General features: G+C 36.3%; 3 protein-coding genes across 13 annotated transcripts; 1 reads left to right on the forward strand and 2 right to left on the reverse strand.

Annotated features, from left to right (window-relative positions):
- Positions 1-11,633: 11,633 nt before the first annotated feature.
- On the forward strand, positions 11,634-13,968 carry LOC107856229 (jasmonate-induced oxygenase 4-like). The gene is made up of 4 exons (XM_047393919.1): positions 11,634-11,874; positions 12,772-12,964; positions 13,120-13,447; positions 13,675-13,968. Exons 1-4 carry the CDS (start codon positions 11,634-11,636, stop codon positions 13,966-13,968), a joined length of 1,056 nt encoding a protein of 351 aa, XP_047249875.1.
- A 3,084-nt stretch (positions 13,969-17,052) lies between these two features.
- On the reverse strand, positions 17,053-17,789 carry LOC124885677. Its single transcript, XM_047393920.1, has 3 exons — positions 17,692-17,789; positions 17,448-17,639; positions 17,053-17,251 (listed from the first exon to the last, which is right to left on the reverse strand). Exons 1-3 carry the CDS (start codon positions 17,787-17,789, stop codon positions 17,053-17,055), a joined length of 489 nt encoding a protein of 162 aa, XP_047249876.1.
- Positions 17,790-23,072: 5,283 nt separating this feature from the next.
- LOC107856230 (arogenate dehydrogenase 2, chloroplastic) lies at positions 23,073-51,984 on the reverse strand. Of its 11 annotated transcripts, none has more exons than XR_007057610.1 (5): positions 50,513-51,908; positions 49,257-49,374; positions 42,573-42,650; positions 35,395-42,028; positions 34,687-35,312 (listed from the first exon to the last, which is right to left on the reverse strand). XR_007057610.1 is itself a non-coding variant. In XM_047415199.1 (2 exons), the coding sequence occupies exon 1, from the start codon at positions 51,653-51,655 to the stop codon at positions 50,531-50,533; it is 1,125 nt and encodes a 374-aa protein (XP_047271155.1). In that variant the 5' UTR covers positions 51,656-51,908; the 3' UTR covers positions 34,687-35,312; positions 50,513-50,530. The 11 variants fall into 11 exon arrangements, 3 of the variants coding, with proteins under 3 accessions (XP_047271155.1, XP_047271154.1, XP_016556701.2); XR_007057615.1 differs by having other exon boundaries at positions 35,395-35,635; positions 41,872-42,650; XR_007057612.1 differs by having other exon boundaries at positions 35,395-36,490; positions 41,872-42,650.
- Between the last annotated feature and the right edge of the window lie 13,181 nt (positions 51,985-65,165).

Below are 65,165 nucleotides of genomic sequence, written 5' to 3' on the forward strand. Positions count from 1 at the left end.
TATATCACATAAAAAGTAGACAGACATCGTCACATAACAAATATTCAATGAATAACAATACAATAACAACAGGTCAAACGGTGCTCACAAATAAGACACATAACCATCAAGAGTATAAACCATACTGTAAACATCCACCAAATCAACACAAATACGTACACACATGCTATGAGACTTATTTTTGCCCAAATAGTCATGACCTGCAGGAAATAATCTATGTTCATGTGCCGTACCAACATAGTACCTGATCCAACATATACATATCCGTACCGGCGTGGTACCAGATCCAACATATACATATTCATACCGGCGTGGTACCTGATCAAACATATACATATTCGTATCGGCATGGTACTCGATCCAACATATACATATCTGTACCGGCATGGTACCCGATCCAGTATATACATATCTGTACCGATATGGTACCCGATTCAATATATACATATCCATACCGGCGTGGTATCCGATCCAACGTAGATATATCCGTACTGGCGTGGTACCCGATCCAACATAAACAAGTAATATCAATATCAAATTTACACTATCTCACAGCATACAACACAATGGGCCAAGTTTACAAGTACACTTAAAGTCATAAGACAATTTCATCAAGTAGATTTTCAATAATCATTTACACACGCATCAACAGTCCAAACATCACCAATTTCAAGCACATCCGAATACCAATAAACAAGTATCTAATTTAGGAGCATACACCCAATTAATTAAATTCTAAACTCCAATAAAACCGTTACCTACCTCAATCGAAGAATCCAAATGCAAATTAATTTGCAAGGGCCTTGCCCTTTTGTAAAGCTTCCGAATGGTCAAAATCTGTTCAAATATATAATCTACATAAGTGCACGAAATCATTTATAATTTCTTACTATAACAAAGTGTATATAAAATCTAGTGAATATGAAAGTCCTAATAACTCACGAGTCATGAATGTGACAGATGAATACAAAGGCCAAGAACTGATATTGCTAAGGCAGTAAAGAGAAGTCCTGTAAGCAGAACAATGAGTAATATCATCACCCACACTGGCCAAGGTTCTTCCCTTCCACTTTTAAGAATTTCTTGGTCCTAAAAATTTCTTTTTACAAGGTAAAAATAAACACAAATACAAAACAAGAATGTTACTGACATGACAGCCCTTAGATGTAGTAAGCTTATTGGAGTAGTTATGACCATTCAGCATCATATCTCCCTTTGAGTTTTGGAACTATTCTGCGATAACAATGGAGAAACTGCAAGGTTCGTGCCTCCCTTCTCCTGACTTTATGATTTTTTTTGCCACGGATATTGTAAACCCTGTCCATTTTAAATCATTCTTATAATTGCCATATAAGTATATAAATTGTGATTTTGACCCATTAACTATTTAAAAATTAATCATCTAATATACTAGAAACTTCACATAGATCCTCGAAATTTATTTAGAATCTCATAAAATAAATTAAATATGTAATTTAACTACAAAGTATGTTCCGATTCTATTGAAATCACCAAAACACTAATTCGGGGTCATCTTGATCGAACTTAAATATAATCAAGTTTAAATTTATTAAAACTCAATAATTCAACTAATGACTCAAATATTTTACTTTTGAAACCCTCAAGAATTAGTACCACTCATCCCGTGACTCATTGTTCACGTACACCAACTATAGGGAGAGCTAAAATAGAAAAGATGAAATTTTTTTTTGCAAACGAATGGGAGGGCTGTTACAGGAAAAAATGTTACGAAGTGGAAATGACACGTGTAATTAACAGCAATACACATTTGCCGTACTATTAATGTTATTTATGGAACTAGCCTTGATAGTACAACCAAAGCCTTCACGTATATATAAGTATCAAGAATTTTACTACAATTATATAGTCAGGACCTTTAGTAAAGCTTTTTGAAGATTAATTGATCACGAGATATTTTTTTGCACGAAGTTTTTTGTGTTTCGCTAGTTGCTAGTTGTGTTGTGAAGAAAGGGGAAGAAATGAATGAGAAAAATAAGAAGAAAAGTGGAAAATTATTGTGACGTGGAGAAGACATATGTATTTAATATCAATACACATTTGTCATTACTATTAATGTTATTTACGAAACTATCCTTGGTAGTACAACAAAACCTTCACTTATATATAAGTGTCACAAACTTTACTACAATTATATATACAAGAATTTTAGTAGAACTTTTTGAAGATTAATTGGTGAAGAAATTTTTTTGCAAGATATTTTTTGTGTTTTGCTAGTTGCTAGTTATGCTGTGAAGAAAGGGGAAGAAATGAACTGGGAAAGTAAAAGTAAAGAGAAAAAATGTTGTGAAGTAGAAAAGACACAGGTATTTAACACAAATACATATTTGCAGTTACTATTAATGTTATTTATGAAATTACCCTTGGTAGTACAACCAAATCTTCACTTATACATAAGTGTCACGAACTTTACGTCAAATATATATACAAAAATTTTAGTAGAGCTTTTTGAACCTTAATTGGTGGAGGTTTTTTTTTTGCAGAAAATATTTTGTGTTTTGTTAGTTGCTAGCTATGCTGTGAAGAAATGAATGGGGAAAGAAAAAAGAAAAAGGAAAGCATGTTGTGAAGTGGAGAAGACACGTGTATATAATATCAATACACATTTGTCATTACTGTGAATAAAGCATCTAGTACCTCCTTGAACTATGATCAAATTTTCTATGACACACTCTAATTTTACAGGGGTCCTATTATCCCTCCAAACTAAATTTTAGCGTATTTTTTTCATCCTTTTTAGCTGATGTGTCACCTTTTGTCATCTTTTAGCTGACATGATACCTTTAACATGGACCTTGTTTTATGTAATAAAGGTGCTACATCTGCACAAAAGGATGACAAAATCATGCTAAAAGTAAGTCTTGCGGTTAACAGGACCTGTGAAGCTAGAGTATGTTGTAGCAACTTTGGCCATAGTTCGAGGGGGTATTGAAGGATTATCTCCTTCACTATTAATCTTATTTATGGAACTTCTATTGATATTACAACCAAAAATTAACTTATATATAAGTGTCACAAACTTTACTACAATTATATATACAGGAATTTTAATAGAGCATTTTGAAGATTAATTGGTGAAGAGATTCTTTTTGCGGGCAATTTTTTGTGTTTTGATAGTTGCTACTTACGCTATGAAGAAAGGGGAAGAAATGAATGGGGAAATTAAAAATGAAAAGGAAAAAAATGTTATGAAGTGGAGAAGACACGTGTATTTAACACCAATACACATTTTCAATTACTATTAATGTTATTTACAGGACTATCCTTTATAGTACAAACAAACTTTTACTTACATATAAGTATCATGAACTTTACTATAATTATATATACAGAAATTTTAGCAGTGCTTTTTGAAGATTAATTGGTGAAGAGATTTTCTAAAACACCTAGTCTAGGGTCCATAAGAAGAACAACTTTTCATTTGAGGTCAATAAGGTGGGTACGACTAGGGGCCTTAGTTGTACCCCTTGGATACGGATCGTACCCTCCTTCCCCTCCCCTCTCATATTCTAGGCAGCGTGATGAGGGTCACTCACTGTCCTAGGTACGAGTGAACCCTCCCCAATCATAACCAATATATACGAGTCATACCTAAGTGAGTCATATGGAGTGAGGTTTTAGCTTGAGGGGATTGTTTTGTATACGATTGGTGTATATGAGTTAGGGGTGAGTGTATCCTTTGGATACAACACAAGAGTGCATGGTTGTACCCTTAACAGTATGTGTAACCTAGGGGGAGCCAAGGGAACGGGCCAGGGTACCACTTGTATGCTAGGATACGAGTCCCTTAAGTAAGTCGTATGGTGAGTCGTGTCCCTGGAAACGTGCAATTTTCAACTTCTAACAAAGGGACTTATGGTCATTTCCCATGCCTAAAACCTAAGTCGTCTCACTATATAAGTGTGTGTAGCCTTCTAAACATCTATTTTTGATGGACCAAACACCCTAAATACTCTCTTAAACTCATCTTGAAGAATTGAAAGCTAGGGTTTCAAGAGAGCTAATCTAGTGGCAAGAAGGAGTCAAAATTCTTGGTAAATCAAGTTGTTTAAGGAATGTATCTCTTCCCCTTCTAAATAACTGTAAACCCATGTATTTCACACTTAGATTAGTAAGTGTACATGGTGGTTTTGAAATCAAATGAAAAGGCTCTTGTTGCCTAATGATGAGTAATGATGATTCTAGCTTAGACTTATGTTTATACATGTTATTGATGGTAGTTTTCACATGAGAATGCTTGTTGTATGCGTTATAACATGTGGGTCTTAAGTAATCCTAGTCTTGATAATTTCTACAATGAAATTGGCCTTGGTAAAGGTATGTACACAAGGTGTTTGTGAAAATGTTAAAGTGAGATGTCTAGTTACATGATGAAGCTTTGAAATCGAGAAATGGCCCAATAAGTATGAATGCTAGATAAATGGTATTATGAAGGTAATTTGAGCCATGTATTTTATAATTGATGACCCTGATGGTTTGATAAATAAGAAGAGGTTAAATCCTTAAACATCAAAATAAACTTGAAGTGTAGAACTAAATTATAGTATAGAATTGTTAACAAAGTGTGAATGGCTTGTAAGGGTCTTAAGGACCATAGTTTTAATTGTATGATGAGTTGAATTAAGGCATTATCCTATTGAAATGGTTGAGCAATGAAGGCTCCCAAGAGGACCATGTGGTCATGTGTGGTGTTGAATGGAGTAAATAGGTTAAAGTCCTTATGTGTGGAGTTGAATGTAGGTGGATGCATGGACAAAGGGTTAGAGTCCCAATGTCAGCTAATCATAGTCACGATGGCTTGAGATTAAAATCCCTTGCCTAATGAAATTGCTTGAGGTTAAAGTCCCTTACTTGAAGAGATCTCTTAAGGTAAAAGTATCTCGCCGAATGAAATGGCTTATGGTTAGAGTCCAAGTGGGGTATGAGGTTAGAGTCCCTTCGCTAGTAGCTGGGTATGATGTTGAAGTCCCTTTCCCATAAGAATGCATGTGTGGCTAAAGTCCCGTGATAAATGAATGTGTATGTGGTTAAATTCTTTGATAAATGAATGTATGTGCATGGTGAAAGCCCTTTGTCTATCGGTATGTGAATGTGGTTTAAGTCCTATGCCTAGTGAGAAATGCTTGAACCTATAAGTGTGGAAGGTTAGAGTCCTCCATAGCATGTATGATGAATGAGTGCTTCCAAAGTGTTGATAATACTTGTTCCCTTGATTAGCATGTGATATGTCTATATGAATGGATAAAGTTATGAATGGATATAGTTATGAATGTGACTGAATGTGAAATAGGGAGTTGTGGTTAAATGAAAATGTTATCTAATCCTTATCCTTGAGTTATATACTAGCGCTCCAACCGCTAACTGTCTCCGAACGCTATGTCTTCATGCGCTATAGGGGCCAAAGCATCATCCTCCTTTCCTACGCAGTGATTAGGTAATCTAAGCGGCTCGTGCATTGGCTTTAGAGTGGTGAGCTTTCTTATTTCAGAAGGCATTCATTCTTGGTCTCCTATCTTTAGAATTAGTCTTATTTTGACTTGATTTGGCTATTATCGGCGGCTTATCCCGACACATACTTTTTTAAACATCGATTTGTATAGAGGTATTGTGGATGGCTATTGACTTGGATGTATTGGTTGGTTGATGAATCTAATGAAGTTTTTAGATATATTTAAGTTATTATATGTTTCCGCTATTCTATTATATGGTCAGAATTCATCCGACCCTTATGATGCATATGATGATGAATGGATTGGGTTATTGGGGTGACCTCCGGTAAATGTGTGCTTGAAGTGCCCATACGACATGGCCCGGTTTCGGGGTGTGTCATTTTCTTTGCAGGAAATTTTTTGTGTTTTGCTAGTTGCTAGTTATGCTGTGAAGAAAGGGGAAGAAATAAATGGAGAAAGTAAAAAGAGAAAGGGAAAAATATTGTGAAGTGGAGAAGACAAGTGTATTTAACACCAATACACATTTGCCATTACTATTAATGTTAATTACGAAACTACCTTTGGTAATACAACCAAACCTTCAATTATATATAAGTGTCACGAACTTTACTACGATTATATATACAGGAGTTTTAGTAGAGCTTTTTGAAGATTAATTGGTGAAGAGAATTTTTATTTTTTGCTGAAAATGTTTTGTGTTTTCCAAGTTGCTAGTTATGCAGTGAAAAAAGGATAAGAAATGAATGGGGAAAATAAAAAGGAAAGGAAAAAAAATATTATGAAATGGAAAAGACACGTGTATTTAACACCAATACACATTTGCCATACTATTAATGTTATTTACGGAACTATCCTTGGTAGTACTATCAAACCTTTACTCTTATATAAGTGTCACGGACTTTACTACAATTATATCTACAAATATTTTAGTAGAGCTTTTTGAAGATTAATTGGTGAAGAGATTTTTTTTACAGGAAATTTCTTGTGTTTTGCTAGTTGCTAGTTATGCTGTGAAGAAAGGTGAAGAAATGAATGAAAAAAGTAAAAAGGAAAGGGAAAAAATGCTGTGAAGTGGAGAAGATACGTGTATTTAACACCAATACACATTTGCCATTACTATTAATGTTATTTACGAAACTACCTTTGATAATACAACCAAACTTTCACTTATATATAAGTGCAATTAGTAGAAAATATCATAGTTTATATATTCTAATATTTTATGCAGAGAAATGTTGCTAGATATCTATTGGCTCCTTTTCATCAAATTAATGGAAAGATTTATGTTTCCTTTTTTTTTTTGGTTACATAATACAAGGATTTATGTGGAGTTCTTTTGTTTGTGGATAATTTTATGAAATCTTGCAGGAAAAAAAATTGTTTATGTTTTCATTTCCAAAGTTTTTAGTTTTTTTCTTTTTAAGAAAATTTGCTTCTTTATCTATTTGATGATTACTAAGTTGGCTATTTGCATATAAGGAGTAATGTTTACAAGAGTCTGGTAGACCAGAGTAGGGGTCATGTGCCTCCGATGACCTCGAAAAAAATATATGTATATATATAGTCAATGTGATGTATGTATATTGATTGGCACCCTTATTCACAAAGGTCGAGTAGCTGCACCGATTGATATATAGTGCACAAACAACCCTTTAGTATGCAGACCTGGATTTGATTCCCACTCTAGCATCCGTGCAAAGAAAGTTCCCTGACATTATTGCTAGGACCGAAATAATCAGGTGTCATGCGGAAGCTAGCAAAGCAACCCTCGAAAGACCACGAATAAGAATATATGCGAGAAATAAATCAAAAGAGACACAATAATTTAGCGCGGTTCGGTCAATTGATCTACCTTCACAAAAGGAGATGAGCAATCTACTATATAAAAGAGTGTACAAATTGTCAAGAGAGACAACCTCACACAATTCACTCAGAATAAAAGAGGTTCACACAAGTGATAGTGCAACACTCGTGTCTAAAAAGTCTCCCCCAAACGAAACTCTCAAACCCCTAGGACTACATTGTGGATGCTACAAAACTAGGAGTCTCTATTTATAGAGTCTATAACACTTTACTATAAGAATAAGGATTAGCTTTATCTGAAGAATATGTTTTCCTTTTCCTAAAAGTTAACCCAATTATGGTACCTAAAGAAAAACTCAGTTATGATAAAAAAAAGTCAGAACAAACACCAACAATAGTAGCCACGGATCAATAGTGCCCCATTACACTCAAATTCTAAGTTGTGCATAGGACCCTTTAACCCAAAGATGAATAGATGACCATGATAATTATACCTGTTGAGTAAAGATAAAAGATAACATAGATAGGATTCCACCATCCTGATAAGACCAAAGGTCTCAAATTCTGAATACCAATACCAAATAGTTAAACGAAACAACAAAATATGGAATCTTTGAAGAGTAGAATGTATGCAAATGTTATCTTTACCTCATAGGTAGAGTAGAACGATTTTTTCCAATAGACCCTCAGGGATGGCTCAATAACATTTGTGGCCTAGAGCTAAACTTCATAAGGGGCCTAAGACTGTTTTACAAAAAAATAAAAAAAAAGTCCCTCATCTCTGTTGTTATGTTAAGTTTTTCTAGTCTTTTAAGCTAAAAGTTGTTAATAACCCTTTTTAATTATATCTTTAATACTAATTTTACTATTAACAATATATAGTCAATTAATTGAATTTTTCTTGAAACATTATCTGACGATGTTCATACTGTAATTCAAATTCAATTCATTTTTTTATATATATTTTAATCTTGTGTAACAATATCCAAATGTCATTCAACTTCTAATATATGATTAAAATATAATATATACTTATATGTACATACAAAAATTAACAAATTTTAAATTAAAAAAATATAATTATAAGTTAAAAGAATAAACATGATCCTATAAGTTAATAATTTTATTTCAGAACAAATTTTACGGCTTGAATTTACTTACTTCAATGCTTGGAAAATTTTAAAAAAGGACTGACTGTGATATTTATGCCCCCGTTTTTTTAGAAAATAGATAGCTTGTTAGGGAAAAATAGAATACAACAACAACAAAAAACCCAGTATATTCTCACATAGTGGTGTCTGGGAAGGGTAGAGTGTACGCATTCATACCACTACCTCTAAAGAGGTAGAGAGGCTGTTTCCGATAGACCCCCGGCTCAAGATAAAAGGCAACATACAAAAGCATCAAAAGCATAGAACATGATAAGATAACACATCCACAAAAAAATTTACATTGCCAAATAAAGGACTTCAAAGTCCACCTAATTACAGACTACGACTCATCCACACCCTTAGCCCTCTATCCTAATGTTTTTCCTCCATATCTTCTTATCCAGAGTCATGTCCTCAGTCAGTTGTAACTGTTCCATGTCACGTTTAATCACTTCTCTCCAATTTTTCTTCGGTCTACCCCTACCCCGCTTGAAACCTTCTAAGGTCAACCTCTCACACCTATGAAATGGGGCATCCGTGCCCCTCCTCATCACATGACCAAACCATCTTAACCTCACTTCCCGCATTTTATCCTCCACTAACACCACTCCCACCAAAGCGAATAAAAACGTGATCTCTGGTGCAACCCTGTCAAGATCGAGAAATGCTCAGAATCTCCTCCCACTGTCCTTACCCGATTGTTCGCCCCCTCATATATGTCCTTAATCGCTCTAATGTACGCCACTAGGACCCCCCTCGCCTCCAAGCATCTCTAAAGAACCTCTCTGGGGACCTTGTCATAAGCCTTTTCCAAGTCAATAAACACCATGTGAAGATCCTTCTTCCTCTCTCTATACTGCTCTACCAATCTCCGCACAAGGTGAATTGCCTCAGTCGTGGAGCGACTAGGCATAAAACCAAATTGATTCTCCGAAATAGACACAAACTTCCTCAACCTCTGCTCCACCACCCTCTCCTAAATCTTCATTATGTGACTCAAAAACTTAATACCCCGGTAGTTGTTGCAACTCTGAATGTCACCCTTGTTCTTATATAAAGGAATCATCGTGCTCTATATCCACACCTTAGGCATCTTTGCTGACTTAAAAATATTGTTAAACAAGTTGGTTAGCCACCTCAACCCTGACCCGCCAGAGAACTTCCAAAAATCCACCGAAATCTCGTTGGGCCCCGTCGCTTTGCCCCTCCACATCTTGCGAATAGCCTCACTGGTCTCCTCTACCTTAAAACGCCGACAAAAGCCAAAGTCGCGACACTCCCCAGAATGCTCCAACTTCCTTAACACAACATTTTTGTCCACATCATCACTCAAGAACCTATGGAAATACAACTGCCATCTTTTCTTAATGAGGGCATCTTCCACCAAAACTCTGTCATCCTCTCCCTTAATGCACTTCACCTAGTCCAGATCACGACCCTTTCGCTCCCTAACCTTAGCAAGCCTAAACAACCTCTTCTCCCCATCTTTCTCTCTAACACCTTATACAAACTCTCAAAAGCTGCTATCTTAGCAGCCCCAACTACTAACTTAGCCTCCTTTTTAGCTAACTTGTACTCTTCCCTGCACACCCGCTTCTCTTCTTCATCCTTACTCTCACCAAATTTAGCGTAAGCCATCTTCTTTGTCTTCACCTTCTTCTTAACATCTTCATTCCACCATCAATCCCCCCGATACCGGCTAGACCAGCCCCTCGAAATGCCCAACACCTCTCTAGCCGACTCCTTGATGCAACCAACAGCCCTATCCTACATACTATCCACGTCCCCTCTGTACTCTTACACCCCCATCCCCTCTAAGTTCGCCCCTATTTCTAAAGCACTAACCAGAGTCAGATTGCCCCACCTAACCCTAGGTCGACCCTTCCCACCCAGTCTCATCTTGCCCTTCTTGATAATCAAGCCCATCACTAGGAGTCTATGCTGAGTCGCAAGATTCTTACTTGGAATTACCTTACAATCCTTACACAATGGTTTATCCCCCTTCCTAAGCAGGAAAAAGTCAATCTGAGTCTTGGCTAACCTACTTCGAAAAGTAACCAAGTGCTCTTCCTTCTTTGAAAAGCTGGAATTCACTACCACCAACCCAAAGGCCCTCGCAAAATCCAAAAGAGCAGCTCCCTCATCATTCCTAACCGCGAACCCAAAGCCCTCATATACAATATCGTACCCCAACGGCAAAGACTCGATGTGCCCGTTGAAATCCCCACCTATGAAAATCTTCTCCCAACTAGGCACGCCTCTAACCACCTCGTCCAAAACCTCGCAAAATCTCTTCTTCTCTTCCTCATCCAGGCCTACCTGTGGCGCATACGCACTACAGATGTTCAAAGTAAACCCTTGCAAGACCAACTTAATAGTCATAACCCTATCACTAACCCTTTTAACCTCCACAACCTTCCTCCTAAGCTCCTCGTCCACTAAGATACCTACGTCATTCCTACGCCTTTCACTACCTGAATACGACAACTTGTATCCATTAACATCCCTAGCCTTGGAACCTACCCACTTGGTCTCCTAGACACACGCAATATTAATCTTTCTCTTCCTAAGAATCTTAACCAGTTCTATCGACTTACCCTGCAGGGTCCCAATGTTCCACGACCCTACCCTCAAACTATCAACTCTCTTATCCCCTCCTTTAATACCTCGCACTCTGCTTCTCGAATCTAACCCAACACTAGCCCCCGATCCCACCCCCAAGACCCCTAGGACATGACCCTATTCCACCATGTGCCACCGAAGCCACTACTCAAAACAAAGTACAGCTAAGGCTAAAAACAGCAATAAGCCAATAACAATAAAAGGCACACGCAAAGCACAAAATGCAACCAAAATTCAAGAACAACAGATGCTAGCAAAATAAAGAAATAAAGAAATAGAGTTCAAGGTTAGAATTCACCGGGATATATAGAGGTGTGTCGCCGGAATCCCACAGCCACCACTCAATAAACCAAACAACACCCCAAACCACCACACACAAACAAACAAAGGAACCATAGGAGAAAATAGTAGGACAGATAGTAGGTACGCACAAAATACCCAACAATATCTACCAATACGCAAATCAGGCACAATTAAAATCACAAGAAACCGAAATTAAAATTTTCAAGGAACTACACTGTGAAGAGCAACTAAATAGTAAAGTTCAGATGTCATCAGGGTTCTGCGTATGCTGGTCACGGCAATTTTTATGTCGAAATTGGTTGTCGGAAATACAGTCACCGGAGAGAGGCCAAGTGTCCGTCGTTTTCTTGATGTTTCCAGAATCTGTTCGCAGGCTGACGTCTTACCAACTGTTTTAACAGTTTTGAACCAGTTTTGGCAGGTGCTTCACTCTTCCACCGTCGTCGGAGCCGAGCCGGCGGAAGCCCTAAATCCGCCGGCGATAACAGCTAGCAAACCAAACTGGGGCGAGAAAAGGGCTTGGGAGAAGAGAAGGGCTTAGGGAGAGAGAGAGGTCGAGGGAGAGATAGTGACCTTACCTATTTCCAGTGCTACTACGCCATCGCCGGCATCGGCCGGTCAGTCGAGACCGTTTAAAAATGTACGTTAAAAGTAAAAGTAAAAGAGAGAAAGGAGCGTGTTTAAGGAGTAGAACATTAACAGCAACTTAATACAATATTCACACTTAAGACAATGCATCTAGTGCTCCGTTTCAAAAGAATAACCTACTTTGACTTGACACAAAGTTTAAGAAAATAAAGAAGACTTTTGAATCTTGTGGCCTTAAATTAAAGTTGTGTCAAACGTACCAAAATGTCATTTAATCTTGTGGTCCTAAACATGCCATGCGAAAAATTGAAATTAAAGTACTGCCAAAAAAGGAAAAAGGTCATTCTTTTTCAAATGGACTACAAAGAAAAGGTCATTCTTTTTTAAACGGAGGACTAAAATGCATCTTTAGGATGTGTGTGGTAGAAAGGAAAATGTTTCTTGAAAAATAAGTCGGTTCTTACTGGAAGTGTTCGGTAAGTCAGCAAAAAGATATTATCTCAAGAGCACTTACATATAATATATCAACTCCAATGGGGTACAATGTGGTGGGAAGTGTGAGTTCAGGGGTGGGGTTGGGGCGTTGGGTGGGTGAGGAGGAGACAACGAACATGGAATCTCGGTTAAGAGACTTTTTTCCCTACTTCCATTAGGGAAGCCATTTTCCTCAGTTTTAAGAAACTAATTTTCCTAGAGAAAATGTTTTCCTGAACATTTTGACTAATCAAACGTGAGAAAATTGGAAAACAGTTCCTTCATACCAAAGATACCCTTACTCAGAACGCTTTTGAGTACTTTTGGCATTCTAAGATAAGGTATAAAGCTACAGGCAATCAGCAGTGGAATTGAAGAACCTCTCATAGATGAAGTGCGCAAAGTTTCAAGACAATTGTTTGACCTTTCAATGGAAGAGAAGCAAAACTATGGCAGAGCACCAGATGATACTGAAGGACATGGAAATGACATGGTTCTTTCTGAAAATCAGACTCTCGATTGGACTGACAGACTGTATCTCCTGGTTCATCCAGAAGACGAGCGAAAGCTTAAGATTTAGCCTGAAAATCCAAAGTCATTTAGGTATTGTGAGTATTACTGTCTTTACCTTTCGGGAATAACAGCAACTTATTACAACGCTGAGCAACTTGTCTCTTTTCCTTTCAAAGGGTAAATTTAGAAGAATACAGCAGCAGATTAAAACTGATAGCAGAAGAACTCCTCAGGTCTATAGCAAGGTCTATGAACTTACCGGATGATAGGTTTCTGAGACAGTATGGAGACAGGCCAGTAATGTATGCAAGATTTAGCTTTTATTCTCCGTGTCCGAGGCCTAAACTTGTGCATGGCATCAAACCCCATGCGGATGGATCAGCCATTACCATTCTCTTACAAGATAAAGAAGTTGGTGGTCTTCAAATACTGAAAGACGACAAATGGTACCGAGTTCCCATCATGCCTTATGCTCTTCTCCTCAACATCGGAGATCAAGTAGAGGTACTAAGATGATCTTCATTTTTTAAGTATATACTTCAAATTCAATTTCTATTCTCTAGTACAAGAACAAAGACAATAAATTTACCAGTATGCAGATCTTACCAATACCTTTATGGGCTAGAGAGGTGGTTTCTGATAGACCCTCGGCTCATGAAAATTGTTCCTCAGAACAAGTTTTAAAGAGCTTCTGTTCTCTAGTCTTGATCACGATGTCTACTATTTTGCAGATAATGAGTAATGGACTTCTTAAGAGCCCAGTGCACAGAGCTGTGAAAAACTCGGAGAAGGAAAGTATCATTGTGGCTATGTTCTGTAGCCCAGAATCCGGGAGCGAGATCAAGCCTGTTGAGAAGCTAACTGATGATAAAAGACCAAAATTATACAAAACAGTTTTTGGATTATACTGCAACTTACTTCCAATACTTCCAGCAAGGAAAAAGACCAATCGATGCAGTGAAAATCTGAAGTACATAGTGTCTTACTCTCATCTTTTCGCACTTTGCACAGCGCTATTTGTATGATGTAACTCATCAATCCTAGGCAATAACAAGAACAATATACTTTCATATGAGAATAACCTGACTAGCCCAAATTTCCTTCTTGCAATCAGTTTCATACCCGCATTGCCACGTCCTTTCTTTTCCCAAGAACGTTGTTCAAGTTTTCAGGATTCTTCATTTATCCCACATTTATTACCTAAATTAATACTCATGGATGATTTCCCTTGACTAAGCATTACACTTAATGGTAACAATAACAACAACAACATATCCAGTGTAATCCCACAAGTGGGTCTGGGGAGCGTAGGATGTACGCAATTTTTTTATTCTTTCTTTTCTATAACTCAATTTTTTATTTCGATTTGGAGAGAAAATTTTTGTCATGATCCATGAACTAATGGACTCTCTAATTTTTATATATTTGTGTACTGATAAGACCGTTTACTATTTCTTGAAGCTCTAGAAGGGTTTGGGGTTGCTCAAATTTTACAACAGATGCTTACTTATAAACCGAAACTTACCTCTACCTTGTGGGGTAGAGAGGTTGTTTCTGAAAAGCTTTTGAAGTAGGGTTGTTGGAAAAAAAAATTTCAGCACATAGGTAGTTGCACTAAATGCCAGGAAAACAAAAACCCACAGAAATAAAGTTTATCATCTATCAAACCCTCCAAAAACTGAACAAATCTTCAACTATGTATAAATTTATATCATCCAATACTGAACGTTTCTTGTTAAAGATGCACCGTTATTACCAACTTGTCAATGTTTGACCAAAAAGTATAAGAGTAATAAGATTTGACTATGATAGCTAATGGCCTGCCAATATCCAGCTGCTAAAAAGATCAACCATTGACAAAAAAATTTAAATCAGGCAACTTCTATTCGTTCCTATGGTCTTTTAATGGAAAATACACAAAGCTAAAACGAGAAACAACTAGATCAGCAGCTAGAGCTGCTTCAGCCATAGCAATGGCTGAAAACTTTGTTGCTCGGACTCATCAAACATGTAGCCCCACCGGTATCGGATCCTCCAAAAATGCACTACACCACCCGTCGACATTTTTAAAGATTCCGAGCAAAATAGGCTGAAACAATCCAGCCTGCTAGGATAAGAACGTATTTGAGCCAATTCAAGAACTTGTAGACAGTAATCAGGTGTCAGAAAGGTATATTCCGTACAAGTTAGATTTCTCATAAACTTCCTTGTTATGTATGGTGTTGAAACTTGAAACCCTCTGCCTCACACTCAACACACACCCCTTAGAAAAAAATCTTTGTCCTGTTTTCTGAATATTGAAATTGGACTTCTTCTAGAAAGTTCTCCAAGAAGTAAGTGAATGAGAACATTGACGAAATGCAATATCTGCAAACTAGGATTTTATTTTATTTTTTTGGGTAAGGAACACGAGGAAAAAAGTTGTACCTACCAAGGCCTAACGTTATACTTGGGTCAAAACCACAAGTTGATAGATGTTCATTCACCTCGTGTTGCCATACAAAGAAGCTGAAGGACCTCAAATTCTCAAAGTGATAAATAGTTTGGAGTGGCTCATCATTATTTGAAATAAGTTGTGGTATATTAACCTTTCAACCAAAATGGCCTTCAATGCAGCCTAAATTTGTTTTTTTATGTCGTCTTTGTAGCCTGCAAATCATGAATAATGCGATCTTCAAGAGCTCAGTGCACAGGTGGCTAAGTTACTTGGACCCTTCACTTTCAGTGCCGCACTTATGTCGACCCGACATGGGTGTGAGTGTGGGATTTGTATCCGATCTGGTCAACCGATTATGGGTACTTTGACCAAAAATTGACATGGGAAGTCCAGACAGATTTAATGATTTCTGTAATCAAAACAAAAGCTAAGGTGAAATTGACGAAAACAAATACCTTGTATATAGAAATTTCTATGTTATTGCCTTTTCTTTTATCTCCTTTCGGGATTTTCCTCTTGATCAATATTTTCTCCTCAAGTTTTCTACATAATATCTCATCGTTTAGGTTTTTTATCAATCTTTTTTTAGATATTTGAATTATCTTTAGCTGAATTCCTGCATCCCCGTATCCACGCCTGGATCCATATCTTCGAATCTTACAATTGAGATCAGGAAGGATCCTGCCTCTAGATACGCATCCACATCGGACACCCGCACCCTAGTCTGAGAAACTTAGCAGAGGGGTTACCTATGTTGCTTGAACTCTTCAAACTTACCGCCAGTGCGTGTCGGATCCTCCAAAAGTAATGCATTTTTGGAGGATCTGACACTGGCGTAGCAACATCTTTTAGAAGTCCGGAAGCAATACAGGTGATGACAAACTAGCAAAGGAAAGAAACACTTTGTCTCTATCCTTTTGCTGAAAGTAGACAAGGAGAGTGGAACATAGAAGTATTGGGTTCGAAATCGGTAGGCGTCATGTAAAAGCTTATAGTTACAAATCATAGCAACAATAAATCAGATGAAACAAAAACTCTACTACAAACCTTATTATTGAATATTGTTCGGTCAAACGACCTACATATTAAAAACTAATATTGGAAAAAGATTAGAGCATCTTGTACCCCTGAACTATGACCAAATTTGCTATGACACACTCCAACTTCATGGGGGCCATTACCCCCCCAAACTAAATTTTAATGTATTTTTGTATCCTTTTTAGCTGATGTGACACCTTTTGTTAGCCTTTATAGCTGAAGTGACACCTTTGATGTGGATCCCATTTTATGTAATAAAGGTGCCACATCAGCACAAAAGGGTGACAAAAATACGCTAAAATTGAGTTTGGGGGAGGTAATAGGACCCCTGTGAAGTTGGAGTGTGTCGTAGCAACTTTGACAATAGTTCGAGGGTTATTGGTAGAGAGGAAGCGAGGAACTAGTAGCAGATAAACGATTGATTTTATCGATTCTCTATATTGGCTTTTATAGCTTGTGGATTACATACAAATCTGAGTAAATTTAGGTAACAAAGTGACCTACTAAAATACAATCCTAAACATACCAAAGCTGATAAGTACAAAAATAAAATAAGAGTCCAAAACAAAACAAGAGTCTTAAAGATAAATCAGCTAGCCGTTATTACGCCCCCGCAAGTTGGCGTCGAGGTCTACTACGCCAACTTGGAAAAATATTTATTGAAAAGTGTATGGGGAAGAGGCTTTGTTAGAAGATCAACAACTTGATCAAAAGCATGTAAATGTGCACCATCAATCTGTTTTCTCTCAACCTGCTCACGGACAAAGTGGAAGTCGATGGCCATATGCTTCATGCGGCTATGGAAGACAGGATTGGCACAAATATAAGTGGTGCTAATATTATCACACAGAACTGTTGGAATAGCAGTCAGAGGGAACTAAAGCTCCTCAAGAAGATAGGAGAGCCAGTTAGTTTCAGAAACAGTAGCAGTAACTGCCCGATATTCTGCCTCCGTTGTAGAATGAGAAACCAAACGTTGCTTCTTCGAAGACCATGAAATAGGAAAACGGTTAACATAGATAACATAACCTGTGGTGGAGGTACGATCTTGAACGTCTCCTGCCCATGTCTGAATCAGAGTACGCAAACATTCGACGATCACTCTCCTTAGCAATGGGTACACCAAATAAAATAGTTGAACGAAGATATCGGAGAAGTCGTTTAAGAGCAACCCAATGAGACATAAGCGGTTGAGGCTGACGCATAGCCTGTGACAACTTGCTGACAGCAAAAACAATGTTTGGACGAGTGAAACAAAGGTAATGAATCTTACCAACGATATAAGGAACCATCAACTAAATTATCATCAGGTGAGGGATCAAAAACAACATTAGATGTCTTAGGCATGGAAACACCTATGCAGTTATCCATAGATACTTTATGTGGGAGATCTATAGTGTATTTCTCTTGAGAAAGCAGGAGAGTACGAATCACCTTAACACCGAGAAAGTAATGAAAAGGCCCCAAGTCCTTCAGTGAAAATCTTGATAGTCAATTCTTCATTGGATACGGGGGATCCAACAGTGGCAAGTTCATAACAAAGAGACCAAACTTGATGGAGATAGTCTGCAATAGGGCGATAGTCTTTGGTATTGTGGGCTAAACTGATACAAGAATTACAAGGACAACACGAAACACACTTCAAAATCAGTCCACAAGATCAAAGATCCGAGGACCGTTTTGAAGACCACACTCGGATTCAACAAACAACAACAAGAACACAATGTATTGATGTGTTTATCACCTAAAAACAGCTAACAACAAACTATGTTAACAACAACAAGATGAATAACAACAACAATGGAACAAGAACAACAAGTCACGGATTTGAATTACAAAAACACAAACAAACGATTACAACATAAACAAAATGGATAAATAGTTAGACCTTGGTTGGTATAATATTAAGAATCCAAGAATATGGTAATCTTGGACCCTTAACACTACACACAAAGGTTAACCTAACTCCTACGTTGACACAAGAGGAACTTTACCTCCTCTAAACACCAACGTCTCAAGCCAACATTGCAACACAAGTGATATCCACACTTGTTGCCCTCATTTTGGTGTGGTGGCTATTCCAAGCCCTACAACTAAAGGTGTTTCATGTTTCAAGTCTTACATCAATGAACAACTAATAAGAAAAAGACCTAAAATGTTCTATTTATATTCTATTACAAGACAAGGCAAAATGACAACAATGCCCTTAAAGGGTGGGGTGGCCATGGAGTGCATTTGGACCCAATGAAGTGACCAAAATACCCTTAATGAAGATGAACAAATCATGACCCATTAATTGTTGTCCAAAATCGTGAGTCCTCAAGTTTTCGATACTCCAAGCAATCTTACATACACGGCCTTGCTTGTGCTCAAAACAGGTCTTCCTTGCATATTCTTGTGCCCTCGGGGTGACCAAGTCTTGAGCCTTTAAATGATGACCTCCAATCATGTCTTCAAAAATTAAGGTGGCCATTTGACTTGCATCATAAACGGTCTCTAAGACTAAAAATACGAGTTTGAGATTTATTTGTATAAGCAGTATGCAAGGCGTCCCAAACGACCTTTGCATTTGTAGCAGAAGCGACTGTACTACCAATGGTCGCATCCACAGTTGCCAAGATAGCATTTTGTATAAGCTGAGCTTGTTGAAACCAGGAAACATAATTAAGATTGGGTACTTCTAGGTTATTTTCAGATATAGTTTTGGAGGGGGCTGGTATTGATCCATCAAGGTGACCAAAGAGGTTAAGTCCATGCATAAGCATGGACACCTGTGCCTTCCACAACGAAAATTTATGGCTACCAACAAGTTTGATGGGGAGTTAGAGAAACCGGATTGAAGTGCACAATAGTCTTTGAGTTGGAGATGTTGTCGGCATTGATGATGCTTGTATTTGGGTCCATTTAGGCGTGAGGTGTTAGGGCTGGGAAGAACAGAAAAGAAAAAAAAGGATCAAGCTTGTTAAAGCGATAGATCTCTGAAACCATAAAGAGGAAGAGAGGAACTGGTAGCATATGAACGATTTATTTTATTGATTCTCTGTGTTGGCTTTTATAGCCTGTGTATTACATGTAAATCTAGGTAACAAAGAGACCTACTAAAATACAATCCTAAATATACTTAAGCTGATAAGTACAAAAACAAAACAAGAGTCCTAAAGATAAATCAGCTATCCGTTATTAATTGGATGCTTATCTCTTGGAAAGATAAAACCTAATGGGAGAAATCTCCCCTATACAAAACTCTTTTAATAACTACATTGTGGATGTTACGGTGTTATATAATAAGAAGAAAAATCCTCAATTTATAGAGGTACAAAATTTTCCTCCAACAAAGAGGATAGCTATATATGAAACAGATTTATATTTTCCTTCAATAGAAAATTAATAATCAAATTTGGTAAGAAAATCAGGGCAAAAACTCTAACAAGAAGCATCTTATCAATGAAAAAAGACCAAGACTATACAAGAAAGTTAAAGACAACGCTCAAGTTTCAACAGGTATTCTTTTGTGAAAAGTAACAAACATAATCATTCAAAACTATGTTGAACTAGTCTTCCAAACTATTAGCAAGGAAGAACGTCAATCAAAGCAGAAATGATATACCACTGATCTGTATCACTTGTCTGCCAGAGGATTCCGTTGCTCTTCTTGTATCAGTTGTACTCTTTTAAGTTCGCGCTGCAATACTGCTGCTTAAAGCAAAGCAAGAAAACAAGAGAACTTAGCGTCTGAAGATTATTCACCATAGAAGAAGGTAGATTTCAGGCCAACTGCTTCCCTTGGCCTGACTTGATAATTATGTTAGGAGACCTTGATACAGTCAAATATTGGAAGAGGTCTCTTGAGTAAGGTAATGAAGATTCATGAACGCAACTGATAATGTTGATAATATTCACAGGAAGTCAACATGACACATGCATTCATGGGACAAACCCACAAAAAATGAAGTGCATAAACAGCTGATGCAACATAAGAGGCAAAAAAGCTAGGTGTCTCAAAAATCACTATAATGTCGGTGTCAAGACCTTGAAAACAGAGAAGCACACCATGGGATAGAAATTTGATTTAAATGTGTTTTTAAGGCAAAACACTGCATACTAGTGGATCATGGATGAAAAAAGCATGATATTCGATTATCAAACATTTACTTAGTAGAAAGCCTTAAACCACAATCAAATCCCTGTGACACAAACACAGGCAAGAAAGTAAAGTCAGACAAGTTATGTATTCTTTCTTCGTGCATCTTAAAATGTTAATACTGTTATAAAGAAAAATCGGTCCAAATATAGTTCCTAGGAGTGAGAACAACCAAAATTTCACCCTATCTTACTTCTCACACAGTGAGCAAATAGATCCCTTGAAGTTGGGATAGTACTTGTGTGGCCCAACTTGCACATACCTTCACTTTTCCACGAAAGAAATCACTGAACATTTTTTGCCTCTAATGAGATTAGAGCCTTGACCTCCCATTGTTTTCATCCCTCTTTTATTGACCAGCTATACCACACCTAGGTGCAACTTTTATAATAAATTAGGCTAGTGAGGCCCCTAATCAGGGAAAATCAACAAAAGAGAAGTATTCCATTCCCTCACTAATACAAGTTTATACAATCATGCATCTGTACACATCCACAATTTCTTCATCGTCAAATGTCCTATTGGCAAGCACCCAAGGGTGTGGCCTAGTTGATCAATGAAGTAGGGATGAGTACCATGAGGTCTCAGGTTCAATTCTCAGCAGAGGGTGAATTCTTCCCAGCTGTTCTGGCCTTGGTGGACGGAGTTATCTGGTACCTGTTGCTGGAGGGAGGTGGCAGGTATCCCGTGGATTTAGTCGAGGTGCGCGCAAGCTGGCCTGCACACCACGGTTATCAAAAAAAAAAAAGTACTATTGGCGAGATAAAGAATCTCAAAAATTTAAATAAACACGGGAATTCACAGATTATTTCAAACTACAACAGAGTATAATCCCACAAAGTGGGGTTTAGAGAAAGTAGAGTGTACGCAGACCTTACCCTACCTTGGAGGTAGAGAGGTGGTTTCCTATAGACCCTAGGCTCAAGGAAAAATAGTTCAAAGCAGCAAGGAAAAGGAAATAATGGAAAGTAAAGAAGTCATGACAGGTTACACCTGGACCATGCCAGAAAACACCTCAGATCTACTGAGTTGTTGGATTAGGAGGAAAGGTAGTAAGAGTCAGAAAAGATGGTGGAGGGTAGTTCCATCATGCATATGGTGGTCACTGTGGTTGGAAAGAAATGGTAGATGTTTTGAAGATAGGTCCAATTCCATTCATAAAGTAAAATGGAACTGCATTGCATCTTTACTTTTTGGGTGTAAACACTGTGTATAATAGATATTGATCAGATAGTAAGACTTAATAAGAAACTTGTAATTGCTACTATGTTTTAGGAGGTGGTCACCATGTCCTTAATGCTGAAGAATACAACCTTACCAGTTTCAACAACAAACAAAAAAAGAATCCATGACAAAATCTATAGAACGCATGGCAAAACATAATCAGTAACTTAAAAAAAATGATAATCGAAGTATAAGAAAACAACAAATAGTAAGATGGGACAAGAAACTACAGGAGAAAAGTTACAACTACTGCTATGAAAAGACAGGCGAGGCAACACTCAAAGAATAAAGGAAATTCAATCCAACAAAAATAAACAAACAATAAAATATACTATTGAACTACATAACTGATCAAACGATGAATTAGTTTAATTTTAAAATTCACATTCTCCAACTTCTTCCTATCTCCTCTCAATAAAGGATCCCCCCAGACAAGGTATTCCCTTTTTCCTTTGTTCGTTTCTACAAGATTTAAGAAACGAAAAAAGAAATGAAACTGAACATGCATCTTGGAGTGACAGTGTTCTGGTAAAGCTGCAGTCTGGTACATGTGCCAATTCCAAGTCAAATGTAGTAGACGCAACATTTTCTTACATATTCACTACTTAATTTTCTTACATGAACAAATATTTAATTTCATCCCACAAGCTATAGTAAAATCAACGAGAAATCATCAATTAAACGAAAGAGATGTGGTGACTTGACCTGAAATATCTATATACATAGTAAATTTAGTAAAGTCAAGATGAGAGTATCCATAAGTAAGACATCTAGTGGAACAAAACTACCATGTGCTGCTAATACGCTGCAAATCTCTAGCCCAATGGTTTTGGGGTAGAAATAAAATGGCAAGTAAAAGAATGCTCAAACTCAGCATTTTTACTTTCCATTGTAGCTCCCTCCACTATTATAAACTTCTAAAATAGTAGGACTAGGTCTTTATGAAAGGATAATTAAATAATAGGCCTCAAATATTTGTCTAGTTAATTCCATAGCCCATCATGACAGGACCATTTACTCTCCAGATATATGAGAGCAAGTTAATAAGGAAAGATAATTGATCGTCAAGATTCATTAACGAAGGTATCTAAAACTCAAAGGTTCAAACATTGACATGGTACCCTTCAAACATCTCAGACGTTACAAAGACAGCTCAGCCAAATATTAGTGGAAATTGAATTTCCCAAATTGCAAGTATGACAAATGAACGAGTTATATATTGCAAATATGACAAACAGTGATAACTCTCTTAAAAAAAATTCCAAAATTGCAAGTATGAGTGTTATATGTTAATGTAAAAAAGGAAATATGTATTTATTTCAATCAGTCATGAAGGCATGCAGAGAAAATAAAAGACAAAAGGAGGGGGTTGGATACTTAGAATCTCAACAACTTTCCTATATCAGTCCGTATAAATAAACATGAGATTACGATTGGCCATTAGGGTTAGAGAAAATTGCTTATTCCGATGCCGAAGCAAGTGGAACAGCAACCATTGAAAGGCTGCGAATGCGCAGTTTGCTTCATCAAACGCCCCTTCATCCTCCACCGTCTCCCCTATAGAGGCGTCTACCGCCATCTTTGCACTGCCTGTGTACTGGACTCCCACCCCGGTTCCTTCTGTCCTGTCTGCTTCGATGTCTTCCTCCACAACCCCCCTCCCTCTCACCTCTGTCTCCCGTGTTCAAAGTGCACCTCTATCTCACACCTCTCTTGTGTCTCTGATGCTGCTTCCTCCTCCCAAGGTTACTTGTGCCCTCCTTGTTCTAACCCTAACTTCACTTTCTTCTATGTTACTCCAAATCATGACAACACCATTCAAATCAACCGTCATTTAGCTAAACAGATGGTTGCCGCTGCTACCATTGCTTCCGAGTCTATCCATAGTGCCGCCGATATGGCCTGGATTAATGCCGAAAATAGGGTCAATGAAGCTCTGTTATCTAAGGCCGAAGCTGCTCAAACTTCGAATAAGCTAAAGAATCTGCCCACACTTGTTCCTGATACTTCAGTTAAACGATACAAGAGAACACAGGAAGCATGAAGCAAAAGGATGGTCCTCTTAAGTTTCAAATCCAAATGATTGTGATACCCTAGATGATTAGCTTAAATAGTTGCAATTCTAAAACAATGCTATGTAAGGGTTTTCTTTTTCTTTTGTGTGACTGCTGGAATCTTGCAACTTCACTCTATTTTTGAATGATCAGCTATTTTGGTGGTCGTCTTTTGGCCAATAATGGGATTGGAATTATTCATTCAACTCTATCTAGCTTATTGTTAATGCATCTCTTTTATTTTACATTTTTACTGTCTAATTTTATCAGTATTTGATTTCAATATGGTGCTCAAATTATATCTTTTTTGTTGGGAGTTCTCTTTGCCACATCTTGGGTCTATTATCCAAGGTTGTGGGCGACTGACCATGATGTCACACATGGCATTCATGTAGTCTGGAGAAATAGAGGCTCGCATCTATGGTCTTGTGTGATAAGAAGGTGCCACCAAAACTTAAAGACAAGTTCTATAGATTGGTGGTTATGGTTAGACCAACTATGTTGTATGACACGGAGAATTGGCAATCAAGAACTCTCACATTCAGAAGATGAAAGTTGTGGAAATGAGGATGTTGAGATGGATGTGGAGGCTTAGTAGGACAAATAAGATTATAAATGGAGATATTCGAGTCACTCTCCTAACACAAATGCTAAAATATCAAAAGGACAGCTGACGTTACAGGTCAAAATGTTTATAGTTCTTTTGATGGTCTTACAACTCAACCCCGAACCCCAACTCCAAGGTTGAATTAGTGCTTCTCTTTAATCATCACATTAAACAACAGGATGAACTTGTCCTTGTAGCATAGTAACAATTTCTAATACTGAATTGTCACAAAGATTGTTAATAATACATTCATTGAATCCCAAAGCAAGAGGTCACCAACAAAAATGCAGACATACCAAGATTCAGAAATTCCGTCAGTTGTTCTGGGATTTAACGGCATCTGATGAAGGGGCTGGCAGCGCATAGCCATTCCTGGGAAACTTGGTTAAGACACACCTCCGTCCTGCTTCCTCCACCTTAGCCATAGCCTAAATCTTGAATTTCTAAGAAGTCTTTATACCCTGCATATCATGAATAGTGGGATTTTCAAGAGCTCAGTGCATAGGGTGGTGACCTATGTTGCTCGAACTCTTCAAAAATACAGCCAAGTGCGTGTCGGATCCTCCAAAAGTAGTGCATTTCTGGAAGATCTACATATCAACATTTTTGAAGAGTCTGAAAGTAACATAGCTGGTGAAAAACTAGCAAAACAAAGAAGCATTTTGGCTCTTTCCTTTTGGAGGAAGTAGACAAGCTGATAAGGAGTGTGGACCAGAGAAGCACCTTATCAATGAAGAAAGACGAATATTAAAGACTAAGTTGAACTATTCTTTAGTAAAAGGTGACAAAAAAAATCATTCAAAACCATGTTGAACTATTCTTCCAAACTATTATCAAGGAAGAACATCGACCAAAGCAGCAATGAGTATACAAATGATCTGTGTAGGTTGTCTACCAGAGGGTTCCTACCCTTTTCTGCTTTTCCATATCCATAAGATCATCAGTTCACGATGCAGTACTGCAGCTCTGTTGCTCGATTTCAGAAATCTCAAGGATTCGAGGATCGAAAAATTTTCCAGGAATGGAAATTCGAAGATAAAATCAAGAGAAATTATAAAATTTCAGAAGAGAAGAAATGGAGAAAATAGAATTTAGGAGGCAAAAGTTGCAATTTTCACATCACACTGTAAATGATGATTACAATGAGTATTTATAGACAATGATGTAACTGAAATGATCAAATCTATCTAATGAAACGGTTATTTGATAACCAGCTCAACTAATCAATACTTGTCAATTTTGCTGAATGATCTCTCAAGTTGAGAGTTCTGTCATTAAATAGAAAAACTTCTCCTTGTATATCCTAGAGATCTGCCATGAATCCTCTTATATCTGTCATGTATCCCCTAATATCTGTCATTCCTAACTATTATATCTCTAAGAATATCTCATATATCTAAGTATTAAAAACTATTTACACAAATATTTATAAATATTACACATTTATAACTGAAATTCGTGTGCTGAAATCTGTCCAGATAGCTGGACAAATATGATCTGTCTATCACTGAAATCTGTCCAAAAAATCTGTTGGACAGATATAATGTCTATTATCCTAACAACCCCTTCAAATTGATGCCAGTGAATCAAGAAGCATCAATTTGCCCACTAGATTCTAATGGCGTTGCCTTGTCATGGATTTTGTAAATGCATCGGGGATTTGAAGATCACTGGATACATGTGGAAGAGTAATGACTCTCTTATCTACACATTCTCCGATATAATGATAGTCCACTTCAATGTGTTTGGTCCTTTCATGATAAACCAAATTGGTGGCAATCTGAATAGAACTTGTGTTGTCAGCGTGGAGAGGAGTGGGATTAGATTGAGGAAATTCAATTTCTGCAAGTAAACCATGAAGCCAAAAAATCTTGGAGCAAGCAATAGACATTGCTCGATATTCAGATTCGGTTGAAGATTTTGAAACATGGTCTTGCTTCTTGCTTTTCCAAGATATCAAAGAATCTCCAAGAAACATGCACCAACCCGTGACTGAGCGACGGGTGTCAGGACATACAGCCAAATTTGAATCACTAAATGCATTAAGATGAATTGGAGAACCACTAGGAAAGAACGAGTAGATGTTCCCACGACATATCGAATGATGCGACGGACATCCACCAAATGTAGATGATCGGGAGCCTGCATAAATTGAGGCACTTGCTGGGCTGCAAAAGAGAGAGATATCAGGCCGAGTAATAGTAAGATAATTTAGTCTCCCAACTAATTGCCGATTCAAAGTTGGATCTTCTTCTTCACGATGATACTTTACATTCAATTCCAATGGAGCATTTACAGAGGAAGATTCTTGAAGACCAACTAAAGTAATCAAATCTTGAGTATATTTTTGTTGGTTCAAGAACACACCTAAAGAATCATAATGAACTTTCAACCCTAAAAAGTATGTAAGAGTACCAAGACTTTTCATATGAAAACAATCCTTTAGCTGTTGTTGGAGGCTAGTGATTAGTGAAGAGTCAGTTCCTGTTAGAGATTTGTGTATGATCAATGTTATTGAAGGGGATAAGTGTGGGGTGGCCAGTCCACAAAAGACCTCTTCAAACTACCTGATTGAGTAGCCTAAGACTATATCTCTTAAGCCTGACATGATGGAAGTTGATAAGCCTAAAAAGGATAATGTTGAGAAACCTGCTGCTCTTGAGAATTCACACCCAGAAGAGGTGAAAAGGATAAAAAGATGGCCTCCAAGTGTGAGGAAAAAGATGAAGGAATATGGTTGAGTTGAGTTGGGTCGTGCCGCGACACTAAATCAGGCGCTGCTTGAGAGGCGACCCAAGTTAATTAGGTATGTTTTTTTTTCAGTTTTTAGTTTTTATTTCACGTAATTTTTGTTTTTGGTTGAGTCACAGGTTAATGGAAAGTCTGAGTACCATAAACCTGAGCTTGAAGAATGGCAAAGATGAATTGTGGGGTCCCATGGATCTCATTTATGTGTGAAGATGCTACTAGCTAGGCCTAGAGGCCTCAGGGAGTATTTCTATCTCTTACCTTTAAAATTCACTTTGGGAAAAAAGTAGATTTTTAAGTGGGGGTGGAAAAATTCCCAAATTTTGGCTCAATTTAAAATATTTTGTGCAAGAGATTTGAGTTGGTACTATTTTTGATTGCATGGTGCAAGTGTTTTATTTGGTAAAAGCATGTTGATTGTGTGAATTACTATTTTTGAAACTCTTAGGCTCGGGTGTGTGACTCTTGTACTTGTTTGCTTAAAATTGAATTTGTGCTATTGTTTGGTTGGGAGTCTATGATGATCCTATATGAGTTAAGCATATGTCAGGTGCGTGTGAGATTTTTTGCATATTCCCTGTTGCATATGATGTCTAGAACTTGTCTGGTGTGTGTGTGAAGCAAAATAAAGAATGTGGGTTTAGGAGATGATTTAGGCATTTCTTTGATAGCCTTGCTTTATACCTTCTATTTGACCTAGCCTTGTGCATTATCCTAGTTAACCCACATTGAGCCTTTAGCTTTTTCTTTGAAAACCTCATAAATAGCCCAATCCCTTCTTTGATAGACCATAATTTGATCCAAAAAACTCCTAAGTGCTTTAATGAAAAATTGAATTAGTAAGAGGAGTTTGAGAAATTAAAGAAGAAAAAAATGAAATTAATGCCCCAAGGTAATGGTTATTGGTGTATAAGTGATGTGTGGTGGATGGTTGTGATATAATTATTGCTAAAAATATTGCCATGATTATAAAAAAAAAGAAAAATTGATTCTTGTGGTAGTAAATTATATGTCCACCAAGTGTTTGTCAAAATGCTTAAAAGAGATGGGACAAAAACAAAAGAAATGGGTAGACAAAATTGGTGTAATTTGGTTGTTGGAGAGTGATTTTAAATATATAATGTAGTGTCTTAAAGCGCTCAGAGAGGTTAGTCACTATTCTCAAATAGTTCCTACCCATCCCTTAGCCTACATTACAACCTGAAAAAGTCCTAATTGATCCTAAGCTTTACATTCGACTATTAGTGGAGCATTACACTAAGGGCAAGCCTATGGTTCATTGTGTGTAACTTGTGAAATTTTTTGTGAGAGTGAGCGTAAATTGATTCTTGTACCCATCATGTTCTAAATTGCTTAAGTGTGAGTGATTATGGGTAACTCTCTTGTTGTGAGGGCACATGTTTGATGAATGTGGGTGACTTGTATGATGTCTTTGGTTGAATGATATGCATGAGTTTGCCAACTTGGTGAGTTAATTCTTGAGGCTAGGAAGTTTTAGAGTAGTAGTCATGAGCTTTAAATTGTGGAAATAACATGCTTAGTGAGTAACTTGCTATCTATGTAGTCATTGTAGTCCTAGATTGAGTGTCTTGCATTTAGTAGAAGGTACAACTTTCTTAGTTGATGTTGACCATAGTTAAGATTTGTTCGAGGACGAACAAGGGTTTAAGTGTGGGGTGGTGATGTTGGGTGTATTTATGCATTCTAGCATCACTACTTTAGCCTTTTTAGCATTGTTTTAAGGATGATTCTATACTATAGTGGTTGATAATGAGATAAATATGTATAAAAGTGTTAAAGCATGTGTTTATAAGGTTCCAAGTGAAGTCCAAGTAAGTTTGTACTTAAAAGAGTCGATTTGAGTTCAATATACAAAACCAGTCTTCCTAGCTTGAGCTAGTTGCTTTTCTAGTCTATCTTGTTGGATTCTATTGAGTTCTATGTGTTCCTGATGGTTTTAAATGTGTTATGATATGTGGAACAAGTTGTTAGTAGTATACAAAGTTCATATGAGTCAAAGAAAGAGTGGAAACTTGAAGTGAAAGATCAGGAAATTCAACCTAGTCTAAGCTCTTGTTTTTTATTCATCGTAATAGGTTTAGTGTTTTTTGTGCTTCTAATTCGTGTGGTGTGATGATTTAGAATGTTTTTGGAGATGAATATGATGATATTTTGATGTTAAAATAGGCTTGAAAACTGTTAGAATATGAATAGGAATAGGAATATCATATAGAATCCTACTTGGAAAGGGATTGTAATGTAGTGTCCTATTAGAAAAAGGATTGGAATGTAGTGTGTATAAATAGGGCCTCAATGTAATAATGTAGTTACAATAATTCAATGATATTTTTCTCTTATACTTCTCATTTGGTATCATAGCTTCCACAATCTTGGTAAAGAATCAACGAGTTTCCGTTGCTGGCGGGTGGCTATAATCCCATATATGCTGCCCGTCCGGCCAATGATCATGTTAGCAAAAGTTAGGCCACCACACTTCTTTTTCCTACTTTCTCAAATCTAATTTGCATAATACAGTACATCTTTTCAGACTAATTTCTCAAATCTGAGTTGCATAGCATCGTGCGTCTTTTCAGTGACTCCGTAGATCTGATTTGCGTAGTTCCATGCGTCTTTCTAGTGACTTTTCAAATCTGATTTGCGTAGGTTCGGGCCATCATTCCGACTCTACCCATATAAGTTCTCTTTTTTAGTAAGGTCATACCGTCATTCTGACCTTACCCATATAATTTCTATTTTTCAGTAGGATCGTGTTATCATTCCAGCCTACCCGTATAATTTGGGTGACCACTTTTCAGCCATCAAATCTAATAATTTAGCGCATGTGTATGTTCCGACCAGTTCTTTGGTCTTGTTCAAGATCTACTCATCTCTTGATTTCGAGATGACCCTTATATTTTATACCAGTTGCCAGCAATTTTCCAGCGACACATTGACTTTCCGGCGATGTTTACTACTTTTCAAATCACTTTTTCAGTTTGTTCCATTTCAGTTGAGGTTTCCCAGACGTCCAAAGCAGTCCTTATCAATGTTCTTGCAGATATATTCACCAAGTCTCTCACCGATCCTTGTATTAGTTACATCCTCAATAAGTTTGGTAAATATATCTTCTATGCACCAGCTTGAGGGGGAGTGTTAGAATATGAGTAAGAATAGGAATATCATATAGAATCCTACATGAAAAGGGATTGTAATGTAGTGTCGTATTAGGAAAAGAATTGGAATGTAGTGTGTATAAATAGGGTCTCAATGTAATAATGTAGTTACAACAATTCAATGATATTTTTCTTTTATATTTCTCACAGAAATCAATGGAAAGATACCACAAGACAAGGGATAGAAAAAGAAAGGGCAACACTTAACCAAAATTTGGAGGACAATTTCAAGAGAGTGCATGCGTTTAGCATGCGTCATATGCTCCACTCCTATGCAATACAGGGTGCGACGCACGCTCCACTCCATACCTGGGCGTTTCAAGCTAATTTGACTCCTACACGGACTTGGCTTACCCTTATGCTATATATATATGTATCACGTTTTTACATATCTTTTGACATATTTTGGAGATCAAGGGGCTACTACAACTTCATTATTAGGTTTTTATTAATTTTATTTAGTTCATTCATGTTTTTAGTCGTTAATTACAACATTGTGATTACGATTATGACTATGCGTGGTTAAACGCCCTCTTTCCGGAGTTGGAGCCAAGAACATAATTATTATTGCTATGGATTAAGTTTGTTTGCTTTGCTTATCGATAGTGGTTGTTTGTTTATTCTTATTATAACTATTTTAAGAATTCGCAACCCTTAGAATACATCCATTGTCAACCTTGTGAACTCGGGAGAGGGAATAGGGCGATAGAACATGGGAATAAGCAGAGTATGGTTCTTGATTCTTTATAAAATAAGAAACTTGAATTAGTATATAGGACGGAGATGTACTTAGATACCGTACTTGATTCATAAGTAGGATGATCTTTGTTAAGAACTTAAGTGAATTATTACATCATCGTTCAACGATGTAGGTGTAAGGTTCAACTTAGGTAATAGATTAGAGGTTGGGAAACCATAATCACACAATTAACCCTACAAATCAACAACCAAGATAAGCAAATTAGCAAATGAAATCCAATAGCGTAATATGATTGTTCAGAGTGCTTCAACCCTGGGTTTTCTCTTATTGATTGACTCAAGACCTTTACTTTCCGCATTGTTTAGTTTTAATTTAAAATTTCCAAACTCTTTATTTGGTTACTCTCGCATCAATTGAATCTAAAGTGTGAACTGAAATCAAATCGTTGCCAAATCTAGTCTCTGTGGGATCGATAACTCGGCTTTCTTGAAGGCCACTATATTACTTGGTAAACCACGTACACTTGCGTGTGCGATTGGGCGTTGTCGCCTTACATGCTATGAATTGAAGCAATACTCTTGTAGTTTCTTGTTCTTCGGTTTCTATTATTATTTGTTATTTCTTGTGCTTCAATTATAGTATATTTTGTTGCAGACACTGTTCCTTTTCTTCAGAATGTTGTGTCAGGATATCTTTAGTATTTTGTCGTCGCTTTTACACTTCTAGGATTCCGTTTCCCAAACTGCTTTGTTATGTTTTTTCTTAAGCTAAGGGTCTACCGAAAACAGGAGGTAGGGGTAAGGTTTGCGTACACACTACTCTCCCAAGACCCCACTTGTGGAATAACACTAGTATTATGTTGTTGTTGTTGTTGTTGTTGTTGTTGTAGTAGTGTTAAGTGTTAATGTGAGAATTGGTAAGTTCCAAATTCAGATACCATACTTGACGAATGTATATATACTATATTTGATACACATAAATTCGTTGTTCTAGTTTTATTGTCACAGCCATCAACCAAGTTATGCATATCACTAGAATGTGAAAATTCTTAAAACTCGACTAAATCTGTGCATAACACTGCCTAAATTTGTGCAGATTGTGATGGAATGTGTGACAACCACTACTTTTTCAGTGAAGGTAAATGGTGAAAGGGTGTGGGTATCTTGAAGGGAGGAGAGGGTTGAGACAAGGTGATCCCATCTCACCTTTACTTTTTGTCATGGTGATGGAATATTTCTCTAGGCTAATGTCAAGAATGAGACAGGTCCCTGACTTCAGGTATCACCCTTTGTGTAAATATTTGAAGCTGACTCATCTTACCAACTTTGCGGATGATTTAATGATCTTTTGCAAAGGAAGTGAACAGGCTGTAACCAGAACTATGGAGGCTATTAGATGTTTCTCGGACACTACACGGTTGATAGCTAATAATGAGAAGTCCAATATGTTTATTGCAGGGATTAAAGATGAAGTTAAGAGGAAACTGTTAGATATCACAGGATTTGCAGTTGGTATCTTGCTTATTCGGTACCTTGGACTTACATTGTCACACAAAAAATGGAATGTGAGAATTACAGAAAAGATTAGAGCTACATCAGCCAGGCATTTATCCTATGCTGGACGATTACAAGTGGTGAATTCAGTGTTGTTTTCTCTGCAAAACTTCTGGAGCTGAGTGTTCTTGTTGCCTCATAGTGTGTTAAAGTTGGTAGAAAAGAAGTGTAGAGATTTTTTATGGGGGTGCAATGAGGAGAAAGGGAAAATTGTCTTAGTAGCATGATCTAAGGTGTGTGCACCTAAGGCTCAGGGTGGACTAAATGTCAAAATTGCAGGTAGTGGAATATATCCTCTGGTCAAACTGATTTGGTGGTTTTGGCAGAGAAAGGAGCAGCTTTGGGTACAATGGGTGCATAGTATTTATATGAGAGGGAATGATGATTTTTGGGCTCATGACCCTTCTAATAGCTGCAGTTGGTACTGGAAACACTTGCACAAAATCAAGCTGGGAATGGTTAGCTGGTATGATCAGGATACATATACTCTCACCTCTAATGGAATGTATTCAGTTTCCATGAGCTACAATGCATTGCAGGGTGTGAGATCTACAGTTGAGGGAGCTGAGTTAATTTGGAGCAAATTGTTATTGCCAAAACACAGGTTTCTAATGTGGATTGCAGTGCAGGAAAGGCTACTCACAAGGGAAAGATTAGCAAGATTGGGACTGCACTGTGAGGATAACAAGTGTGTGCTCTGTGATAAGCAGGTGATCGAGAGTGCTAGGCACTTATTTGCAGAATTTGACAGGTCCAAAGAGGTATGGCATGGTCTCACCGGATGGCTTGGAATTACTGTCAACCTGGAAGATGTGCAGATGACTACACAGGATTAAACACAAACACTAGAGAAAAATTAAGGGGTAGTTTGGTAGAGTGTATTGAAAAACTGATGCATGCATTAGTTAATGAGCATTAATAGTACGTTGTTTGGTATAATATTTTTTACTATCCATAACTAATACTGTACTAATTATACATTGTATTGTGTATTGAGGTGTGTATTAGTAATACACACAATTTTCTATGTATTAGTAATGCAAGACTTTCAACACATGTATTAATTTATTAAATGACATTATTACCCCTTCCCTTTTTTCCCTTCTTCCTTCCCACCATATAAAAAACTGCTCTCTCTCTCTGTTTTTGTACTCTGCTTGCGATAGTTAAACCCCCGCCTGTGTTCATCTTTTCAATTCTTATTGGTATGTTCTCAATTATGCACATTAACCTGAATCTTCAGTAAACATAATACCTCTTCAATGCTTGGACGATTTGATGGTTCTCGAGTCAAGCATCTTAAGCTTAAGTTTGCTATTGTAGATGCTATTTCCAAACCATCATCTTCCCTCATGTGTGCCATGTATCCCGTTGTTCCCACAAGTTCCCAAGTCGTGCCTGATGTATCGGTTTCTTTAGCAAGATTGAAATTTCCAATCTTTGCTCGTATGTTGCTGTCAATGACAATGTTTCTAATGTTGATGTTCTTGTGGATGTAGCCTGGTTTGGTGAAATTGTGAAGATAATGAAGTCCATTAGCTACATCCAACACGATCTGAACCCTTTTTTCCCAACTTATTATGGTCTCTCGAGACTTGATTCTCGTAGAATGAAGGGTTCAAGAAAGGGTAATTTGGTCAACAAACATATTTTTACAAAAATTATATAAATATATATTATTTTTAATACATCGAACCAAACAATGTGTAAAAAATAATGTGCAACTAAACCGGCATTACTAATACTTGCATTAATAATACAAGCATTACTAATACACCTTATTTAGCATTATTCTTATACACTCTACCAAGCGACCCCTAAGGGGCATAACATACAGATTTTGTTTTGAGGCAAATAAAAACTAGTGTTCTGGAGAGAATTCATATGTATAGTGGGTCAAAATTAGCAAGGAGATGTACTTGGTTTCTCTACATGCTTTGTAACTAGTTTTCTCTGAGGCTTAGGTTGCCTTGAAACTCTTCCTTTAAGGTGGTTGAGGAACTTAGGTGCTTGTGTTGGTATGGTAATATTTACAGTTTATTACAAAAAGAAAAAACAATGAATGTAATTGCATCAAAAGTCACTCTCCTAACACAAATCCCAAAATATCAAAAGGACAGCTGACGTTGCACGTCAAAATGTTTATAGTTCTTTTGATGGTCTAACAACTCAACCCCTAAACCCAACTACAAAGTTGAAGAAGTGCTTCTCTTCAGTCTTCACATTAAACAACAGGATGAGCATGTCCTTGTATCATAGTTACAATGCTAATATTGAATTGACCCAAGATTGTTAATAATACATCCATTGAATCCCACAGCAAGAGGTCACCAACAAAATGCAGACATACCAAGATTAAGAAATTCTGTCAGTTGTTCTGGGATTTAAAGGCATCTGATGAAGGGGCAGGCAGTGCATAGACATTATTGGGCAACTTGGTTAAGACACGCCTACGTCCAGCTCCTCCGCCATAGTCATAGCCTAAATCTTGAATTTCTAAGAAGTCTTTGTAGCCTGCAGCTCATGAATAATGGAATTTTCAAGAGCTCGGTGCACAGGGTGGTGACCTATGTTGCTCAAACTCTTCAAAGATACCGTCAAATGCATGTCGGATCCTCCAAAAGTAGTGCATTTTTGGAAGATCCGCATATCAACATTTTTGAAGAGTCTGAAAGTAACATACCTGGTGAAAAACTAGCAAAACAAAGAAACATTTAGGCTCTTTCCTTTTGCAGGAAGCAGACAAGCTGACAAAGAGAGTGGACCAGAGAAGCACCTTATCAATGAAGAAAGACGAATATTAAAGACTAAGTTGAACTATTCTTTTGTAAAAGGTGACAAAAAAAGTCGATCAAAACCATGTTGAACTATTATTCCAAACTATTAGCAAAGGAAGAACGTAATCAACGCAGCAATAATATACAAATGATCTGTGTAGGTTGTCTACTAGAGGGTTCCTTTCCTTTTCTGCTTTTCCATAACCATAAGATCATCAGCTCACGATGCAATACAGCAGCCTAAAGCAAAGCAAGAAAACAAGATAACTTAATGTCTGAAATTATTCACCATAAACAGTGATTCCAGACCAACTCCTTCCTTCACCTGGCTTGACAATTACGTTAGAAGAGGTATCTTTTTTTTTTACAAAAAGTACTGTTAAAACATGTTAGAAGAGGTATCTTGAGTAACGTATGATGAAGATCCATGAATGCCACTGATAATGGAGATAATACTCCGAGGTAGTCAACATGACATGCATTTACAGTATAAACCGTCAAAAATGAAATGAGTAAACTGCTGATGCAACAGTAAAGAGGAAAAAAAGATGGGTGTCTCCAAAATCACTGATCAATCTAATCAAATCCAGTTCTTATAATACAGTTTCAAGACCTTGAAAATAGAGAACACATAATCAAACAGAAATTTGGATCAAATATGCTATAAGGCAAAACTTCGCATGCTAGTATACCATGGATGAAAAAAACACGGTATTTGATTACAAAACATTTCCTTCTTGGAAAGCCTTAAACGCCCTCTGAAATCTCTGTGACCTTTTCCTTGCCGACATCCATAATTTTCATTATGTAGGTGCCAAAGTATTCTCCTCTGCCCTGTGACACAAACATAAGCTACTCGTTCTTTCGTGCATTTTGAAATGTAAACACTGTTATGAAGAAAAATCTGTCCAAAATATAGGTCTCAAGAGTGAGACAAACCGAAATTTCACCGTATCTCACTTCATATAGTGCTGGGACAATTTTCCATCTCTCTCTATTACTAATGTCACCTTCATTCCAGCTTGCAAGAACTTCAACAGTACTGTCTAACATTGACCATCTGACACCCTTCAAGTTTATGAACATATCCCACAGCTGTGTAATTTTACAATGTAAAAACATATGGTTAATTGTTTGTCTCTTGACCACACAGATGATGTCTTGAACAAAGTTATATGCCTCTTTCTAAGGTTTTCCCGAGTCAAAAGAGCTTCTCTAGCAGCTAACCAAGTGAAACGAGCCCCCTTATATGGCTCATCTCCTATTGTTTTCGACCCACTTTATTGACAGCTAGACCATACCAAGGTGCAACTTTTCTTTTTATAGTTCCTAAGTTGATATTGTCTGTCTTGTATTGTCAGCTAAAGAGAACTTACTGTTGTTCATCTTATTTCATACATCTAAATCCCATCTTTACATAAAAAGCAATTGAAGCTTCCTATTTGCTCATGCAAAAGAATCGCTTTTGCACTTTATGTGCAGTCAAGTAGAGATCTCAAGTTTAATTCAGCTACTTCAATAGATTTGTGCAAATTTGTTTCAATCTTGGTGGGTAGGTTTATCCAAAGCTTAATCTTGTAGGTTGTAGCAGTCTAGTTGTGGATTTATTGAGCGTCCTAGATGGCTAGAGCAACTTTCCACAAAAAAAAAGTATTTTCATACTTTATGTCATAGTCGAGTTTTAAGAATTTTCACATCCTAGTGAATTGCGTAACTTGTTTGATGGATGTGACAATACAACAACAACTAATTTATTTGTATCAAATACAATACACATGCATTCTTCAAATATGGTATCTGAATTTGAAACTTACCACTTCTCACATTAACACTTAATACTACAATAGCAGCAACAACAACAACATATTGAATGTAATTCCACGAATGGGGTCTTGGGAGGGTAGTGTATGTGCAAACCTTGTCCCTACCTCATTATTCCAGCAGATCCTTAGCTTAAGAAAAAACATAACAAAGCAGTCCGGGAAAAGGAGTACCAGAAGTGTAGAAGCCACGACAAAATACTAAAGATAACATGACAACGCATTCTGAAGAAAAAGGAACAGTCTCTGCGACAAAATAATACTATAATTGAAGTACAAGAAATAACAGATAGTAATAGAAATCGAAGAATAAGAAACTACATGAGTATTGCTACAATTACTAGAATGTAAGGTTAAGAGACACAACACTCAACTATCTATGGGCCTTGTACCCCAATTCGTGTCCTCCATAGACTCCTATCTAAGATCTTGTCCTCGGTGATTTGAAGTTGAGCCATGTCGTGTCTAATCACCTCTCTTTCCAATACTTCTTCGGTCTACCTTTCTCCTGCTTCTTCCAGTCAAATACATGTCAAATACTGCAACAACTTATTTATACATGTCAAATACATTACACATCCATTCTTCAAATATGTTATCTACATTTGGAACTTACCTATTCTAACATTAACAGGCTCAACTTCAGCTTACCGAGGACAAGATATTAGACAGGAGGCTATGGAGGACACATGTTAGGGTATAAGGCCAGTGGGTAGTTGAGTGTTGTGTCTCTTAACCTTACATGCTAGTAATTGTAACAATACTCTTGTAGTTTATTGTTCTTCGATTTCTATTACTATTTGTTATTTCTTGTACTTCAATTATAGTATTATTTTCTTGCAGATGTTCCTTTTCTTCAAAATGCTTCGTCATGTTATCTTTAGTATTTTGTCAAGGCTTCTACAATTCTGATATTCCTTTTTCAGGACTGCTTTGTTATGTGTGTTCTTAAGCTAAGGATCCGCCGAAAACAAGAGGTAGGGGTAAGGTTTATGTACACACTACCCTCCCAAGACCCTACTTGAGGAATAACACTATGCTGTTGTTGTTGCAGTGTTAATGTGAAAAGCGGTAAGTTCCAAATTCAGATACCATATTTGAAGAACGCATGTGTATTGTATTTGATCTATATAAATTAGTAGTTGTAGTTGTATTGTCACATCAGTCAACCAAGTTACGCAACTCACTGGGATGTGATAATTCTTAAAACTCGACTATGGCATAAAGTATAAGAAATACTTTTTCCCTACAGTGATGTTCTGGCCATCTAGGGCGCACCTCAATAAATCCACGACCAGACTGCTATAACCTGCAAGATTAAGCATTGGATAAACCTATCCACTAAGATTGAAACAAATTTGCGCACATCTATTGTTGTAGCTGAATTAAAACTTGGGGTCTCTACTTGACTGCAGCATAAATTGCAAAAGCGATTCTTTTACATGAGCATAATTTTCATCAAACAGGTGCCAAAGTCTTCACCTCTTCCGTGTCACAAACGCAGTCAGCATCTGGTAAGGTCGGATAAGCTACCCGTTCTTACGTGCATTTTAAATGTAAACACTGCTATAGAGAAAGATCAATCCAAAATATACGTCTCAAGCGAGAAACTGAAATTTCACCTCATCTCACTTCATACAGTGTGAGCAAATAAATACCTTGAAATTGGGATAACAGTGGTGTGTGGGCCAATTTACATGCACCATAACAATGCCACAAAGTACCAACTACCTCACACCAGCACAAGTACTAGGTTGTTGGCCCACCATGGCTTAGGAATATTCCAAACACTTTTGCCTTAACTGAAGATAGAACCCTCATCTCCTATTTGTTTTTAGAATACAAACATATAAACATAAGCACAATTGTTCTGGAATCCAAAATGGTACTCACAACATTCTTGCTCTTCTTACAAGGATCCTAACACTTCTATAATTAGATCATGACTCCGTATATATTCAGACTTAAACAGAAAGGAATTAAGAATATAGTTTGATTTGATCTTTTGTAAAGTGCAATTTGTATCTTCAAAACATCTACAGTTCGGGGAATCTTAGTAGCTTAGTTAGTTAGTTACCTGAACTCCTACCTTGTTGGTGAGGGTTCGATTCTCCACATTGTAATCCCCTCCCCTATTCATGCAATTTGTATCTTCAAAACATCTACAGTTCGGGGAATCTTAGTAGCTTAGTTAGTTAGTTACCTGAACTCTTACCTTGTTGGTGAGGGTTCGATTCTCCACATTGTAATCCCCTCCCCTATTCCCCTTCCCCTCCCCCCAATTTTTGTAAAAAAAAAAACATCTACAGTTCCTCCCTTTTCAAATTATCCACCAAATAGTTGCTGGGACAATTTTCCATCTATCTCTATTACCAATGTCTCCGTCATTCCAGGTTTCAAGAACTTCAACAGTACTGTCTAGCATTAACCATCTGACACCCTTCAAGTTTATGAACATATCCCATAGTTGGCTAGTGATTTTACAATGTAAAAACAGATGGTTAATTGTTTGTCTCTTGTCCACACAGATAACGTTTTGAACAAAGTTATATGCCTCTTTCTAAAGTTTTCCCGAGTCAAAAGAGCTACTCTAGCAGCTAACCAAGTGGAACGATCCATCTTATATGGCTCATCTCCTATTGTTTTCAACCAACTTTATTGACAGCTAGACCATACCAAGGTTCAACTTTCTTTTTATAGTTCCTAAGTTGATATGTCTATCTTGTTTTGTCAGCTATAGAGAACTTACTGTGGTTCATCTCATTTCATACAAAGTTTAAATTTCATCTTCATATAAAAAGCAATTGAGGCTTCCTATTTGCTCGTGCAAAAGATTCGCTTTTGCGCTTTATACTGCAGTCAAGTAGAGATCCCAAGTTTTAATTTAGCAACTTCAATAGATTTGTGCAAATTTGTTTCTATCTTGGTGGGTAGGTTTATCCAAAGCTTAATCTTGTAGGTTGTAGCATCCAGGTCGTGGATTTATTGAGGTGCGTCCTAGATGGCCAGAGCAACTTGCCACAAAAACAAGTATTTTCATACTTTATGCCATAGTCGAGTTTTAAGAATTTTCACATCCTAGTGAATTGCATAACTTGGTTGATGGATGTCACAATACAACTAATTATTTTGTAGCAAATACAATACACATGCATTCTTCAAATATGGTAGCAGAATTTGGAACTTACCACTTCTCACATTAACACTTAATACTACAATAGTACCAGCAACAACATACTCAATGTCATTCCACAAGTGGGGTCTTGGGAGGATAGTGTGTGTGCAAACCTTGCACCTACCTCATGTTTCCAGCAGACCCTTAGCTTAAGAAAAAACATAACAAAGCAGTCCGGGAAAAAGAGTACCAGAAGTGTAGAAGCCATGACAAAATACTAAAGATAACATGACAACGCATTCTAAAGAGAAAGGAACAGCCTCTGTGACAAAATAATACTATAATTGAAGTACAAAAATAATAGATAATAACAGAAATCGAAGAATAAGAAACTACACGAGTATTGCTAAAATTACTAGAATGTAAGGTTAAGAGACACAACACTCAACTACCTATTGGCCTTATACCCCAATTCGTGTCCTCCTAGCCTTCTATCTTAAGATCTTGTCCTCGGTGAGCTGAAGTTGAGCCATGTCGTGTCTAATCACCTCTCTTTCCAATACTTCTTCGGCCTGAAGGAGCAGCTTTGGGTACAATGGGTGCATAGTTTTTATATGAGAGGGATGACGATTTTTGGGCTCATAACCCTTCTAAAAGCCACAGTTGGTACTGGAAACACTTAAACAAAATCAAGCTGGGAATGGTTAGCTGGTATGATCAGGAAAGATATACTCTCACCTCTAATGGAATGTATTCAGTTTCCATGAGCTACAATCCATTGCAGGGAGTGAGATCTCCATTTAAGGGAGCTGAATTAATTTGGAGCAAATTGTTATTGCCTAAGCACAGGTTTCTAATGTGGATTGCGGTGCAGGAAAGGCTTTTCACAAGGGAAAGATTAGCAAGATTGGGACTGCTTTATGAGGATGACAAGTGTGTGCTTTTCACAAGTGTGCTAGGCACCTATTTGCAGAATGTGACTGGTCCAAAGAGGTATGGTATGGTCTCACAGGATGGCTTGGTATTATTGTCAACCTGGAAGATGTGCAGATGACTATACAAACACGAACACAGGAGAAAGTTTAACAGAGAGGTGGTTGCTGCTAGTTATGGGGCTTTGTTATAACATATATGGCAGGCACGGAATGGGAAAATCTTCAAGGGACAGTGTACATACAGATTTTGTTTTGCGGCAAATACAACTTGTTCTGGAGAGAACTCATATGTATAGCGGGTCACAATTAGCTAGGAGGTGTACTTGGTTTCTCAACATGCTTTGTAACTAGTTATCTCTGAGGCTTAGGTTGCCTGTACACTCTTCCTAGAAGGAGGTCGAGGACCTTAGGTGCTCTTTAGTTGTATTAAACAAACCCCAACTCCAAAGTAGAATTAGTGTTTCTCTTCAGACTTCACTTTAAATGACAGGATGAGAATGTCCTTGTATCATAGTTACACTGCTAATATTGAATTGACCCAAGATTGTTAATAATACATCCATTGAATCCCACAGCAAGAGGTCACCAACAAAAATGCAGACATACCAAGATTCCGTCAGTTGTTCTGGGATTTAACGGCATCTGATGAAGGGACTGGCAATGCATAGCCATTCCTGGGAAACTTGGTTACGACACACCTCCATCCTGCTTCCTCCACCTTAGCCATAGCCTAATTCTTGAACTTCTAAGAAGTCTTTAAAGCCTGCAGATCATGAATAGTGGGATTTTCAAGAGCACAGGGTGGTGACCTATGTTGCTCAAACTCATCAAAAATACCGCCAAGCACATGTCGGATCCTCCAAAAGTAGTGCATTTCTGGAAGATCCGACACGGGCATAGCAACATTTTTGAAGAGTCTGAAAGCAATATAGCTGGTGAAAAACTAGCAAAACAAAGAAACATTTTGGCTCTTTCCTTTTGCAGGAAGTAGACAAGCTGACAAGAAGAGTGGACCAGAGAAGCACCTTATCAATGAAGAAAGACGAATATTAAAGACTAAGTTGAACTATTCTTTTGTAAAAGGTGACAAAAGAAAATTGATCAAAACCATGTTGAACTATTATTCCAAGCTATTAGCAAGGAAGAAGGTAATCAACGCAGCAATGATAAACAAATGATCTGTGTACGTTGTCTACCAGAGGGTTCCTTCCCCTTTCTGCTTTTCCATAACCATAAGATCGTCAGTTCGTGATGCAATACTGCAGCTCAAAGCAAAGCAAGATAACTTAATATCTGAAATTACTCACCTTAAACAGTGATTCCAGGCCAACTCCTTCCTTCACCTGGCTTGACAGGCTTCTTTTTTTTTTTTTTGACAAAAAGTACTGTAAAACATGTTAGAAGAGATATGTTGAGTAAGGTATGATGAAGATTCATGAATGCCACTGATAATGGAGATAATACTCCGAGGTAGTCACCATGACGTATGCATTTACAGTATAAACCGTCAAATATGAAATGCGTGAACAGCTGATGCAACATTGAAGAGGCAAAAAAGATAAGGTGTCTCCAAAATCGCTGATCAATCTAATCAAATCCAGTTCTTAAAATGTCAGTTTCAAGGCCTTGAAAACAGAGAACACATGATAAAACAGAAATTTGGATCAAAGATGCTATAAGGCAAAACTTCGAATGCTAGTATATCATGGATGAAAAAAACACGGTATTTGATTACAAAACATTTCCTTCCTGGAAGCCTTAAACTCCCTCTGAAATCTCTCTGACCTTTTCCTTGCCTAAATCTATAATTTTCATTATGTAGGTGCCAAAGTGTTCACCTCTGCCCTGTCACAAACATAATCAGCAGACGGTAGGGTCAGATAAGCTACCCGTTCTTTCGAGCATTTAAACACTGCTATGAAGAAAAAGCTGTCCAAAATATAGATCTCAAGAATGAGACAAACCGAAATTTCACCTTATCTCACTTCATACAGTATGAGAAAATAAATCCCTTAAAATGGGATAACAGTAATTGGTGGGCCAACTTACACGCACCACAACTATGCCACGAAGTACCAAGTACCTCATACTAGCACCAGTACTAGGTTGTTGGGGCACCATGGCTTAGGAATATTCCAAACACTTTTGCCTCAACTGAGGATGGTTAATTGTCTCTGTCTCTTGTCCACACAAGAGATAACGTCTTGAACAAAGTTATATGCCTCTGTCTAAAGTTTTCCTGAGTCAAAAGAGCTTCTCTAGCAGCTAACCAAGTGGAACGAGCCACCTTATATGGCTCATCTCCTATTGTTTTCAACCTACTTTATTGACAGCTAGACCATACCAAGGTGCAACTTCTCTTTTTATAGTTCCTAAGTTGATATGTCTGTCTTGTTTTGTCAGCTATAGAGAACTTACTGTGGTTCATCTCATTTCATACAAAGTCTAAATACCATCTTCACATAAAAAGCAATTGAGGCTTACTATTTTCTCGTGCAAAAGAATCGCTTTTGCACTTTATGCTGCAGTCAAGTAGAGATCCCAAGTTTTAATCCAGCTACTTCAATAGATTTGCGCAAATTTGTTTCAATCTTGGTGGGTAGGTGTATCCAAAGCTTAATCTTGTAGGTTGTACCAGTCTGGTCATGGATTTATTGAGGTGCGTCCTAGATGGCCAAAGCAACTTCCCAAAGAAAAAGTATTTTCATACTGTATGCCATAGTCGAATTTTAAGAATTTTCACATCCCAGTGAATTGCATAACTTGGTTGATGGATGTGAAAATACAACAACTAATTTATTTGTATCAAATACAATACACATGGGTTCTTCAAATATGTTATCTGAATTTGGAACTTACCACTTCTCACATAACACTTAATATGATAGCAGCAACAACAACAACATACTCAGTATAATTCCACAAATGGGGTCTTGGGAGTGTAGTGCGTGTGCAAACCTTGCCCCTACCCCATGTATCCAGCTAAGGAAAAAAAAGGCAGTCCGGGAAAAGGAGTACCAGAAGTGTAGAAGCCATGACAAAATACTAAAAAATACATAACGCATTCTGAAGAAAAAGGAAAAGCCTCTACAACAAAATAATACTACAATTAAAGTACAAGAAATAACTGATAGTAATAGAAATCGAAGAATAAGAAACTACACGAATATTGCTACAATTACTAGAATGTAAGGTTAAGAGACACAACACTCAACTACGTATTGGTCTTATACCCTTATTCGTGTCCTCCATAGTCTCCTATCTAAGATCTTGTCCTCGGTGAGCTGATGTTGAGCCATGTCGTGTCTAATCACCTCTCTTTCCAATACTTCTTCGGCCTACCTCTACCTCTCCTGACACCTTCCATAGCCGGCTCTAAATTGGGACATTAGTTCATCTCTTCTTCACATGCTCGAACCATCTCAGTCTCGCTTCCTGCTTTTTATCCTCTCCAAAGCTTGGGTAGCTTAGACCTTAGTCGATGGAGCTTCCTTGACCTTATTTTTTGCGCTAATCTTGGCTCGTTCATCGGCACTGTGAATGTACTCAGAAACAATGGTAGCAGCGATCACCAATTGTTTAGCCAAATGGCGATTAATTTCAATGACGTTATCATGATTGGGAGTAGCAAAGAAGTGAAATTAGGGTTTGAACAAGGAGGGCACAAGTAACCTTGGGGGGGGAAGGAATCAACATCAGGGATGCAAGAGAGGTGTGAGATAGAGGTGCATTTTGAGCATTGGATACAGAGGTGAGGGGGAGGAGGGTTGTCGAGGAAGATATCAAAGCAGATAGGGCAGAAGGAACCTGGGTAGGAGTCGAGTACCCATGCAGTGCAAAGATGGCGGTAGACACCTCTGTAGGGGAGATGGTGGAGGATGCAAGGGCGTTTGACGAAGCAAACTGCACATTCACGGCCTTCCAATGGTTGCTCCTCCACTTGCTGCAGCATCAGAACTAACAATCTTCTCTAACCCTAATGGTCTATCGTACTTAGAAACAATGGTAGCATTTTGGAGAGACATTGTTCTATAAAGCTTCCAATCTGGAACATAGGCCAGTTTCGAGTCCCATACAATAGATGCAACATTTTCTTGAACTATTCACTACTCTCTCCGTCCCATTTTATGTGGTGTACTTTTCTTTATAGTCTGACACAAAAAAAATGTCAGCTTGCTATAATTAGTATCCATTTAACTTTAAAATTCCTTTTTTACCCTTAATGAAGTGATTTAACCATGAAAAAATATTTACAGCCACACAAATATCAAAGGATTGTTTTCACCCACAAGTTTCAAAAGTCTTTCATTATTTCTTAAACTCTGTGTTAAGTCAAATGACGCCACAGAAAATGGAGCGGAGGGAGTATATACAACTTGACCAAATAATTAATTCCATGTCAACTTGAACCAAAATGTCTCATAGCTGATGTATACATGATAAATTTACAAAAGCCAAGAGGAGAGTATTCAGTAAGTAATGACATCTAGTGGAACAAAACTAACGCGTGCAGCTAACACGCTGCATATCTCTAGCCCGATTTTTCCGGAGAAGATATAAAATGGCAAGTAAAAGAATGCAATATCTTTTACTTTCCATTCTAGTTTCCTCCACTATATTAAGATTTCAAAGATTTGTCTAGTAAATTTCATAGCCCATGATGAGAGGCCCATTTTCTCTCAAGATATATGAGAGCAAGTTAATAAGGACTGATATAAAATCGTTTAGATTCATTAATGAAGGCATCTAAAACTCAAAAGTTTCACACATTAATCTGGAACTCTTCAAACATCTCCGACCTTGCAAAGGAAACTCAGCCAAATATTGGTGGAACTTGAATTTTCCAAATTGCAAGTATGACAATTGAATGAGTTATATATTAACATTAACAACTCTCTTAAGAAAATTTTCCCAAATTGCATGGATGAGTGTTATGTGCTAATGATTTCCATGTAATAAAGGATATATGTATTTATTTCAGTCATAAATGCATGTAGAGTAAATAAAAAACAAAAGAGGGGGCTGGATACTTAGAATCTAAACAACTCTTTTATATCAGTCCTTACAAATAAACTTGATATTACGATAGCCCATTAGGGTTAGAGAAAATTGCTAGTTTTGATGCCGCAGCAAGTGGAGGAGCAGCCATTGGAAGGCCGTGAATGTGCAGCTTGCTTCGTCAAATGCCCCTTCATCCTCCACCATCTCCCCTACAAAGGTGTCTACCGCCATCTTTGCACTACATGTGTACTCGACTCCCACCCAGGTTCCTTCTGCCCCATCTGCTTTGATATCTTCCTCCACAACCCTCACATCGGTATCCAATGCTCAAAATGCAACTCTATCTCACCCCTCTCTTGCATCCCTGATGTTGCTTCCTCCTCCCAAGGTTACTTGTGCCCTCCTTGTTCAAACCCTAATTTCACTTACTTCTTTGCTACTCCCAATCATGATAACGTCATTGAAATTAACCTCTATTTGGCTAAACAATTAGTGGTCGTTGCTACCATTGTTTCTAAGTACATTCACAGTGCTGATGAACTATCCAGGATTAGCGCCAAAAATAAGGTCAAGGAAGCTCCATCGGCTAAGGTCGAAGCTACCCAAGCTTTGGAGCGGATAAGAAGCAGGAAGCGAGGAAGCGAGACTGAGATGGTTCAAGCATGTAAAGAAGAGATGAATGAATGTCCCAATTTAGAGCCGGCTATGGAAGGTGTTAGGAGAGGTAAAGGTAGGCCGAAGAAGTATCAAGAAAAGAGGTGATTAGGCAGGACATGGCTCAACTTCAACTTGCCCAGGACAAGATCTTAGATAGGAGACTATGAAGGACACGAATTGGAGTATAAGGCTAGTAGGTAGTTGAGTCTTGTATTTCTTAACCTTACATGCTAGGAATTGAAACAATACTCTTGTAGTTTCTTGTACTTCAATTTCTATTATTATTTGTTATTTCGTGTACTTCAATTATAGTATTATTTTGTCGCAGACACTGTTCCTTTTCGTGAGAATGTTTTGTCATGTTATCTTTAGTATTTTGTCGTCGCTTCTACATTTCTAGTATTTCATTTCCCGGATTGCTTTGTTATGTTTTTTCTTAAGCTAAGGGTCTACTGAAAACAGGAGGTAGGGGTAAGGTTTGCGTACACACTACTCTCCCAAGACCCCGCTTATGGAATAACACTAGTATTATGTTGTTGTTGTTGTTGTTGTAGTAGTTTAAGTGTTAATGTGAGAATCGGCAAGTTCCAAATTCAGATACCATATTTGAATGCATGTATACTGTATTTGATACACATAAATTAGTTGTTGCATTTGTATTGTCACGGACATCAACCAAGTTATGCATATCACTAGAATGTGAAAATTCTTAAAACTCGACTATGACAATAAGTATAAAAATACATTTTTGTGGAGTGGTGCTCGAACCACCTAAGGTGCAGGGGCGGAGCTACCCATTAAATAGGGGGTTCGGATAAACCCCCTTCGACGAAAAATTATACTATATTTACATGGCTAAAATTATATTTTTATGTATATATATATAATAGATGGTAAACCCCCTTCGATTAATTCGTATGTTCACTTGTGAACCCCCTTAGGGGCCGTTTGAAAGAGTGTATTGAAAAATTAATGCATGCATTAGGTTAATGTGTATTACTAATACCTTGTTTGGTATACTTTTGCATCCTATGTATAATTAATGTTTGCATTAGTTATACACTCTATTGTGTATTAAGGTGTGTATTACTAATACCTCAAAATCCATGGTATTAGCAATGCAATGGATCCAATAAATACATTAACATGATTAAAGACATTATTATCCTTCAAAAAAAATTTCACATCCTTTCTAACATATATATGGAGGATATTTTTGTAAAAAAAAAAAATTTTAAGAAATTATTTAATTCATGTTATTTTTAATACATCAAACCAAACACTGCATAAGAAAAAATACAAGCATAACTAATGCAAGCATAGCTAACACAAGCATTACTAACACACCGTATTTTGCATTATTCTTATACACTCTACCAAACGACCCCTTAGTGAAAATCCTGGCTCCGCCACTGCTAGGGTGCACCTCAATAAATCCACATGCAGACTGCGACAACCTAAAAGATTAACCGTTGGATAAACCTACCCACCAAGGTTGAAATAAATTGGCACACATTTATTGTTGATGCTGGATTAGAACTTGGGATCTCTAATTGTTACTATGTCTCAACCTAAGTTGCTCGGACTCTCCAAAAACGTTGCCGCACCCGTGTCGGATCCTTCAAAAAATACACTATTTTTTGGAGGATCCGACACGTACCCGTAGACATTTTTGAAGAGTCCGAGCGACTTAGGTCTCAACCCCTTGATTGCAACATAAAGCGTTAAAGCAATTCTTTTGCATGAGCAAATAGGAAGCCTCAGCTGCTTTTTATGAGAGATGGAACTTAGACTTTGTATGAAATGAGATGAACACCATTAAGTTCTCTTTAGCTGATAAAACAAAGATTGACATATTAACTCAGGAACTATAATAAAATGCCTAAAGATAAGTCTTGGTAGTTGGTAGAGACATTGTAACTGTAAATGATAAGATATATCTCAGCATTATCTAATAGATCACTAGCAAGTATCATACGGTTGCCTCCGGCAATTTGAAGAAGACAAAAGGCAATCTGGCAGCTTAAAAAGGAAATGAACTATGTGTGTTACGATGAAATGATAGACAATTATTTCATCTAATTACCTTTTGGCAGTTTTATAGAGCAACCAACAGTAAAGCAATAAAACATTATGCAGAAACTACCAGAAGCATGCTATCTCAATTGCTTGTAGTTAATATAATATAGAAATCATTTAGGGGAAACCCTTATTCAAGGGTGAAGTTTTTCCATTCTGCTCTTTGTTTATCAAGGAAAATAAACAGAGTGGAAGAAAAAAACATCTGTTTCTTTTTTTTGTATAACCGTGGTGTTAAGTCAGCTTGCGCGCACCTCGACTAATTCCACGGAATACCTGTCACCTCCCACCAGCAATAGATATCAGGTAGCTCAGTCCACCAAGCCTAGAGCAGATGCTTCGAACATAAATAGTACCTTCAAACAAAAGCATCTGCTAACTATATGAGATGTTTGCTGCAAAGAGTAGAGAAGATGTCACATGGGAAATGCAAAAAATGATAAAAACTGTGTGAGGTAAGTGTTAAGTTCCAAATCTAGATACCATTGTGTTTGAGACGTATAAATTAGTTATTGCAGTTGTATCATCAAATTATTTCATGATAGTGGTGTCCGATTTGCTTGGTGCAGCTCTACTATTCCACGGTAGGTAGGCAGGAAGATATAACTTAATCACTGGAATTTGAACCTGCAAACCTCATATGTATGCAGCAAATTATGAAGAACACCGCTATATTTCTTCTTCTCTTGCTCCCCCAAAGACTAAATCATTTTACTAGCAAAGATAGGATGCAAAGTGTGAATTCTCCTTTTCCCTTACCACTTTATAAGTATATCAGTGAGCTTAGACAGTATAACAACGGTTTACCATTGTTAACTCTTTAGTTCAACATGTTCTCTTGCTTTCAATAAGGATGATAAATTACCAAATAGTGCTTCAAACTAGCTCGTATACTTAAACTTGACTAGTATGTGCAGAAAACAATGCCATATGGAAACTCATTCGATACAAGAGAACATCATCGTAATCAAGAATCATACATCACGTATTCATGACTAATAGAAAAGCTTCATTCTAAAGTATAAGAAATAAAGCGTCATTCTAAAGCATAAGAAATTCATGTTCACGGATTCAATCTCAGAAATGTAAATGTGACTCTCTTCAGAAGAAATAAGCGAACACATAACTCTCATCTTCAAATATAAATACATGAGATACAGAATAGCATATCCAGCAACAAACAGATAAATGTTAACTGAATTTTCCATCCTAAACTACATTCTTCAACATCTGAAATTAATCACATCAAAAGTCACTCTCCTACCACAAATGTTCCTAAACTATCAAAAGGACAGCTGACATTACAGGTCTAAATATTTATAGTTCTTTTGACAGTCTTACAATTCAACACCTAACCCCAACTCCACGGTTGAATTAAACAACAGCATAAGCAACAGGATGAGCATGTCCTTGTAGGATAGCTACATTGCTAATATTGAATTGTCACAAAGATTTGTGTTAAAACAACATTCTTTGAGTCCCAAAGCAAAAGGTCACCAACAAAACATACCAAGATTCAGAAATTTGCTCAGTTGTTGTTCTGAGATTTGATGGCATCCGATGAAGGGGCTGGCAGTGCATAGCCATTCTTCGGCAATTTGGTTAAGATACGCCTCTGTCCTGCTTCCTCCGCTTTCCCAAACAGTTGCCTTCTCAACACTTCATGTAAATGCCCAAATAACTCCTTCTTCAAAGCCTCAAAAGCCAAATCAAGTCTTTCCAACTCCTCCATGGCATTTTTATTATACATAAACAACCCATAGTACAAATCAAAACTATCACTAGCAGTATTCTCCACCAAATTCAACAAAGTCTCATACCCTTTCGTATTTATCGGAGTCGTCTCCAAATCCAACTTCTCCAACACCCTCCCCATCGTATGCGTAATGAACTGTGAACCAGCAGCATACCTATCATGTTCAGCACATGTCATTTGCACCATCCTACACCCTTCTTTCTCAAATATATCAAGAAACTTATCAACCCTTGCTGTTCTTGATTTCCCTTCACCGATACGAACTTTATCAAACACAAATGCCAAATCTTTCCAACTATCCTTCCCACTTTCGGGTCCAAACATAGGATGAGTACACAATATATCAAAATGGCTAGGCAAAACTTGATGAAAAATATTCTTAGGAAATTCTTTTACAGACAAAACATCAACAAACAAGGTATTCCTTTTCAACCTCTGAATAGGCAGTGATTTAAGCACAGGTTCAGTGGATATAATTGAAGTACAAAGTACAATAACATCAGGGTGTTGTTCACATAAATCATGTGGATCTTGGAAAAAAGAAACACCTAATGAATTAGCAATATTTGAATAATCAGTTCTTGAATGAGCAAATACAATATGACCTTGTCTAACAAAGGCTTTAGCAAGAAACTGACCAAAGTTACCAAAACCAACTATGGCTATTTTGAGTCTACCTGACTGAGCATATTGATTTGATACTAATGATTCATAATCATATGGTTGTGCTGCATCAATGGCTTTGATAGCAAGGCGGCGGGGTTGGTTGGGTGGTGGGGTGGTGACAGAAAAGTGGTGGTGGCGGCGGGTAGAGGGGATGGGGTGAGAATAGGGATGGGAGGTGAGATGAGAGAATCTTGGGGTTGGCTTAGATTGAAGTGAGGTGAAAGGCAACATGGTACTTTTGTGGGTGTACAATGATGTCTGAACAGAAAGAAAGAATCTTGAATTTTGGACTGTGATTCTTGATTTTGTTGAAAAGGTAAAATTTTGGGCCTAAGATTTTTGAGAGAATTTGAGGCAAGGGGAGAGATTTATAGGATTTATATGGGGTGGTTGGGGTTTGGGGGGGAGAGGTGAAGGAAGACTTTTTCCAAGAAGGGAGAGAGAGGGATTGAAAATTTGGAAGGTTGAAAACTTGGCAAAAAATGGAAAATGGGATGTGGTGTGGTGGACTACTTTTTTGTTTGGGTTGGGGGTGGGAGTTGGTGGCTCAAGAATTCAAAACAATAAACTTCAAAGTACTGCTTCCCTTTCATAATAATTGACATATTTACTTCAAAAAAAAAAAAAACGTACCTCAAAATATAACATGATTAAAGATCAAGACATAATAGACCATATTTAATACGGCTCAATAGGGTTATATTAGTCAAATTACATCACTTATTAATTTTTTCTTAAGAATTATGCAAAGAATAAACATGTCAAGTAATATGAGATGGAGGAAGTACAAAATTGATCATATCGTCAGGAAGTCATGTATTTGAACCGTGAAAACAATTTCTGTTAAAAATACAAGATAATGTTGCGTACAATAAATTTTTGTGTTTTACCTCTTTTTCGAATCCTGCACATATCGGGAGCTTTGATTAAAGAATGTGACACATTATCATAAGGTTTTACGGCTTATTAAAGTTGATGTGTATAATTAAAGAATATGGAATATTTTAAGTAGTTTACATATTACATATCTAAGTAATAGGAATTTTTTTCAATTTTTTATTTAAAAATGTCTAATATGAACATTTTGTTATGTGCTCAAATGCTCGAACAGAACAATTCATAGTTGGAATGTCTGAATTAGATTTATTAATAATTTTAAGGGCTTATCGTTGTTTCAATCAATTCTTTTTTTTATTATTTTTCATATGATATTCCTTAAGTACATGGAGATTCAACTAAATTTAAATTTATCGTCCGAATGTCACATAAAATGTTGTGAATTCTCAAAGAACTTTCATGAATAACTATAGTTTGGAGTATAATTATTATGAGCAGCTATATTTTGCTTATTTGCCACCCTAGCTAGTGTTTTGGTTTGGTTGTTGTATCAACTCACTAATGGGTTGTATCAGCTTGCTAATAGCCTGAATTTATTCGCTCTTATTCATATTTGCTCTATATCAGTGATATAATTCCTTTAAAAAGGCACGTATATTAACTATTATCATTTTATATTTTTTGTATTCATCCACTTTAATTTCACTTGTATTCACATATCTACAATATCACAATGGTTTTGGATATTACTTGTATCAATTGTCTTCTGTTTGTATCACTTGTATTCATTCGTTTATTTAATCTCACTTATATTCGTTCGTTTTAATTTCACTTGTATTTTCACACTATTGTATCAACTATTACTAGTTTGTGTCATTTGTGTTCATTCACTTTAATTGTTGTATCAACGCATACACTCACTTGTATCAATTGTTACAAACATGTATCGCTTGTATTCATTCGCTCTAATTTCACTTGTATTTATTCGTTCTACTTTATCATTCATTACTAGCTTCTATCACTTGTATGTTTTCGCTTTAATAGTTGTATCAGTGCTTATAATCTTGATCGAGACAACCACGATAGGTTGTATGCATTCACTTAATTTTGTTGTATCAACACATAGAGTTACGATAGGTTGTATGAATTTACTTAATTTTATTGTATCGGGACATAAAGTTATGACACGTATATGATCGCTCAATAAACTGTATTCTCTCTTATACAGTGAATTCATTCACTGCAGTGATTAACTTACTGTGAGGTATACTAACAAAATAGATATAGATAGAGAGCATTAAAATGAAAAGAATCAAAATATAATTAATTATTCTTTAGACCGGATATTTTATGAAATTATTTGATTCCACTTTATATATGGAATAATAATTTCACAATTTTAGGACACATAATGAGATAGAAAATTTTGAAATTAACTAATATCTCAAATTAAATAAAGAATAAAGTTAATCCATAATTATTATTCTTATCCCACGCGCCAAACAACTTTTTTCAAATGTCTTTTTATGTTCTTATATTATGTTTGTGAGAGTAACTTTTTGATTTTATTCAAGCTTGGAACAATTTTTTAAAAAAAATCTTATATAGTCGGTCGAATTTATCGTTTACTTATTTTATTCATCACATATAAGTTATGCATAATACACATATTATGTATGAATTATACATATATTATCTATTTTGACTATTAAGGTCGAAACAACTAATGGACATTTTTAGGTTAATTTTTCATTTATGTAGTTTTGTTATGTTGATGCACAAATATTTACTTGCAATTTAGTAAAACTACACCAATAAAACTCATGGTGAAATAATAAGAATTTTTCATTCTTAATTAAAGATTTGGAGTTCAACGCTTCAATATGAGTTGCTTTTGTTAGAGAGATTTTACACCCCAATCAATTAATATATAACAATAAAGGAGAAACATGGAGAATATAATGTGATACCTCTCTATGGCCTCCATTACTAATATTTATCTTTTTTTGTTCATTTTTTGATAATTTTTTTTTCATAATTTACCTACTAATTGTATTTAAAAAAACCTACACATTAAATATTAATCTAAAAGAATTACCCATTATATGCAATGAAGTTTAATTATATCAATATTTCACCCACGTAGCATCAATGTCCATTTATATAGTATGCCTAAATCATTTTTCCTTATAATTAATCACTCATAATTAAGTTGACAATTCATTTGTATTGCCTATTCATATTCCAATTTTGCAGTATATATATCTACATATTGTTTTAGGGTGTCATATATGTCATTTCATTTTTTCTCTTTTGTTATCATCCCTCCCTTCCTTCTTTCTTTCTTTCTTATTTTATTCTATATCTTTAATTTTTAAGTATATTAACATCATCTTATAAAAGGGTTGATGCACATGAAGTTGTTTGAAATGAAAAGTTAAGTCAAGAATTTATTTTATTAATGTTTTTTTTATTTAAGTTTTTGCAATATTTTGTTTTAATTTTGTAATAAAAATTATGTTGTTATTTGTAAATTTTATTTCTATGGAGGTTGTTATTTACAGGAATCTATAGCTATATTCACGTGTTCACATAATTGCGGACAACGGAGAATTCGAGAAGTGAAATGTCATGTCTCTTAGGCTGGAGTTTGTATTTATTTTTTCTAGATTTTTTTGGCCTCTTTTTATAATTTTTTTTCTTATTTACATGTTCACATAATTACGAACAATGGAGAATATGAGATGTGAAATGTCACGTCTCTTAGGCTAGAATTTATATTTATTTTTTCTAATTTTTTTTGTCCTCTTTTTTTATTTATTTTAAAATATTTGCAAGAAAAAAAAAAACTCTATCTAAAAGTTCATAATTGTATATATTGATTGCTCAAAAAGAGACATAAGAGTATGAAATAATTTTAATAAATAAATTCATTAAATGAAAAGACTTTATTACACCAAGCCATTTTGATATCCTTTCAGGTCACGTAAAATTCTTTGTCTTTTCTAAAGTCGTATGTAATTTGTTTCATTATTTTCATGAACATGTTTTATAAAACACAAACTCAACTTTATAACTATGAAAGATGATGGAAGATAAGTAGATAGTTATTAATTGTGTTATTATATTTTCTTCTAAATATTATTTAATTTTTTAAAACTTCTCGAATGAGTAGGAGAATCCTTCTTACAAGAGTAACAATCAATAGTGGAAGGTAGAAGGATAATAATGTTTGTTATTTATAGCCTCTTTTTTGCTGAGATAGAACTTTCAAAATCAAAGCAATGCTAATTTTTATTGTATCAAGCTCTTTATATTATGGAATAACTAGGACTATACTAAAGAATAACTATGAAATAATAGTTGACATAACTAATTATGAAGTACAAGACAATTACTAAATTCTTTCTTTTAATTTGTATTCATCTATTATAATTTTTTTAATCTCATCTTCATTTCATTTAAATATATAAAAGAAAATTATAGAAAGACAAAAAAATTATCATCCAACAAAATACATAAATGCAAGTAAAAATTTATAATTCAATTAACTATATACAATAAATTATCACATGTGTATGATAAAAATATATCATTTTTTATAGTAATTTGCAACAATATCTATTAATATAAATTTACTAATGTTATTTCTAACTGCGTGAAGCGCGACCATTATCACTAATGTCTATATAAATTCAAATTTATATCGGAGAAAATTTTAGTAGCTTTATCGATTTGTTAGGACACCATAATAGTCACATATTATGTATTTATATTTGATTAGAATTGTATAGTTTATCTCTTAGTGAGTTTGTGTTCAACTATACCATGTATAGCATCTTGTATATATTGAGGCAAAAGCCCTCTTTGAATATAATTGAGTGAAAATCTTTTCATGGTATCAAAGCCTTGCGAAGACTCATGTCCCATAATGGCACTTTTCTCAATTACCAGTATCACCTCACAAACCCCTTCCCAGAATTTTTCGTCGCTCGCAACCAACGTTAATCAGTCTCATCTTCTCAAATTAGACCGTCATAACTATGTTGTGTGGAAATCACAAATTCTCCCAGTTCTAAGGGGTAACGAACTCGAGGGATATGTGGATGGTACGGTCAAGTGCCCTCCAAAGTTCACTCCAAATAGCTTATCTGAAGCAACCTCAACTGACGGGGTTATCAATCCAACGTACAGCTTATGGATCAAACAAGATCAACTTTTATTGAGTTGGATTCTCTCAATCCTCACCGAAGAAATTTTAGCCCAAGTAGTCGGTTGTACAACATCTCGGGCGGTTTGGCAAGCACTTGAGATGATGTTTGCATCATAATTCAAGGCTAGGATAATGCAACTAAGGTTGCAATTACAAACCACAAAGAAAGGAAACTCATCTATGGTAGAATATCTTCAAAAAATGAAGACTTATGCCGATAATCTCATGGCTGCGGCATATAAACTCAAGTCGAAAAGTTCTTTGAGCGCCATATAAAAGTGGTACAATCTGATTAGGGTGGTGAATATAAGAAATTATCCAACTTTTTTGCTTAAGAGGGGATCGTTCATCACTTATATAGTCCCCGTACCCATGAACAAAATATTACTGCCGAAAGAAAACATCGTCATATTGTTGAAATGGGTTTAACATTTCTCGCACATGCGTCCCTTCCTCTCACCTTTTGGGATCATGCTTTTGCTACTGCCGTTTACACTATAAATCGTATCCCAACACCCTCGCTCAATAATGTTTCACCTTGTGAGAAGTTGTTCAAACAAATTCCTGATTACCATTTTCTGAAAACTTTTGGCTGCGCGTGTTTCCCATCTCTTCGTCCCTATAATTCTCACAAACTAGCCTTCCGATCCTTAAAGCATATTTTCTTGAGGTATAGTGGAAACCATAAAGGATATCAGTGTTTGCATGTCCCTAGTGGCCGAATATATATCTCTTGGGATGTGGTTTTTGACGAGTTATAATTTTCTTTTGTTAGTTTATCTTCGACTTCAAATAGAGCACCGACTTTTGACTCTGCTGTCATGACCTCGTTACCTATCATTGCTCCTTGTAATTCCACTTCGCCTATCACTTCTGCCAATAATAGTTCCATAGCAAATGTTGTCTCGCCAATTCCATCGTTAAACTAGTCAAATCCTTCTTCACCAAGTCCATCGTCAAGCTCACTGGTGTGTTTTTCGGTCCCATCCAATTTGTCTCCGTCTTCCATCCTTGCTATTAACCTTACTGTTGATCTTCCAGTACCTACTGATACACCTATCGTTGCTCCTAATTCTCAACCACCGGCTGCTCGACCCATATCCTTTGTACCTCATCCTATAGTCACCAGGAGTAAAAACAAATCACAACTTCCCCAAGCTCACATTGCCACAAAATATCCTTTACCTCTATCTACCCTTCCACATGAACGTACCTGTTTTACCCAAGACAACAAGGATCCAAAATGGCGAAAGGCTATGCAAGAAGAGTACAATGTCCTCTTGCAAAGCGGTGCTTGGTCCCTTGTTCCATCCTTCACGGCAAAGAATATTGTGGGATGCAAATGGATTTTTAAGTTAAAACTCAATCCTAGTGGCTCCATTGAGCGTTACAAGGCTCGTTTAGTGGAAAAGGGATTTAGCCAAGAGGCTGGAGTGGACTATTATGAAACATTCAGTCCCGTGGTAAAGCCTACAACGATCTAAGTGGTTTTTTCTTTAGCTCTGTCCAAAGGGTGGTCTTTACGGCAGCTCTACGTCAAAAATGCATTTCTTCACGGGCAATTACATGAAGAGGTATAATGTCTCAACCCCTTGGATTTATTGATCCAAGATATCCCAACCATGTGTGCAAGCTTTACAAAGCCCTTTATGGCCTTAAACAAGCACCTTGGGCATGGTTTGAGAAGCTTAGCTCGAAATTGCTTGAACTCAATTTTGTACATTCCGAATCTGATACGTCTCTGTTTGTACGCAATTTTGATGGGCATATTACTATTATCTTGGTATATGTGGATGATCTTATTGTTACAGGAAGCTCTAATGAGTTCATTGCAAGCCTTGTTCTTCAATTGTCTAATGTCTTTGCTGTAAAAGATCTGGTAAGCTACACTACTTTCTTGGTGTTGAGGTCCATTATCAACCCACTGGATTGACCCTTACTCAATCACAATACATACGAGAACTCCTTGCTCCTGCCAATATGGATGATGCAAAGCCAATTGGTACACCTATGGCCACAAGACTTCAATTGTCTCAACATGGGAGTTCATCATTTTCGGATCCATCATTGTATAGCAGCTTGATAGGAGCTCTTCAATATATAACCATCACGCGTCCAGATGTGTCATTCACTGTCAACAAATTATGTCAATTCATCCATAATCCTATGGAGTCTCATTTCACTACTATGAAACGTTTGTTGCGCTATTTAAAGGCAACTATAAACCTCGGCTTGCATTTGCGTTCTGCTAGCTCCTTACCACTTCAGGCCTTCATAGATGCGGACTGGGCTGGTTTCCCAGATGATCGGCGGTCTACCAATGGTTATTGTCTATTTCTTGGACCCAATTTAGTGTCATGGAGCTCAAAGAAGCAGTGAGTGGTTGCACGATCTAGTACCAAAGCTAAATATAGGGCATTAGCTGCGGCTACTGCCGAAGTTACCTAGCTGCAACATCTTCTTCAAGAGCTGAATGTCTCTCTTCCCCAAGCTCCCATACTATGGTATGATAATCTGTCCGCTACCTACCTCACTGCCAATCCTATTTTTCATACGTGAACCAAACATATTGAGTTAGATTTTCATTTTGTTCGAGAGAAAGTGGCCTCAAAGGACTTGAACGTTCGCTACATCAGCTCCTTGGATCAGTTAGCAGACATCTTCACCAAGAGCCTTCCTTCCCGTCGGTTTCATCTCCTGCGTTCCAAGCTTGCAGTTGCCCAGCCACTGCTCAGTTTGCGGGGGCATGTTAGGACACCATAATAGTCACATATTATGTATTTATATTTGATTAGAATTGTATAGTCTATCTCTTAGAGAGTTTGTGTTTAACTACACCATGTATAGCATCTTGTATATATTAAGGCAAAAGACCTCTCTGAATATAATTGAGTGAAAATCTTTTCATGATTAATTATCTGAATTCTCATCTTATTGGTGAGGGTACCCGCATTGTAATTCCCTCTCTCGTTCCTCTTTTCCTACCCTCAATGTTTTTTAAAAAAAATCTAAATTGAATTTCAATACAAATACTGAATAATATAAAAAAAAAAAAGTAAATTAAGAGAAAAATAGCTAACACTATTCCTGTTATAATGATTTCCTTTTGATTTGGAAAAGGTATTTTTATTATATTATTCATTTAATAATTTGTTATTAAAATTAAATTACTCTTTTCATTTCATAGAAGTACTACATGGTTGAAAAAAAGTTTGTGGAGCAAGAATATGATGCCCTCGATGGAGGTTAAATAAGACTGACAACTTCTAAATTGATAAGCTTCTATAATAATATATATAAATACACACATTTTACAAGAAATCGACCAACTCCCAAATCAATTTAGAAAAAGAAACAAAAGAAAGTTTAGTGGAAGGGTCTTATACACCTACTTTCTTCGATGGTCAAAACATTATTATTAGTACACCACCCTTTTCAAAAAACGATAGTACTATATTTTAATTCTAAATTTTTATTTGACTTTTATCGATGCATTCTCATGGTTTCAAATTTGCTCTAAGGATAATATTATTACATATTTAAGACTTTTAAATATTTTTTTAAGTGTTGTATTTAGTTAAATTACGTCAATATATAATATACCGAAACTATAATATCTTTATATCAAGATTAGGAGAAAGGGCAGCCCGGTGTGTTGGGTTCGAAATCGAGAGGGCGTCATGCGGAAGCTTCTAGTTGCAAATTATGAGACGATGAATTAGACGACAAAAAAAATTGTAATAAAAACACATATTATTTGATATGATTGACCAAGAAGCCTACATATTGAAAACTAAATCAAAAAATTTAAAATCTATTGGGAGAAATCTCCCTTAAACAAAAATTCTTTAAAGACTACATTATGAATGTTATTGTGTTATGGTATGAGAAGGGGGTCTTCTATTTATATATGTCCAAAACTTTTCCTCCAAGAAAGAGGTTAGCCAAATATGGAAAAGAATTATATTTTTTCTTTCAGGAAAAGTAAAAGTAATTATGGTAACTTTTATTTTCCTTCTAAGAAAAAGTAAAACTTAAATATAGTAAGAAAATCAGGGCAAAAACCCTAACAAATCTCTTCTTTTTGGCTTAATTTTCTTCAAAATATTCTTGATCCTTCTTCTTCTTGTGCATGATCTTCGTTCTTCATATGTATTTGTAACATCCCGAAATCGGGTCCCGAGACGTCACACAGTGCTTAGGGTCCCAAGTGACTCCAAGCTAACCTTTCTACTGGCATAACTCATAAACAACTGAATAAGATAGATAAATCTGAACAAAGTAAGCGGAAGATACATCTTTTCTAAATCTGATCAATACAAAGGTGAATTCACATGATTACAACTCTGCTTTTACAAAGAAACAGAGATAAATACAATGACTCTACCGACTGTCTATGAAGCCTCTACTAATACTGACTATAGATAGCTAGGACGCGACTCCAACTATCACTAATCAATATATAAGAATAATTAAGAAATAAAATATGTAAATGACATCTAACTTAAATCCTCGAAGTAGGAGGACATATCATCTACTGGCTGAAATCTGCGACCGTCTAAGTCTGATGTGCATACTAAAACTTGTACCTACATTATGAGACAATATAGCACATAGACGTATATGTGGATCAGTACTTTGAGGATGTACTGAGTATATGGGGGTTCAATGCATATATAAAATAATATTTCAATATCATCACAGTTTATAAAATTATGCATGCTGACATAAATGACTCACATAGCTTGAATAATATCTGAAATATAAATCTCATAAATCATGAATAATGAAATATTTAGTATAAATCTCGTGAGTCATTTCACTTCATTCTAAATCTGCATTCTTTCTTTGTTCTCAAACTTGTGGTATAAATAGTGTCTTAAAACAACATCTTTCTGAACATACACTTTAATCTAATGAAAACTAAGAACTTCTCTGAAAACTTACAGATTTTGACAATTGAGAACCTTAGAAATCTTGGAATCATAGCTTTCGAAAAACATATACCTTTATCTTAGATAGAGTGGGGGACTACTTTGGGAGTTTCTCTTAACCGACATAAACCATGTGAGCTACATGGAATCCAACGTCTTACCCACGTCGGGGAGAGCTGTTCTATCCTTGCCATCGGATAGAACCTTAACTTTTCAGTTTATTAGTGATCACTATATCAGCCTCAGGCTCACATCCTACGGGGCACGTAGTTCTAGGGAAGTACCACGCTTCCCGCTCGGTGCTAAATACTACTCCCGGACTTAGCTCAGAACTTTAAAGAAAATCCACAATAAACAATTCAACAATTTGCATCGGGAGCCAATATGCTACCCCTTTATCATAAATCAATCAAATATGAATTTCTTTTCTTACTTGGGTTCAAAAACCAACTCTTTCCTGAAATCTTGATAGACTCATCATCACAGCTTTAAAGATCTCATAATAATGAAAATATAACCATACTTCTTGCAATTCTTTAAAAGTCCTCAATAAGTCATTCTCAAAATAACAATCTTTAAATAGGGCTTAATGACCAATATATCAAACTCGTATTAAAACACCAAAAGATTTATGCTTGATAATGTAAATATTGATGAATCAACTCAAAATCTGAAAATTTCAGCAATAAGCATGAAAATATAAACATACTCATGTAATATCATAGCAAAACAACGTACTCAATATACTTCTTGAAAATACTTCAATAATGTCAAAATATAGAAATCAAGAATCACAATATAATGCTTAAACTCACTTGGAAAAATCTGAAAAATCACATTACTTGCATAAATATGTAAAATTAGTCATACAATTACACTTCTAAATCATTGGGAACCTTATAAGCTTATAATTAACAACCATGGGTATAAACCCCAACTTGAATTTCATGGAAAATAATAAAAAATTTAGTAATTTATAATCTAAAATAAGTTTTGGGCACAAGAACGAAAGGGTGTTCTTGTTCAAACCCCACATACCTTGAAATTTAAGCTTTGGATGAACTCTTAACTTCGGATTTCTATTCTTGAGATTAATGGGTGCTTCTCATAGCCCTCGGAATGGGGAATCCGAATCTTGAAAAATTATCGAAAACCTACGATTGAATCTTGAGATATTTGGATTTTTAGGTTGAAACCCTAATGAATGTTCTTGGTGATTTTGAGAGAAAGTACACTTATTTTGGTGTTATAGTTTAATCCCGTATTATAGCTGGATAGGGGTTGAAACATATCACTTTTTCCCTTAAAAACGCGGAAACAGAACCTGAAAATTATTAGGGTGCGATAGAGCGTGCGTCGCACGCTTTTCGCATGGTGCTACTGCCTCAGCCACTAAAATGGCCATAACTTTTCGCTTGGGTATCGGATTTTTGTGAAATTGGCATCGTTGGAAAGATAATTCAATTATCTACAATTATATAGGTCTTGGGATGAAAAATTCCATTTATATTAAGAGATATACACGTTTGAAGTAGACCCCTGTAGAATCGAATGTCAAACTTTGGACGAATCCATTGATCTTAGCTCAACTTTGTTCTAGGTCATTGCTATGAACATTTTTCACCTCTATACTACTCCATAGACTAGGATAATGATCATGCAACTTATATTCACGTGAGAATCACTTGGATTAGAGCTTAGACGCGTAGAAACGACGGTTAGAATTTCAGCACGAAAATACGGGGTATTACAATATTCTTCATATATCACTATTGCATGTTTAAAAATGGAGCTTTTGGGGTTAAAAAAATATATTAGCCCTTTTTGGGTTAAAAATATTGGAGCCCTTTTGCAGGGTTAAAAGTGAGTTTTATTTTCTGATATGTGACAGCAGGATTGTTGAAAATATGATTGACAATTATCTCCACATGTAGCTTTTGGACATATATCTTCATTATCATCAAATTGGTGGCAGCTTGATTTTGAAACCGCTTTGAACCTGTTTAACCTCGTCTCACCACACCATTGGACCATTGAACCGTAAGCTTTGATACCACTTGTTGGGTTCAAAATCGAGAGGGCGTCATGAGGAAGCTTCTAGTTGCAAACTATGAGACGATAAATTAGACGACAAAAAAAATTGTAATAAAAACACATATTATTTGATATGATTGGCCAAGAAGCCTACATATGAAAACTAAATAAAAAAACTAACATCTATTGGGAGAAATCTCCCTTAAATAAAAATTCTTTAAAGACTACATTATGGATGCTATTGTGTTACGGTATGAGAAGGGGGTCTTCTATTTATAGATGTCCAAAACCTTTCCTCCAAGAAAGAGGTTAGCCAAATATGAAAAAAAATTATATTTTTTCTTTCAGGAAAAGTAAAAGTAATTACATTAACTTTTATTTTCCATCTAAGAAAAAGTAAAACTTAAATATAGTAAGAAAATCAGGGCAAAAACCCTATGATAATAAATGAGCGCGTAAGGATCTGAAGTGGTTCAACTGGACAAATATATGCAACATAAATATGATAATAAATAATCGAGGGAGGTCATAGACGTGCTAAACCCCCCACAAAGTTGAGGCATGTTACAAAAAATATCGTCAAAATTTAGGTATATTTCTGACTCTTTTCACTAGAAAATATCTATTAAAAAACATGTATATTTAGCTGACATTTCCTTATCATAATTCAAGGGGAATAAAAGAGATTATTAGTGAAGGGTAAAAAATATCTAAAGTATTTAGAATTTTTGAGTTGCATATATGAACTATCAGATATGTAAATTTTTTGTTTAAACTATCAAATTTTTTGTTTAAACTATCACCCACTATATATTTATCAAAACACATTTCAATTATTAATTGTTTGAGTATTATACTTGAACTTTAAGGTAGGAAAAATAAATAATAATAGATGTGTGTTTTGATAAATAATAGGTGACAGTTTAAATAAAAAAATCGCACAATAGTTGAATTATGCAACTCAAAGAAACAGAAATACTTTGTGTTTGTTTTTTACCGTTAACTCTTTCACAATTGGTTCATAAAACTAAATTACTTATCTTTATTTCATTTTTGTATTATGTTATTGCTAAAAGAGTTTGTTGAGCAAGAATTTGATGCTCATGACAAAGGATGGGTCAAGTGGAACTGACGGCTATTTAGCTTACAAGCTTTTGAAAGATAAGGCCTACATGATAATTAGGTGAATTTCACGTCAAAATATACAAAAGAGGAAAATAAAAAGTCATATAAGACATCGCTTAAGTTACATGATAAATTTGCTTTTAAAACTTGATATTAAAAGGATAAATTTATATAAGACAACTTAAAGCGAACAATATATATCATAAATTAGGATCGTGACAAAAAATATGTTTAGATAGACACTTCAAGGATCTTGTCGATTATATGTTTGTTTTTTTTTAGGAATTTTTTCACAACAATTCTTGCAAAAACATGTGTCTTTTTCTCTATATTTGATTAAAATTAAATGTTCATGATCATTAAACTAAATATAGATAATGCACGTTTATAAAATGGCAGTGTACCAACTCCCAAATAATTAGAAAATAAAAAAAAACAGATTTAATGAAAGGGTCCTATCACCAACTTTCTACATAGTCATCGACATAGAATGTGATGGGATGAATAAAATTCGTTTATTCTTAATTTGAGGTTTCAAATTCAAATATCGAATATATATATATAAACTTTCAGAGAGTGTTTCCGCCTTGGATGGATC

This window comes from Capsicum annuum, chromosome 7 (genome assembly GCF_002878395.1).
Source record: "Capsicum annuum cultivar UCD-10X-F1 chromosome 7, UCD10Xv1.1, whole genome shotgun sequence".
Classification (NCBI taxonomy): domain Eukaryota; kingdom Viridiplantae; phylum Streptophyta; class Magnoliopsida; order Solanales; family Solanaceae; genus Capsicum; species Capsicum annuum.

Coding starts and splice junctions, on each gene's coding strand:
- LOC107856229 (XM_047393919.1), top strand. CDS start 11,634: ATGCTGGTCACGGCAATTTTTATGTCGAAATTGGTTGTCGGAAATACA. Junction 11,875..12,771: donor AGCTAGCAAACCAAACTGGG/GCGAGAAAAGGG, acceptor TTCTAAGATAAG/GTATAAAGCTACAGGCAATC. Junction 12,965..13,119: donor CTCGATTGGACTGACAGACT/GTATCTCCTGGT, acceptor TTCCTTTCAAAG/GGTAAATTTAGAAGAATACA.
- LOC124885677 (XM_047393920.1), bottom strand. CDS start 17,789: ATGGATAACTGCATAGGTGTTTCCATGCCTAAGACATCTAATGTTGTT. Junction 17,640..17,691: donor GATGGTTCCTTATATCGTTG/GTAAGATTCATT, acceptor TTTTGCTGTCAG/CAAGTTGTCACAGGCTATGC. Junction 17,252..17,447: donor AGATCGTACCTCCACCACAG/GTTATGTTATCT, acceptor TGATAATATTAG/CACCACTTATATTTGTGCCA.
- LOC107856230 (XM_047415199.1), bottom strand. CDS start 51,655: ATGTTGCCTTTCACCTCACTTCAATCTAAGCCAACCCCAAGATTCTCT.